General features: G+C 31.9%; 5 protein-coding genes across 7 annotated transcripts; 1 reads left to right on the forward strand and 4 right to left on the reverse strand.

The window, feature by feature from the left end:
- Nucleotides 1-5470: 5470 nt before the first annotated feature.
- LOC129896238 (transcription factor bHLH112-like) lies at nt 5471-9394 on the forward strand. The gene is made up of 7 exons (XM_055972094.1): nt 5471-5836; nt 6912-7206; nt 7303-7380; nt 7575-7640; nt 8349-8414; nt 8503-8556; nt 9246-9394. The coding sequence occupies exons 1-7, from the start codon at nt 5532-5534 to the stop codon at nt 9384-9386; spliced, it is 1005 nt and encodes a 334-aa protein (XP_055828069.1). The 5' UTR covers nt 5471-5531; the 3' UTR covers nt 9387-9394.
- Nucleotides 9395-10343: 949 nt separating this feature from the next.
- Nucleotides 10344-15234, reverse strand: LOC129895421 (probable NAD(P)H dehydrogenase (quinone) FQR1-like 1). Its single transcript, XM_055971137.1, has 4 exons — nt 15174-15234; nt 11673-12001; nt 11452-11579; nt 10344-10838 (listed from the first exon to the last, which is right to left on the reverse strand). The coding sequence occupies exons 2-4, from the start codon at nt 11751-11753 to the stop codon at nt 10625-10627; spliced, it is 423 nt and encodes a 140-aa protein (XP_055827112.1). The 5' UTR covers nt 11754-12001; nt 15174-15234; the 3' UTR covers nt 10344-10624.
- A 4759-nt stretch (nt 15235-19993) lies between these two features.
- On the reverse strand, nt 19994-25100 carry LOC129895056 (G-type lectin S-receptor-like serine/threonine-protein kinase At1g11410). 3 transcript variants are annotated; one of them, XM_055970688.1, is made up of 8 exons: nt 23755-25100; nt 23154-23279; nt 23014-23067; nt 22709-22908; nt 22418-22628; nt 22093-22330; nt 21545-21692; nt 19994-20567 (listed from the first exon to the last, which is right to left on the reverse strand). In XM_055970688.1, the coding sequence occupies exons 1-8, from the start codon at nt 25022-25024 to the stop codon at nt 20259-20261; spliced, it is 2556 nt and encodes an 851-aa protein (XP_055826663.1). In that variant the 5' UTR covers nt 25025-25100; the 3' UTR covers nt 19994-20258. The 3 variants fall into 3 exon arrangements, with proteins under 3 accessions (XP_055826663.1, XP_055826664.1, XP_055826665.1); XM_055970689.1 differs by lacking the exon at nt 23014-23067; XM_055970690.1 differs by lacking the exon at nt 19994-20567 and having other exon boundaries at nt 21621-21692; nt 22066-22330.
- Nucleotides 25101-28481: 3381 nt separating this feature from the next.
- LOC129895055 (receptor-like serine/threonine-protein kinase SD1-8) lies at nt 28482-38401 on the reverse strand. Its single transcript, XM_055970687.1, has 8 exons — nt 37580-38401; nt 36625-37159; nt 33502-33678; nt 31514-31704; nt 30344-30554; nt 30014-30251; nt 29776-29926; nt 28482-29155 (listed from the first exon to the last, which is right to left on the reverse strand). The coding sequence occupies exons 1-8, from the start codon at nt 38372-38374 to the stop codon at nt 28847-28849; spliced, it is 2607 nt and encodes an 868-aa protein (XP_055826662.1). The 5' UTR covers nt 38375-38401; the 3' UTR covers nt 28482-28846.
- A 9468-nt stretch (nt 38402-47869) lies between these two features.
- Nucleotides 47870-55342, reverse strand: LOC129894902 (putative disease resistance RPP13-like protein 1). Its single transcript, XM_055970503.1, has 4 exons — nt 55279-55342; nt 48642-48840; nt 48252-48534; nt 47870-48163 (listed from the first exon to the last, which is right to left on the reverse strand). The coding sequence occupies exons 1-4, from the start codon at nt 55340-55342 to the stop codon at nt 47870-47872; spliced, it is 840 nt and encodes a 279-aa protein (XP_055826478.1).
- Nucleotides 55343-62280: the final 6938 nt, after the last annotated feature.

Consider the following 62280-nt stretch of genomic DNA (forward strand, 5'->3'; position numbering starts at 1 on the left):
AAATGACTTTAAGCACTTTGGAAAAAAAAGTTAGGAATCCTAACTTTTCATTTTTGACTGACTTTAAGAACTTTATGGCTTAAAGTCAGCATTAGACAAACATGTCCAAAAGCTAAAAAGGGGCTTTAAGTTGATTTTGACCAACTTAAAGTCAATCCAAACGGCCTCTAACTCTTTTTCTTAGTAATTGCACAACTTTCGAATACCTTTTGACAACTTCACCTTTAAGTATTTTTTTCTAAAAATATCAACCAAATTTTATCGAAACGCCTACAAAACATATAACTGCAAAATTTCCACTTAATTGTCATATATATTCCTCCATCGTTAACCACTAATCACAGACATTGAAAATAAAAAATAAAATAAAATTGAGAGTGTTGATCCCGAAAATAAGCCCTTCAATGTGCGTATTTAAATTAAATCAAATCTCAGTACAAATATTTTACATGGAGTGGGAAAAAAAAACAAAAAAACTAGACCTTGCAATAAAGTCTTTGTGGGCAGGCCTTGGTCACAAAATGTGACATGGTATTGTAGAATATATTTTGTTTCAAATTATCCATATTCTTTTCTAATTTTTTTACTTCTATTGTAGTCATCTAGAAATGTTGAATAAAATTCATTATAAAGAGCAGTTCTAACTTCCATTTTGGAAGTTATTTACTTGGCATGTACTTCTTGGAAGTAATAACGTTGACCTTTTTCTTATAAGGGATTTGATCACCATAGTATTTGACTAATTATGGCATTAACATATATATATATATATATATATATATATATATATATATATTCAATAATTAAAGTTCTTTTCACCAGGATAAAGAAAAATCATCTTATTTTTTTTTTTTTACTAAAAGGCAATAATCCAAATGGCGGCGGAGCCAAAATTTTAATTAAGCAGATTCAAAATCTGAAGAAGTAGACACACAAACTAATCAAAAGGGAGTCGACATTTACTATATATAAAAAAATATTTTAATCATGTATAAAGAATATAATTTATGTCGAATGAGATCGGATGAACCCCTAACAACAAGGTGGCTCTGCCACTCAATCCAAATAGGTAACATCCAAATATATTTTAGGACTATGCTCAAAACAACAATCTTTAGACACCAAAGTGTTGTAATGAAACTAATTAGTAGCCGTTCGGACATAAAAAATATGATATTTTAAAAAAAAAATAGTATTTTGAGGTAAATTAGAAAGTATATTTAAAAAAAATTAAAATTGCATATGGACATGCATTCAATTAATTTTTTTAAATGAAAATTTATGAATGGAAAAGATTTTCACTTGAAAAAAATCGGTCAAATTCACTCTTTCAAACTTGAAACTTATGTTTTAAAAAAATAAAAATCAATCACTTGTTCGAAGAACAGACACAAACACTACTAGAAATAGACTTTTTTTCACCACAAATCAACAAATAAATTGTGTTATAAAATATGATTTTCTCATTCATTCCGCATTCATGAACCAACTCATTGAAAAATAAATGGTGGGAAACAGGTTCTCATTGAAATACCAGGAAGTTTTCTAATTTTTTTCATGTAAAAATATTTTTTTTCTTTTCTCACTTATTGAATTAAAATATTTATATGAATAGCCACTAAATATTTTTCAATAAAACTTTTTAATAGAAAAATAGAATTTTTTAATAGTGTCCGGTAGTATTCCCACTTATTTTGGATTTCTTATAGTCCCAACTTATACTATACATCACTTGATCACTAGTCCAACATAAACAAATTTAAGGAATAAAATTTTAAACTGCATATTATTTTTTTATAGCATACCTAAATATAAAAAGTTGGAGCATAATATCATATGCAATAAGCCAATTAATATATTGTACATTGGAAAACACCATGCTCTTATCTTATTTGTCACAATAATAATATATTTCTAATATGAGAAGAATTGATAAGTTGTTTTTTAGTAAATGTTTTATCTATAATTGTTCTTTTCTAGTAATATTTTTAAATTAAAGGGCTTTGGGGCCATTAATATTTAATGACATTCTTTATACAAACAAATTAGGTGCGTTGAAAAAAAAGGTCTTATACCATGACACAAGCACTATCACGAGTTTAAGTTGACTTTAAAGTCGGACTTTTTCACTGATCATCACATAGTATAAGAGATAAATAATATATAAATATATATATAAAAAAAGTTCGGGTATAGTACGATCTTTGAATTATTTAATTATGCATTCAATAATTTTATCATAGTTTAAATGTATTTATATGCCTTATTCCTTGAAAAAAATCCACTCATTATCATTTTCCAACTTCGATAATTGAAAAATAGTTACAGTTATGAAGTTTTAATTTCTACGCGGTGAAACTCTAAAATATTGACTAAAAGCTAGCATACGCTACTAATACTCTTTTAATCCATATATTCTTTTGATTTATCTTTTAATATATTGCAATCATAATATTTTTTTTCATATTATATCTATAAGATAAAGAATAAATAAAATTGTCCATAATAAGTGAAATTATCTTTAAAAAATGAAACAAATTATTTAAAGTGCCGATTTGGTTTCATAATTGGAAGAAAAGTCATTTTGTCTGAAATAGTTTGTCCAACGTTCGACTAAAAATTTATTATTAAGATAGTAACAAATTCCTTATTTTTCTTATATTTCTTATTTTAAACCTTTTTAACTGGACTTATTTTGACAATCTTATTTGGGAAGAATAATCCACAATGCACAAAATGGCAATAAGAATGACAATAAGGAAATCCAAGGAGTAATGGACAGGAGTCAACTGATTCCTTTTTATAGAAATATTTAAACGTAACTAATTTTGTAAGCTATATATAATTTAGATTAGTGAGTTATCACATAATTGTGAAATCATATTTAAGAGGGAATTATTTAATTAAAAATAATTTAATAAAACACATCTTACTTTCTAAGGATTAGTGAATTTTTTAAAGGTTATGTTCAAGCTAAAACCATCATAATATAGACACAAAGAGAGTATATTAATGTTTCAATTTATTTGTCTTACTTTTTTTTGATTTGCTTAAAAGAATGTGTCTTTTTATATTTGGTGTAACTCTTTATATATACACATCTTACGTGATATATTTAAGACAAAAAAAAATTAAAAGACATTTTGATATATTATATGTATTTTTGATTTAAGATTATAAAGGTTTAAAAGGTTTTTTTAAAAAGAAAAATATATTGTTAAATCAAACAAACAAATCGGAACTAACAAATTTGAAACGTGAAAATCTGGTTCATTGACGAATGGCAAAGTGGAGTTGAAATTGAATATCGTCATCAAGTCAACGCAACCAACTCTTTCGACTTTTCTCACTAACTTTGTTATCTTTTTCATAATAATATAATTATGTGATATTTAAAATTTATTGATCTGATTAATTTAAATTTATTGATATATGCTTCATTTAAAGAGGAAATGTTTTCTTTTTAGTAATTTATCCATTTTAAGAGTTTAAATTTAAAAGCTTTGATAGTATAATGATCTTATTCATCCCATCATACTTTTTTGATGGTCTTTAACTTATTGCGTGGCGTTCATCGAATGATTTACAAGAATTATATTGGAGATAGGCGGTGCGAAGAGTGAGTTATGACTTGTGGTCGCCTAACTGGTGAGGGCGGCTCTTGATTATTCTCTCGGTTCCATATTAGTTGTTCACTTTTCTTTTTACACGCTTCTTTAAGAAACTCTAAATAAGAAAACCAGTTTTATTAATTTACCCTTAAGAAACTTTTTTGAAAACTTTTTTACACTCTTAAAAATAATTCATTATAAGAATAAAATAGAAAAAAATATAACTAATTTTATCTTGATATAATAAATTAATAAATAATTTAGAATAATTATTTAAGACGCACAATTAATAATGAAATGGGTGAGTATTACTTAGTGGTCAATGTCCTTCCTTTTTTAGTAGAAAATGTAATCCATGGAACTGACCTAACCTACAATGGTATTATTAAGAATTATTAATTAAAACCAATGAGGACAATGGAATATTTTATCTAATTAATGGTTGACACAACTTGGACTTAATCCTACTATTTGAATTAATAACTGATTAGTAGGCGGCAAGAGAGTAAGAACTTAGGAAAATAATTAAATTAATTTAGGTCATTGTACATATTTTAACCATGAATTACCACAAATTTATTAGATTATTTAAGTGTTAAACCATTCAATATTATATTTGAATTGCAAGATTCACTTTTGATCTCAGCGTGCTCAATATTATTTTATTATTCTCAAAGATATGACGCTTCTGACATGATATTTTTTATTTTTAAAGACTCAAATCCAAGATATATGATAAACGATGAAAAAATCTCAATTACCATAACCTTAGTAAGAGATAAATTGTTGAACTCAATCAATTGACAAAAGTATTAGACACTCGAGGCGGATGCAAAGTGATGGTATCAGATTCATCTGAATTCAGTACCTTCGATATAGAGTCAAATTCATAAAATTTGTAATAAATAGAAAATATAAATTCATAACTTTTAAAATATAGTGAATTAATGCTAAAAATCTTTAAAATTAAACTCATAAAGATTAAATTTCGATTCTACTAAATCTTGGTCATACTAATTACAAAAAATTGTGGTGACTCAACTAAAACTTCAGCAGCGTTGACTTTTGTTTGCAGTTGGTCAACTGCTTCATTCAAATCCTTTACTACTCCATCAATTCAAGGAGATTAATTAATAAATAAAATTAAAAAAATACTTTAATTATCAGATTGTAAATCGTCAAAAATTTGACTTTAATTTACTTAAGTGGGATATCAACTGGTTAAATTTATAATATGACTTATTCAAATATTTTCACAACTCAATCATAAATAATAACCTTTCGAGTCTTGTAATTGAGGAATAAGAGTAGTAAGTACACAATACTCCCTCTATCACAAAAACTTTTGATCAGATACAAAATTTAAGGAAAAAAGAAAAAAAACTTCTGAAATCGATAATTAAGTTGAAAAAGATTATAAATATTTGTGTAACTACATTATCATGTCATTAAAAAGAAAAAGTTAGAAATCTAAAGTTAAATCATATACAAATATAAAAAGTATCATTATTTTCAATATAAATTTAAAAAGAGTGAGTCTTGATGAATTAAGAAAAAAGTACATACATATCTAAAATAGCAGTTCAAAGAATAATATAAAATAATAGTAAGAGAATTCAATTCAAAATACCTTTAATATTTGTTTTATCATGATTAATATGCTTATATCCTAACCCCTTTAATTGCTTTGTCTAATCATCTTTCTTTAAATCATGTCAACCAAATTCCAATACTTTCTCTTCTTAGTCCTCCTCCCCCTACCCCCCTCTCCCCCCCACCCCACCCACCCCAAACTCTTATGTGTGTATAAATACAACTCTAATTTCAGAATTTCATGTAAAACCAAAACAAAAAAAAAATTACTCAAAATACCAAGAGGAATAGAGAAGTTATTAATAGCAATTATAAAGTGGATTGACTATGGCTGATGAAATTTTTCAAGATGGAGTCTATGGAGAAAGCTGGTGGATTAATTCAACAAAAAATATTTTTAGTTTATCATCATCAACTAATTGTGGACAATATTTTACATGTCCAAGTGATCAATTTTTGGACATGAAAAATAGGTCAAATAATGATGATTATTATTCTAGTTCTGATGACTCTATGGTTTTTCAAGAATTGCCCAAAAATCATAACTTGTCATCAATGGATAATTATGATTCAAATCTACAAATTTTGGGTATTTATGGCAATTCTTCTTCACCAGATTGGAATCACTCACTGTAAGTAAATCCTGTTTTTCATCATTTTTTTTTGTTTCTCTTAGGAGATGGAAGGGTTATATAATAATATTCCCTTAGTCCCCGTTTACGTGACAGTGTTTGATTGAGTTCGGAGTGTAAAAAAAACAGAAAAGGGTTTGAAGTTTGTGGTCTATAATAAGTTAAGCCATAGAGATTTGTAGTTTGTTTTAACAAAGAATGATCTTTCTATGTTTAAAAATAATTTGACTTTGGAATTTCTGTTTTATCCTTAATGAAGAGATGATATAATCTCACAAATATTTATAACTTATTTTTGATCATTTATTTCGAAAGTGTTTGGTTCTTTCTTTAAATTCGTACCTACTCAAATAAGACCACATAAAATGGAACGGAGAGAATAGTCATGTACTTCCGCTATCTATTTTTACTTGTTTAGTATTGACTTGACACACCTTTTAAGGAGCAACAAATAGAATGACGATTTTATTATCATCTTTTGAAAATAATCAATTTTATGTTTTGAGAAGATAAATGGAAAACTTACATAAATATACAATATTAAGAAAATATTTACCATTTATAGCAATAAAAAAATAATTTCACTGAACACTTATAATACATTTATAATACAGTTTTAATATATATTGCAGAGAACTATTTATAAAACATATATAATACAAGTTTTATAAATGGATAATACATTTATCATATTTTTTAATAGACTTATAATACATTATGTTAGTTTCTTACTACACAAACATAATATATATTTTAAAACACTTATAATACATTTATATTGTATGCATAATTCACTTTTAATACAAGTATAGATTTATCATAATATTGCTATATATTGCTATAAATGGTAATAAATAAAAAATATCGCTAAAATCAGTAATTAATTTTTAAAAAGCACTCAATCAAGTAATTTTTCCAAGATAAATTAATACATAGGTGATAAAACATTTTTTGATTTTTCAATCTGAACAAGTAAAAATTGACATCTATTTTTAATATAGCAAACTCCACGAATAAGTATTGGTAAAGTTTTCTTATATGTTCCTCTTCTTTTTTTTCCTTTGGAATTTTGCAGCAATGATTCCATGCTACAAGAAAATCTCAATTCAAGCCAGAATTGTCTTCATCATCATGAATTGAAGAGGAACTTTTCCAGCATAATTAGTGAAGATAATTCCTTAATTAAACCAATTATGAATCAAGATTTCAGTAATTACTATTCAGATTTGCTTCAAACATTATTTGATAGTACTAATCCTCATCAAGATCAATTACAACCTCAACAATCTTTCAATTATGCATCATCCACAATTAAACATAGACAAAATTTCAATGGTGTTGCACCTTCTCTAGCAAAACAAATACATAACGTAAGTACATCTTATATATTTTTGTGGATTTAATTTATACAGGCCATTATATATTTTAATCCGTTATAGTAGATAATCTGACCATTACTTTTTCAGTCTAATATTAAAGAAATCAGAGAACCAACATACAAGAGATCCCGAATCGAGACACCATCACCATTGCCAACTTTTAAGGTAGCGCATCTCTTCTGTTTTAATTGATGTGAAATTGCGAATTTCTTTAATTCCCTTTTTATTTCCTTTAAAAAAAAATGATTTCTTTCTAAATTTTGATTTATGCTGAAATTGTGAACCTCTTTAATTCCCTTTTTTATTTCCTTTAAAAAGAATAATTTCTTTCTAAATTTTGAGGTTTATTTAATTAACAGGTGAGAAAAGAGAAATTGGGGGACCGGATAACTGCACTCCAGCAATTGGTTTCACCTTTTGGAAAGGTAAATACTTAAATCTTTTTCTACTTTTCGGATGTGTTAACGTGTTCATTATTTTAAAAATAAATTTTTATTTTTATTTATTATTTTTAGTATACTAAAAAAAGATAATGACTTTTTTCATATTCTTTTTCTTCGTATAAGAGTCGTTTGGTAGCTGGTTAGAGTTACGCAAGTATTAGTAATACATGAATTAATTATAAAAAAAATTATTTATTATTTTATACAGGAATATGTTATGCATGGTTTACTTATTCATGTATTATTTATTCCATGTTCTATCGTGCATAAAATAATACATAGATTTTCTCACAATTTATACATGTAATAGTTATGTGAATTTCTAAATTGCAAACCAAACACTGTATTACTTTTATATATGAATAACTTACCTGCTAAGAAGCTACCACCAGGGGCGGAGCCATCCTTGGGCAAGGGGTGTCAAGCGACACCCCTTCGTCGGAAAATTACATTGTATATATAGGTCAAAATTTAGTTTAATGAATATATATACAAGTGTTGACACTACTTAATAGAGGTTGAAACTTTAGTGTAGTGATTAAGGGGTTGCAATCATTGTTTGAGATTATGTATTCTATCCTTGATAACAGCATATCTTTTTTTAATTTATATTTTGACACGAGGGAGTAATTCTTCTTCAAGTTTTTGATCAGTTTTTATTAATTAAATTCACAATTATTATTGTTTCAGACTGATACAGCTTCAGTTCTCCAAGAAGCTATTGAGTACATCAATTTTCTTCATGATCAAGTCAACGTAAGTTTCATATTGTAATTTTATAAAATCATCAAATTTGAAAGTAGATTTAAAATTAAATATTTTTGTTTTAATTACATGATTTCAGGTCATTTTAAGAACCCCACATATGAAAAATGGATTAAGAATTCAACATCAACAGGTAGGGAAAATTTCAACTCCTAAATAATTCATTAAGGGTGTGTTTAATTACTAATTAGTAAGAAGGAATTATTTTTTCTTCAAAATATAATATTTTTCTAAAAATATAGTTACATATACAATTATATATATTATTCTAGTACAAAACTAATTGTTTAGACATTGAAATATTGACACTATATCATGATTAAGATGTTCTTTTTGTCTAATTGATTAATGAAGGGAAATTGTACTATTTTTTTTTGAATATTTTGACATATATAAGGTGTTCTCATGATATAATTAAAATGTATTTCTTGAAAATTTGAAGTCATTATTCTCTATTTAATGAGTATATGTATTTCGAAGTAGAGCAAATCATGATTATTGATTTACCGTATTATAAAATATTGAAATCAAACTTAAAAATACTAAATTAATTTTGTATGATAATGATATAATATTTTTACAAAGCAAAATTGAAACTACTAAACCAAAATTTTCAATACCGTACCATAACATGTCCATTCTTAGGTGATGACTGATAGGGTGGCAAAGACCCATTTAATCAACATGAAATAAATTATGAAACTTATTTTTTCTTACTTTCACTAGAAAATCATTTTCTTGATTTTACAAAAATTAAATATTCTTTATAATCAGTTCGTAGAACTTATACTCATATTTTTTTTAATTATTGATCACCAATAGGTTAAGGAACAAGAAGGATTATTAAAACAAGACTTGAGGAGCAAAGGACTTTGTTTAGTACCAATATCAAGTACTTTCCCGGTAGCAGCTGAGATTACTATGGATTTTTGGACACCAACATTGGGAAGAACATCTCAATAGACTTTGAGGCGAATTTAGAATTTAAATTTTATGAATTTTAAACTGTACATATTAAATGAATATCTTTAAATCAAATACAAAGTTTAGACTGATGTTATTGAATTTTGTTGAACCTGTACCTTTTACCGGTCATATAGAAACACTGATCAAAAAAAAAAAGGAAAAGCTTAAGAAATTATGTATAAGATATTGATCTAAAAAGTGATTTTAACTAATTAAGTGACCTTGTAGAGAAGATTAAGGAATACACCTAATTATTACCAACACGTGTTGTAGTTGTATGGTTGAGATTTCCACCACTCTTAATCAGAGGTCTTAGGTTTGAGTACATTCCTAAGAATGAAAAAAATAATTGTTGGGACCACTACCTCCATAAATGGACGGAATGCTCGAATTCAAATTTAATCAAATTCCAATACAAAATAAATTTAGTCGAGTTTCAATACGAATATCGAAAACCAAATACTCACATTATTGATGTCTTGATCAGGCCGAATGATTAGTTAGAGGATAATGTAGAGTTTTAATTATTATTATTAATAGTAATTGTGGCTTCTAAATTTGGTTAATATTTTGGATTAGTATATTATATTGTACTTTATTAGAAAATTAAAGCTGTGTTCTTGACGTTGGTTGATCGAGCTAAATTTAGCACATTTATAATGTCTAGTGCAGTTTTTTATATCGCAAAATATAATATTTCTTTAATTAAAAAATAATTTTACTTTATTTATATCTCGTCCTAGATCAATCTACTCAATGATAAGTTTTTTTTTCATGCCTCGACTCGTTCGAAGATTATTGGTAGTCTTTTCATAAAGATTAATGTGAACGAAAAATCTACCTCGAATTACGAACAACGACAAAACTGCCTTGAATAATATGAGGTACTATTAACATAAACATATGTGCAAAAACAACTTTTGGAAAGAAAAAAATACTTGTCAATGACCCATATGAATATGTTGATAACAAAAACAACAACAACATTGATTTGGAGAGGATAAGATGTACGCAGAACTGATTCTTACTTTTGTGGGGTGGAGAAACTGTGTTCGATGAATATGCTAATAGAAACACTTAATTAGTTTAACACCAATGCAACTTGAAACCCAATCAAGAATGCTGTTCATTTAAGAGAATTACATATTAAAAAAAAACAAAGAAATTGCAATATACCATATAGTGCAATGTATTTTCCCTCGTAAAACGTCTGATCCGCTCTCATCAGCCTGCCCTCAGTCAGGGGCGTCAAAAGTGAGATTTATTAGGCAGAGCCTTTGAGCCAATTCAAGTTGTGTTGGTTGTGTAGAGCCATCACCAGCATAAGTTCCAGAACCATAGGGACTTCCACCATTAATATTATCCATCTCAAACATTCCTGCTCCAAATGAATAGCCAATTGGTACAAAGATCATTCCATGATGTACAAGTTGTGTTATGGCTGTCAACCTGCAAAAAGATCCTCAAAATTTTGGTTAATCTTGTCATATGGAAAAAATATTTACCCGCAACGGATGTTTTGACACGTCATAGCCGGTATATATTTTTTTGTTAGACATCGTGTCAGGTCAAACACCTTCAAATTTAATAGGATAGAGGGAGTATTTTTTATTCATGTTTTTCAAAGGTATCTTACTATTCCAAGTTATAGGGTGTTAATAGACATACACTCGAACTTGGTCTCAACTGGTAAGTAAGCACTCCAACACATCTAGACATTTCAACTCGTATTCATTGTGTTAGTTGAACACTCTAACTTAGAAAATGATCTTTTAGACGCCTCTAAAATCTATATGTCACGTCAGTATCATATATCTTGAGATATGATTGGGGAAAAGTTGGAGTGTTTAGTTGTCAGTTAATTCCAAGCTGAGGGTCTAGATTTGTTGAAGTGCTTACTTGTAGTACTTATGATCATGTTTATGTAATATGCCTTAATTATTCACGACTAAGTCATAAAAGATAACGTACACGCAAATTTGATACATTTATCAAGTCTGATATAAATATCGAGTGCAAGTAAAAAATTTCGATAGTGATAGAGAGAAAACAGGGGACTAACGCGGTAGTCTCTTGGCCACCTCCTTGAGAGCCAGTGCTTAAGAAAATGCCTGCTGGTTTGCCTGCAAGCTGCTGAGTTCTCCACAAACCCCCAGTAGAATCAAGAAATGCCTTAAATTGTGCAGGCATCTGTTGATCAGTGAAGTTAGTTAGTTAGCAAGCTAAATGGTTGAGTGTTAGTTAAGTGTAAAGCAGTTAGTTAAGTGAGCTGAGTTGGCATACGTTTGTGACAATTCTGTTAGGATGAGTGTGAGTGTATATATACATGAGCAAAGCTCTGTAACCAATCAATTCAATGAGCATCCAATGTAACAGTAATTCAGCAAAGTATTCTCTCAGTTTTCTCTTCCTTTCTTCTTCTCTTCTTTCTTCTGTTCTTTTCCCTCTGATTTCAAGCTCCTTCTAATCTCCATTAATGGAGTTATCAGCATCATTCCAAATCTAGTTGGAAATCCAAATACAAATCCATCACCTTCAGCAAGTTCATCTGGTGTAATTATTGGTGCATTACTTTTAGGTGGTGCACTCATTTTTGCAAGAATTTCTGGTACCTGTTTCAAGATTTTGGCCATATAAGCAGAGCAAATGCCTATCATTTTTAGTTTCAATCGGTATTCAGATCAATGATGGAGTCAGGATTTTTATTAAGAAGATTCAAAATATAAATGTGCTTGTTGTTGGTAAATACAGGAAGAAGTGTTCCCTTTCCTTATAAGTTATTACCTTTTCCTAGCTGAACTATCACTATCTATCTATTATAACACACCTTAAGAAAGCTGATTAGGCCAACATTCATATGTTCGCCTTTTCCTACCTGAACCATCATCATATTATAACATACCTCGAAGAAGCTGATTAGGCCAACTATCATATGTTCTCTTTTCCTACTTGAATTATCACCATCTATGTATTATAATACACCTCGAAGAAGTTGATTAGGCCACATTCATATGTTCGATTTTCCTACCTAAACCATCACCATATTATAACATACCTTGAAGAAGCTGATTATGCCAACTATCATATGTTTTCTTTTCAACTTGAATTATCACCATCTATGTATTATAACACACCTCGAAGAATCTGATTTGGCGCAACATTCATATGTTTACTTTTTCTACCTAAACCATCACCATATTATAACATACCTCGAAGAAGCTAATTAGGTCAACTATCATATGTTATGTTTTCCTACTTGAATTATCACATCTATGTGTTATAACACACTCTGAAGAAGATGATTATGCCAACTATCTGGTGTTCCCTTTTTCTACTTGAATTATCACCATCTATGTATTATAAGACACCTCGAAAAGCTAATTAGGGCAACTATCATATGTTCTTTTTTCCTACCTGAACTATCACCATCTATGTATTGTAACACACCTCGAAGAATCTGATCAGGCCAACTATCATATGTTCTATTTTTTTATTTGAACTATAACCATCTATGTATTATAATTTATAACACACCTCGAAGAAGTTGATTTAGGGTAACTATTGTATGTTCTCTTTTTCCTACTTGAACTATCGTCATCTCCTCAACTAGATGTGTTTTAATACATTGATGGTGAAAGTTAAGGCAAGAAAATAGAACAACTCCTCTGATAATTTAGGTAGGAAAAGGAAAACTTATAGTTAGAGTGTGAAATTCGTGAAAAAATGATGATTGAGATTGTGTTTTGACCATTATCTCTCGTTAAAATTGGATCTTTTTTATCTAATGAAATTGATCGCTGAGACCATTTAGTACATATTGGATGCAGAATGTCAAGATAAATTGTTCTAGCAATACTTATAAATAATTAAGAAACTGAGGAAAAATCAGAATTGAGCTAAGTAGCCAGAACAAAACTGCCATAATTTAGCTTCTATTCCTTCAATGGATGCAGCTCATTTCTTTATCTCTTGTGCTAACTTTTCAACATGACCATACATAGAGTAGTAACTGCATATATATGATGTGAAAAGAACTGGTTAAAAATCAAATGAACTAATCAAACAAATTTTGAACTTTCAAGCAAAGGGTCTATTATTAGACTACATAGTACTCTCTTGGTTCCAATTTGTTTAATATATCTGAGTATTAGGTCAAAAACACACCTAAATTTTTACTTTTTCGCGAGTTTCATACATCAGATATACATTGTTCTATTTGGATGCATTTTTTACTATTAACTCATATGATTTTCTTTTTAATCCATTAAAAAAAGAATGATATAATTTTATATTCGTAAAATAATTGATTTTTAATCACATTTCACTTTAACGGGAGGAAGGACCAAGACAAATTTTCACTTGTTTGAATAACAAGTAAGGTGAAACAGGATCAAGAATGATGAGTCTCTTTATGATAAACATATACATTTTGCAAATTGTTATTGCGGGCTAATGAAGTATATAATACTTGAATTCTAGAGGTAAATGCTACATAGCTTTCTCATCCATTAGAAACTATGAGTCTAATAAGATCATTTGCCGACAAAAGGATCACCCTAAGATGATCATTTTGTGGCTATTGAAAATGAATTAAATCAGATGGTTCTATTTCTCAATCTTTCTAACTTGTTCTTAGAAATCAAGGTTGAAAAGATTAAAAAAAAAGGAATCAGTAGTGTTATAACCACACAAATATTATGATATATTTAAGATCATAAATTTTAAAAATCTTACAACCACAAAAATATTTTGTACTATAATATCTAAAACTCTTCATGTATATATTTTTATAAATTTTCTGTCGAATCAAATTATCATGGAAAGTATCAAATATGGATATGAAAAGTTGACTTTCAATTTGATTTGAATCACAAGTCATATATCTGAAAAAGATGTGGATAGTCCAGTTGGAAACCACCTTTAAAATAAATGAAATCAATCAATCATCGCAAATCACTCGATGAAATATAATATCCTAATCCTATTTATACCTTAAAGTCATTTTTTCACTAGGACCAATGTGAAAGTGACACGTAATTAACTCGACTCAGTTAATAGATGAACCTAAAATTTGAAATTTATATATTCTCAATTTTGCTACCAAATCTATAGCTAGTTATACTTATTGAGTTCACAATGAATTTAAATATATTAGAAGATTTAAGTAAAAACTATTTGGTTTGTTCTAACCCCTCAATACATATGCTTTTGATTATGCTACATAAAACTGATTTAGAAGCGGACTCAAAATTTAAAGTTTATGAATTTTTATAGCGATCTCAAGTTAATGTTATACATAATAACTGAGCTCATAGTTAGATATGTAAGATATTTAGTGGATTTTCTAATATAGTTCTATACAGAGTTTTAAGTAAAAGTTATGGATTCACGAAGAGGTGGAGTCATGGTTTGAAATTTATGGATTTGAAATTCTAGCCCTTCTAAATTATCAAGTTTTAAATTAATAATTTGTATATAATAAATGACTTTTTAAGACAAATACCGAATTTGTACTAAAACTACTTGATTTGGCTGAATCTGTACTTATCTCGAAAGCTACTTCTGCCACTAAATTTACGTGAACTCGTAACCAACATAACCCTAGTCCCAACACTAGGAGTACGTTAAGTAAAATAAAGACAAAAGAGATGGATCTTGTATGATAGGAATCTGGAACAGTCAGGACAGTAAACTCCGAATACCAAAAGATCAAATACATATATATAAAAAAGGCACATAATGTAATACTAATGTACACAGAGAGAGAGAGAGAGAAATACATACACAATGAGACTTTGGTTGCCATTGGAAAATGAAAATGTTGTACTGATTTTTGGGTGAATAAATGAACCAGAATATAGAGATGAAAAAGATTGGGAAAGGCACTTTGTTTATATATATGGTGGGGAGCCAGCCAATAGTCATGGTGTTGACAATTTTGTTTATTTATTTAATTTTCTTCTAATGTTTTTTTTTCTTTTCTTTTTTTGATTTCCCACCTTATGGGACACATTAGAGCTCGACTATTTTGAATTCACATTGAGTAGGGTCTCATTCGGGAGCGCTCCCTACAAAGAATTTTTATATATCTAAGACTCGAATCTAAAATCCTAATAAGGGAGATGCAGCTCCATCCACTGCACCACATTTTTTGGTGGTCTTCAATATTTTCTTTAAAGCATCAGATTTTCAAAATTACTGCTTTGACTAATTCAAACTCGTAACTCGTGATAGATAAACTCACTAGAAAAATAAAATGCATTATACAAAAAAAGTTTTCGATTTTAGAATTTGAACTCAAAACCTTGAATAAGATTAGAGTGTTTGCAATTCTCCCCCTCATCAAAATGGTTTCGTATGCTATTTTTCTCTATTGTATTTGAAAAATAACCATTGTAACCATAATAGTGATTACAAAAGCTAAAAACTGGTTATTTGTCAATTTTACTTCAAATGGTGCCTTTTTTCTTCTTCTTAGTTATTTGTTCTTAATAAATTAATTGTTCATGTCACGTTCATATCATGATTATTGTAATAGTAACTATACTTCCACTTTTTTTCCTTTGTTTTTTCGAAAGTCAATACTAAATTGTTTGCATCATAATCATTGATGATTGAACGGTTTCACATTTGTGATTAAAAAAATAAAACAAGTGTAAGTTGATACATTTTTTTCTCCTTTTAGTTGGAAAGTTGACTAATCATCTTAATTATGCATAATTAACATTAATCATAACAAAAAATTAATATCATTAAAATATTTATTTAAAGATTTTTACAAAGATAGGATGCAGTTCATTACTATTCCATCCCTTTTCATTCTTTAACGGTTGTCTCCCACCATTATCAATCATCACCACCATCACAATCAATCACCAAGGTCAATTTCACCACCCTTGATCACTATTTATAATTATCACCATCAACCATCATTATAATTATCAATTGCTAACGAAATTCACTGCAATCAAACATCATTATATATCGACAACCACCGTCATTATTCACCATTATTATTAACTATCACTGTATCTTGATGTCCCATCTAATCGGGATTCACACGTTGAACGACTCAATTCTCCACCATTAGCTATCACTACATATCACTATATAGTGACATCTCATCCTGTCTAATCCAGATTCACGCATTGCAAGACCCTTTACTGGGGGCGGCGTTCTCAACCAGATTTTTTTTATTATTAAGATATAAATTCAAAACTTCTGACTAAAGTGAAAGGATCCCAATTATTCTAAGCACAATTCATATTGGCAAAGCAAAACAATTCATATCAACATATAAGACGAGAAAAAATAATTAATCACCAAATAAACAAATAAATTTGTAAGAATCATTGATAGGCATGTCTAACAAGTGGACTCTTAAAGAAAATTGAAGAAGTTTTAAGAATGCTAATTTTGTTAGGAATGTAAGTGTTGACATTTAAACAAACTTTAAAAAAATTGTGAAATATGAATAAGCAACAACACCAAACAATTTGCATTGTATTATAATTACATGTTTAAGCCATATCCCCATTTTCTTCACTATATTATATGGGATAAATGAATAAACAAAAAAAACTTTTGATTAAATTATGTGATTAATCTTATGCAAAGTTAAATAAGTTATTTTGTTATAAAAACTAATATATTGACATTTATGATATTATAGGAACTACAAATATTATAGGAACTAAAGCTAAAATTTATCAATAATTGAGAAATTAATCAAAAGTACTATTAACCCTTATTCAAAAAAATAAAGGAATGGATAATCTACTTCCATTTTTTTCTCTCTTTTTATTTTCATTTGAATATAACCCAGAGAAGTGGGGATGAAAGGGTATATGGAGTAACAAATAACAAATAACAAATAAAGAAGACATAAAAGTTGAATCACTACTCAATTCAGTGAACTATTTTCTAGAATATAAATGGATGAATGTATCTAGACAGTATAGTTGGATAAAATCAATACGAGTTGTGATAGGATGGTTGAGATTCATTTACCTTTAATCAAATTCTCTGGTTCGAGCCATGATAATAGAAAATAATAACTGTTGAGAGTGCCGTCTCTAGAAATGGATCCTGTAGTGCGTGAATCCTGATTTTAGTCGAGTCCCAATGCAAGTATCGTATACCGAGTGAGAAACCAAATAAATAATGAAATAAACGACGTTAGGAATAATATTCTTTATGGTCCCTCAATTTTGGATAAATTTTGATTTTAATCTTTATATAATATATGATTCAACAGATTTAACCTTCAATTAATTAAAATGCATGTTTTTGGTCTCTTTATATAAGAAATATGTTATATTTAGACTACATTTAGAAGTGTTTTACATTAAATATGGAGTAACAACATAAGTTTAACATGATACATATGTAATTAAATAGTGAAATGGTTAATACTTCTCGAAATTTGTGACTATTCACAAGCAAAAAAATCAAAAATACAACTTCTAAGTAATTTTAAGTTAAAACATAAATTTACGCACTTATGCAACCGATTGTATAATTAGCAACTAATCATTCAATAATCATTTCACAAAAGTTTGGAGGCTTAAAAATAATTGGAGAAACATATTAGCTAATTGTTTTCCAATAAGTAGTAGTAATATATTTAGTCCCAAGATAGCAGATTATAATATGAGTAAAGTTGAATTAACTTCAAAGCATAATCATGGAAAATAATTAGTGCAATTATAGGTGAGAATATTTTCCTATTAATCTGGTGCAATTATGGAGGAACACATAGGTGCAATCATATACCCTAAGTGCAATCATGGAGGAAAACATTTTCTCGAAAATATTTTTCATCTTTGATTAGTTAAAAAATTCTGAAAAATATATTTCTGAGAAAATAAGTTTCTTAAAATAAAAAAAAATAAAAAATTAGATAAACTATATGCTATAGCACGTAAAAATATTCTGATAATGTAAAAATTCCCTAAACTAAATCAATAAATAGATCAAGTATAAATTATCTAAAGACTATATGGCTCAATGCTCTCCAAAATATGCTGACGCACCAATCTCAGATCCACAAAAAATGTACTTCTTATGTCTCAATCTACGTGATACTATATCATTTTTAGTTCGTCTAGAAAAGAATGTCATTTTTTTATAATTAGAAAAAAATTAACTTTTACCCTTAATGAAATGATTTATTGCCACACAATGCTCTCCAAAATATGTTGACGCATCAGTAGGGCTGTTCACGGTTTTGGTTAAAATCAAAACCAAACCGAAAATTTAACCAAACCGAATAAAAAAACCGACATTCAGTTTGGTTTGGTTTGGTTTGGTTTTAAATTTGAATAACCGATAATATTTGGTTTGGTTATGGTTATAGAAAAAAATAACCGAATAAATAACCGAACCAAACCGATAATTATATACTTAAAATTTATAATTATTTATATGTATAATATTAGTTTTTCATAAATAATTAAAGATATTTTATACGTTTTAATTATTAATTTAATATTAATATACTTATTTTTGAGGCACAACAATCCAAACCCAACTCTCAAGCCCAATTATAAATTTTAATAAACACTAAGTCCAAGTCCAACAATCCAAGCCCATTAGCCCAACTCTCAAGCCCAATTTTAAATCCTAAATTCTAAATCCTAAATTTCTAATAAGCACTAAGCACTTGAGCAACATGCAGCAACATAAAGTAAAAGTTAAAACTTTAAAACCCTAGTATCTGTTTTCCTTTTACATTTTTGTTCCTCTCACGTTGGTTTCTCACAAAGTCACAGACTCACAGTCATAGACTGACAGTGAAGGCTCAAGAGCAACCACAACTCCTCAACCCCAAGTATAAGATTGTCAAATTTTGAGAAGGTTTGTAAGGAGTTTTTCAAATTTTAAATTGATTTTAAGTTGTTTTCTTTTTTTTTCCCGAATGTTTAAGTTGTTTCATTTTCTGTTTTGAACCTCTGTGGGTCGTGAGGAAAAAAGAGCTTCATAAGAATTTGAAGAATGTAGAGAGAGAATATTTGAATTATCTCGGCTAGTCATAAACCGAATAACCGAATCAAACCGAACCAAACCGACAATAACCAAACCCGTGGTTATTATTTTACTTGGTTTGGTTATGGTTTTAGACATTTAATAACCGATTAAATTGGTTTGGTTATGATTTTAATCAATAACTGACCCAAACCGAACCATGAACACCCCTAGACGCATGCACCAATGTCAGATCCATAAAAAATGTGCTCCCCCTGTCTCAATCTATGTTATATCATTTCCTTTTTTGTTCGTCTAAAAAAATATCACTTTTCTATAATTAAAAACAATTTAACTTTAAATTTTCACTTTTACCTTTAACTAAATGATTTATTGCCATACAAATGGTCAAACAAAGTCTTTCTTTCTTTCTTACACTTTTGTGTGAAGTCAAAGGGTGACACATAAATTGGATGGAGAAATATACTATTTTTGGATGACCCGACACACACTTAGCGAACATAACAACAACAACAAACTCAGTATAATTTCATAATGTGGGGTCTGAGGAGGATAGAGTGTACGTAGACCTAACTCCCACCTTAATATCTACTGATCATATATAAGAATTTTTACATTATCAAGTCACTAATTATACATAATTATCCATAAAAAGTAGAATTAATAATTTAAAACATAAAAAAATAATTACCTGATATAACATGTTAAAATACACTAATAATTTAAATGTTCCTTAAACTAAAGCAATAAAAAGATCAACTATAAATTACCTAAAGACTATACGGCTCAGTGCTCTCCAAAAACATTGCCGCACCCATGTTAGATCCACAAAAAATATATATTGTACTACTTTTGAAGGATTCGACACACACCTAGCGAGCATTAGCGAGCATGTTGTGTAGTAATAGAAATCTCATTTACAGAAGTTCCAATACTAGCTGATGACGAATAAGGAAGTGAAGAAGAATTTCTTGATCTGAACACAAAACCAGGTTGTCCAGGATTAGGCAATTTTGTTTCATTGCAAAGCATGAAGACCACTTCAGACATCATTGGTCTTTCATTTGCATATGATTGTACACATAATAGTCCAATTTGGATGCATCTCAAAACTTCACTAGTTTCATACCAATCCCCTAATGAGGGATCAACAACATCTAAAGCTTTGTCATCATTCCAAGAATCCCAAACCTGAAAAAAAAGGAGAGAAATATTAACATTTCTATCAGTGGCGGACTCAGAATTTTTGATTAGGGGATTCAAGAAAATACAAAAATGTCATGATTGGGATTTGAAAAGATGCTCCTCTTATATTAAGAGGATTCAAAAATTGATATGTGAAAAAATAATGTGTTTCTATAGAGCTAAAACAATTCAAAGATACTTTCAACATGGTGTGATATTGACAGTTTTCGGACAAAACTCCCACGATTTCTCCAAAAGACCTCACAATATTAAGAGTATCCAACACCTTATAAGTTATCTTTTTCTTATTTTCCATCACCTGAGACTTTATTCACATACACTCAACAATTTTCTCCTTAAACTAAGTTCCACATAACCTATCACTTTATAGGCTTATCTGGAGATTTTACTGTGTGCCATCATGTCAACTGAGTATTTATGGACACGAAAGGCCACTGCTTCTTTTTGCGTAAGTGTTTCCAAAGGTACGGGTAAAGATAGTAAACCAGCCCATATGGCTAAAGGCACAAAATCAGGCCCCACTCCATCACTCTACCATCTCCATAATTATCCCGCCAAACTATTGACTCTGATATTAGTTGTTAGGCTAAAATGATTCAAGAATATTCTTAACATGACATAATACTGTCCCCTTAATTAGTTTATTTTTTTACTTATAATGTGAGGCTTTGTTCACATATGCCCAACAGTTTATCATAGCTTTCTAAAGAAAGGGATTCAATTGAATACCCTTCAATGCATGCCACTGTTTCCAGCCCTATGCTAGAATAGTCGAAGTACATGCAAGCTGGCCCTGACACCACCATAAAGAAAGAAGAAAAAAAGAGATGAACATTTCTAGATATCCTTTTCTAGAGCAATGGTAATTTGTAAAGGGCTAGAGCAAAACAAGATGCATCTTTTTAACTTGATGCAATAGGTAATGGAAACAAAAGTGAGTTCTTGATGAAGAGATGTCTTACATTTCCAACTAAATTTAAAGACAGATCCTGATAATGAGTAGTGTTTTTCCTGCCAGTGATGATCTCCAGCAACAGAACTCCAAAACTGAAAACATCAGATTTCACTGAAAAATGCCCTTCCATTGCATATTCTGGTGACATATAACCACTGAAATGAACCAATACCTATGTCAATATCCACCATTTTAAGAAGGCATAATACATAAATGTGCCGTTTAACTTGGCCTCAGCTGACATCTATGCTCTCCAACTTTGGGTGTGCACAAGTAGACCCCTTAAGTTGTATAAAGTTGACCAAGTAAACACACGTTTTACATGGCATAATATGTGTCCTACATGGCATAATACAAATTAGTTCGAGTGTATCCCACGTGAATTGCCGTGTAGGACAAGTGTGTCTGCTTGTTCAACTTTATACAAGTTTAAGTGCCTACTTGTGTAAAGTTGGAGGGCATAGATGCCAGCTGAAGTCAAGTTAAAGGGTACGTTTTTGTCTTATGCCTTTTAAGAAAAATACACACCTGTTCATACATAGAAGTGATGCTTACTATGTTCCAACGACTCGATTCGTGTTAGCTTCAATTTGGTCACCACCAAATATCCTAGCAGTTCCAAAATCTGATATTTTCGGGTGCATTGAGGCATCTAGTAAAACATTGCTGGCTTTTAAATCCCTGTGTATGATTCGTACTCGTGAGTCGTGGTGAAGGTATGACAATCCTCGTGCTATTCCAACGATGATTTCAAATCGTTTTCTCCAATCTAACTGTGACCCTTTAGTTTTATCTGCAACACGATACGAAATTCATACATTAGTAATCCATTAGTAACATGTCTATTTTCTTTACACAATGTGGAAACGTATATATGTACCAAAGATAAAACTGTCCAAGCCTTTGTTTGGCAAGTATTCATATATCAACATTTTCTCTCCTCTTTGTATGCAACATCCTAAAAGCCTCACAAGATTTCTGTGTTGTACTCTGGCGATTAACGTTACTTCATTCTTGAATTCCTCCACTCCTTGTCCTGAATTCTTCGAAAGTCTTTTGACCGCTATCTCTTGTCCATTGTTTAGCTGACCCTGAATTCAAAATGTAGCTTGTTCTCAAGTAAAATTGGCTCAACAAACGGGCAAGAAGTTAGTAACATATCGAGAGGTACCTTGTAAACGCTGCCAAAGCCTCCTTCTCCGAGTTTATTAGCATCAGAGAAATCATCAGTGGAAGAAATGATAGTGCTTAGATCGAAGATTAACACATCGACTTGTTCACTTCCATCCATCTCATTGCATCTTGAAGAGTTCTCATACGAAGCTAAATTCCTTTTCAAAGTATTCAAACTGGTGAATTGGTCCTCCTTATCTGTACATGAAGTAACTCATTATAGTAAGTGGCGGAGCCAAGATTTCACTAAGGGGATTCAAGAATGAAGTAAATGCACAAAGAAATTAAGGGATTCAGATGCACCTTGTTTATACAATGTAAATTTTCGACAAAGGGGATTCAGATGAACCCCTCCTCCTGAGTATGTACTTAGGTGTCACTCTTTAAGAATTGGACTAAGAATTGTAAAGAATGATAAAATTGTTAAGAAAGATACCCTTTACCTCTTCTCCTTTTCCTTATTACCAAACAACAAGCAAACGAGAGCGCGATGAGCATTGCAGAAATGCACACTGTAACAATTGCTATGGTTCTTTTCCTGTGATGACCATTGTTCTTCAAGAATTGAGCTGAAAGAAAAAAAACGTAAAACTTCTTGTAACAAAATACCGTAAAACATTAATAATTGTTTGAAGTGTGTGACCATCTCATCTAAAAACTTAAGCTGTTAGAGAAATGACACTATTATGTACTTAAACTCTTCAACGAGATGATCGAACAATTCAACTTAGTATCAGAGCAAACATTAGTCATTCTCACACACAAAAGGACATACAACAACAACAACAACATACCTATCCACAAGTGGGATCTGAGGAGGATAGAGTGTTCGCGGACCTTACCCTTACCTTGTGAGGGTAAAAAAAGTTGTTTCTGATAGACCTTCGGCTCAAAGAGACACAAGAACATAATTAAGTAAATAAAAATATATCCTTTATAACTGCTTAACTTCTTAGATAAGATGATCGCACATTTCAACAATTATTTGTTATTAACAAAATCAATTCAACTTGCAAATATTATTCTACAAAATATAAATTTTACCCAAAGTAGATGCAGATACTCTGATATACAAATCTTGGCCTCCATCTGTGAATTCTCTTGTGTCTATCAAGTCACCATACCAAGTGATGCATCCAATTCCTCCTATACTAACATTAGCACTTGCATAGGCAGTGCAAGAACAATTATTCAGACACAATTTCTCACATTCTTGCAACCCGATACTCCTATTCAATCGCGCTATGTACGTGTCTGGAACCTTCACATTACTCAATTTGGCGAACCCCTCGCCATTTTTACACAGGTTCTCGTCCTTCTTCCTCAAGCACCCGTGGGAACCGTCTCTCAAGTACCATGACCGGTTATCCCTTGGCTCGTATCCGATAAGACATTTGCATTCAAATTCACCCAAGTTGTACAAGTTGCAATTACTAAATTTGCCACAATGCACATAGTCATCACACGAGTCCTTAGGCGCGGACCAAAATTGTACCCATTTCTTCCCACCTTCTTGCCAGTTCAATATATTCATCATCCCCGATTCATTCAGTACTAATCTCGAGAGAACTGGTTCCTTCATACTGAATGTCACAGAGACTTCACTTTCATTGTTAACATAATTGATGGTAAATATAAATCCAGGCTTCATTTCGGGTACACCACTCCAACCTAGACCGGTCCAGGGTCCGGTTCGCCATATCCTGTTAAAATTCTTGTACAGGAAAACTTGAGGTACTATTCCATTTATCTCAACCTTGTATAAATACTCCCCTGAACCGGGATCATCCATCGATTTCCACGACGTCAGAGACCGGTTCAAACCGGTTTTCTTGTCATTCCCAAATTTCATGTTAGGAAGTATAGTATTTGTAGGATAATCAAAGCTTTGCCATACAATAACTGCCCTTTTCGGGTCTCGAAACAACACGAAATTCCCTGAATCCAAAAGCTGAGCAGAGGAAATATTGGTTATTTTCCAGGAGAAAATTTTGGTATTTCGATTTAGTATGACGAGATTACCCTTTGGGTCGATAGAGAGAACCCCATACGTACCATTTATAGGATTCTCTCTATTAGCGACCCAAACGACTGTTAGTTCAGGGACATTATTGTACCAAACTCCAACGTATCGATTGTTGGAATTATTTCCAGGACTGAAGAAACCAAGAGCAAATGATTTTCCAGAAGAGATTAACAAATCTCCATCTTTTAGAGATTTGTTAAAGGAAATTGTATCAGTGGAAGTACAAAATTGTACGTGAAATACGATAATTACTAGTAGAACTATCAAGGACAATTCTGTCTTAGGCATGATGTTTAAAATATGAAATGTGAACTAAACAGAATACATTTTATATCATCATAACATACTCATAAGTTAGCTGGACACGGGATTCTATATTATCACTCAAAATAGGGTAACTGCCAAGGCTTAAATATATATATAGGAAATTATGTGATGTTTTTTTTTCTTTTTAGTTTATTCCATGAAAAATGACACGTCTATATATTTTCAAATGATTTAGCTTTAACTTTTCATTTTAGCCTTAAATAGAGAAAAATTCAAAATTTAAACTTTATGGATTTGAGCTCGGAATTCTATGACAACTTATTTGATTTATAGGATTCGTATTATTATCTGTACTTTATTTTGTGAATTTTTCAAAACTCATAGATAAAATGAACTCTACATCCACCCCTGCCCTTAATGACATGCTTTTATCGTAAAAAAAATATCGAGGAAAAAGTCTTCATTTCTTTCATAAACTTCGTCGATAGTCAAACGTTGCCATATAAAAGAAATAGGAGAGCAACACTTTTTACGATATTAAACCATTAGGTCATTCATTGATAAAGGGCGAGTACCAGCTAGGTCAATTCAAACTCAGTAATTTTAGCTCGGACTCTATGTATTATGTTTTAAAAATTCACCTAACAAGTACAAATAATTAATTTCGAACCTAATACATCAAATGAGTTATGGTAGGATCCGAAACTCAAATATGTAAAGTTCAAATCCTGAAATTGTGTCTTCAACTAAATGAAGCACAACTACCCCGAACATATGGCTTCAGCTTTTCATGTTCTTAGCAATTTATTGTTGTTGTCTGTTTTCTGTGTGTGTAATTAATGGTTTAACGTAGGAGACTCGTGGGTCCTAGGGTTTTGAATGTGTGTTGGTTGAGAACATGTTTATGATAAGGGTGTGTTTGGTATGGATTCAGGAAAACGTTTTCCAATTTTTCCTATTCGGTTGGTCGAGATATTTTGGGGATATTTTCTCAAAAAAAAAAAAAGTTCTTTAAAAATAAGAAAATGACGAATATCTCAAAAAAAAAAAAAGTTCTTTAAAAATAAGAAAATGACGAATATCTCAAAAAAAAAAACAAGTTCTTTATGAATTAAGAGATGACTTTCCATAAGTGACATTTCACACCAATTACCTCCACCCGACCCCACTCCCGCCTCGCCCCCACTCCACCAACCCTCACCTCCACACACTATCAGAAAATCGCTAATTTTGAACAGGAATTTCCAACGAAATCCATCAAAATTTGGCTCCCTGTAACATTTTCTATGGAAATCCCTTACCGATTAGCCAAATTACGGTAGGACTTTTGGTAATGACACCCTTAATGTTTATTTAAGTAATATATTATTCTTATTACTTACCAAATATCAAAAAATAAGTAAGAAAATCACTTATTTCTAAAAATATCATTTTCTAGTAAAACATTTCTAGCCTCCTACCAACAAACACACCCTTAAGACTTTTATCAAGAAAATATAATAATGTTCGTGCAATTTTTATTTTTTTGAAATACCTACCATTGTTTCTACATCACCATTATTTTAATGTGATATTTGTTTCTACATCACCATTGTTTTCAAAATTATCACAACACGAGGAAGCCATGGATATAGAGACTATTTTGTTTGAAATTATCTAAAAACATGTGAATCGAGATGGAGCTAGGTAGGACTCAGGGGTTCATTCGAATTCTCTTTGGTGAAAAAATATATTGTTAATACATGGTTAAAATTATTTTTAAAGTACATATAATTAATAAATATTGAATCTTCTTTTACTTCTTGTGTTTAATTCTTTATATTTTAAACCCCTTAGTGAAAAATTCTGGCTGCATCAATGCACGTGAAGTGACCGTTCAACCTTGTTTGACCATTTTTAGCCCAAGCAAACTAATGTGGATGAAAAAGTTTGTGTTACCAAAGGGAGAGGTAAGTTTGAAGTATATCACTATCAAGATTAATGTGGCAATTAAAATTTTGCATTTATTTGGTTATGGTTAAGTTAAAGTCAAGTTTAAGTGTCTGTTTATGTATTATGACTTTTCTTTACTCACTGGTTCTCCGGACGTGCTTTGCACGTTTATCCCAAAATATTTCCTTACTTTTAATTTTGTATTGCAAATGACATATTTTATCCCCTTCAAATCTATTGGTATTTACTAAAAAATATCCATCATTTTACGATAAAAAGTACATATATCTTCTTAATTAAAAAAATATATCCTTAATTACAAAATTGACTAAAAATGCATAAAGTAAAAGTAACCAACTATTGTACAAATACAATTTTCAATGAGGTTACACAAACACAACATGCTAGGCTAATCTATACAAAGCAACGAACCATGCACGGTAAATTCTCAATAATAATAACAACAAAACAATAGAAAGTTTTACAATAACAACAAATAAGAAACATAAACACTAAACGAAACAAATTAAAAGAGACAAGAGAAGAGAGCATAGAGATTTTCTCATTTTTTTTCCAATTAATATTGTGTCAAATATCACTATTTATAGAATAGGGTTGAAGAACACAAAGAGTTATCATGAATATGTCATTAATCCATTTGAGATCATGGATGTGGATGAGATGTGTGATTAAAAATCATAATGAATATAATTAGTGGGAGTTACATATATTCACATAATGGAGAGTTGATGGTAGTAAAATTTATGTAATATACTTCATATTAATACATATATATATATATATATATAATAATAAAATAGGTTTGTATGATTTTTTCTTTTTGTGAAGGGCAAACATAACTATTCATATTTCCAATTGGAAGATGACCAGAACAAAAGAATTCATGAATATACTCAAACATGAAATTAATACAAAGAATACACATTCAAGAGACTTTATAGTGGTTGATTCATGTACTAATATGATGATTTGTTATTTAATATTTAATTATTAAATAATTTATAACATTTTAATTTAATTTAAGGGTAAAACCGTAATTTAACTTTTGCCTAAAATTCTTTCCACTTTTAATAATATATAATATAATATAATATATAATAATATAATATAAAAATATAAATAATATAATATAATTAGGATAAGCTGCTATTCACATAAACTATGAGGAGAGATAAAACTATAGAGTAATTTTCATTGCTGGTCATCAATAATTTGGAGTACCATATCATATTTTCGATATAAAATATAAAAATTCAAATGACATTTACTTGTTAGTTGATTTCGTTAAAGTTAGATGACTTATATGTGACAGGAAATAGAGAGGTGACATTTGTTGGTAACCTTTAAGTTGGATGACCTTAATGTGACAAAAAATAGAAAAGTAACTTTTGTTTGATAAACGTTGAAGTTCAGTAATAGCTCTGAAATCTATGATCAAGAAATATTAGAGAGACATTTCAATTCTTTTTAATATATATAACAAGGTTTATATACATTATAAGAAATGCAATAGCAAGAAGTTCAATTGAAAAAGGACTTGTCTATATTGGAACTTCACAGTTTCTTGAAATGAGAAAGAAGACTATTTCTATAATTAGCTAAAAAAACATTTCTTTTTGTAAAACAAAAGAAGGTAAGTGTACAAAGAGAAAATTGTTAACCACTTGTAGTACTAATGTACTATACGTGGGTTAAGTTGAAACACTATTGATCATTCTGATGGGGTAGGGTGGGGCAAAAAACTAATGTACTATACAATTTTGCCAGTAGGGATCCATGTATTGCATTCATTCATCGGGGAATCTCTATGTTCATTCCCATCAAAGGAATTTGCCTTGATTTCTATTCTGTTACGTACAACTGAGCAAACCTCTTCATCTGTACCTTGGACTACCGGGGATCAAGCATGGTAATCGTAACTTGATTCACCGTGAATGTTTCTTCGTAAATAGTTTCTGAGTATTCATCAACGGGTCTCCTTCCTAGGCAAAAGCCAGGGTGCTTAGGCTGAGGCATCGTTGCGGTTTCACTGCCTAACATTAATACAACTGTTGCCATGTTTGGTCTATCTTCTGCTTGCTCCTGAACACATAATAACCCGACTTGTATGCATCTCATTACTTCGCAAGGAGAAAATGATTCGCCAACTGATGAATCGAGTAGTTCTGAGGCTCTTCCTTCTGTCCATAGTCTCCACGCCTGCAGAGCGATTATACATTTTGTATTAGAAATCAAGGGCGGTACTAGAGAGAAAGTTACAGGTTCGACAGAATTCAGTAGCAACTTTAGTCAAAACCTTGTAGTTGTGAAATGAAATCCACTAAATATGCATAAAAAAGTTATCAAGAATCCAGTAAGCTATACTTCTTAGAATTCAAAAACAACGATAACATACCCAGTGTAATCCCACAAGTGCGGTCTGGAAGAGTGGGGGTGCACGTAGCCTTACCCCTACCTAGTGAAGGTAGAGAGATTGTTTCCAATAGACCTTCGGCTCGAGTAAGTATATCAAAAATCAAGTATGTAAAGCAAATACAGTAGCGAATAAGCCATGTTGAAAACAGTTAAGAAGAAAACAAGTAGCAACAACAATTAACACGATAACTGAAGCAAAAGAAACAACAGGTAACATCAAAATCGAAGAAAGATACAGTAAAAGAGTAATAATAACAATACTGATAAAGAAACTAGACAACGCTCGACTAATGTTTTTTAGAATTCAGAACCCATAAACTCAAAATTTTGATTACTCCTCTGTTAGAAATGACGACTTTTTTTTGTCACAAAAGAAACTAAGTTGTGAAAATTGGTGCACTTACATGTCCTAGCAGGTTTCTTTGGTTATTCTGAAAATAAAATCCTCTGTTCTTCTTCCCTGTTATTATTTCCAACACTAAAACTCCGAAGCTGAAAACATCTGATTTAACAGAGAATAGACCGTCCATCGCATATTCAGGAGACATGTAACCGCTGCATTAAGAGAAAAAAATCGATTTACCAACACTTTTCAAGGTGATTTATGAAATGTTTTTGAAGGAATAATGTGGTTCAACTTACTAGGTTCCAACTACTCTCTTTGTATTTCCTTCGGTCTCATCGCCTCCAAAAATCCGTGCCATACCAAAATCTGATATTTTCGGGATCATTTCCTTGTCAAGAAGAATGTTACTTGCTTTGAGGTCTCTGTGGATAATCCGAAATCTTGAATCTTGATGAAGATACAGAAGTCCACGAGCGATCCCACAGATAATGCTGAATCGTCTTTGCCAATCTAGCAACGAGCTATTTTGCTTGTCTGAAACGCGTATATTTGTTAATTTTGAAGTCCAATAGCACATAAAGATATTTACTGATCATAATTAAATATAGAACGAAAAACGGACTTACTGAATAAGATTGAATCCAAGCTTTTATTTTCCATGTATTCGTATATCAACATTTTCTCTTCCATCTCAACGCAACATCCAAGAAGGCGAACAAGGTTTCTGTGCTGAAGTCTTGCAATCAATCTTAGCTCATTCTTGAATTCCTCAATTCCTTGGCCTGAATTCTTTGACAGCCTTTTCACTGCTATTTCTTGATCTTCATCTACTATTCCCTGATTAATTTTTTAAAAAAGTTCTTTTATTGAGTGAGCGCCTTCACATTTTGCCATAAGACGGACTAGTTTTTTTCCCAATGTTGCTCAGATACTCCGATAAGTACCATTGCACTCTTGTCAGATCCTCCAAATTAAAATGAAGCATTTTTTAGAAGATCCAACAAGGGTGCAATGAAACAACATAGGTTGTTATCACATCTAGCTGAGCTTTACCTTGTTAAGGCAAAAAGGTCTAGTTTTTCATATGTTGCTCAGATCCTTGAAAAATGCCATTGCATCCGTGTCAGATCTGACAGGGGTGCAATGACATTTTTGTAGAATCTGAACAACATAGATTTTCATATCTAGTTGAGCTTTACATTGTAAATGCAAAAAAAAGATTAGTTTTCCAAGTATTGCTCAAATCCTCGAAAAATGTCTCTAGACCCGTGTCAGATCCTCCAAAGTGATGCATTTTTGGAGGATCTGATTCGGGTGCATGCAACGACATTTTTGTCCTGTCCGAGCAGCATTGGTTCTTTTTACAGATATATGATCAGCTTTAACTTGTAAATGTAGAATCTGAACAACCTAGATTTCCACATCTAGTTGAGCTTTACAATGTAAATACAAAAAAAAAAAAAAAAGACTAGCATTCCATGTATTGCTCAAATCCTCGAAAAATGTGTCTAGATCTTGTCAGATCCTCCAAAGTGATGCATTTTTTGAGGATCTGACATGGATCATGCAACAACATTTTTGTCCTGTCCGAGCAGCATAGGTTCTTTTTACAGATATATGATCAACTTTAACTTGTAAATGCAAAAGAGGACTAGTTTTTTGATGTATTTCTATGATCCTCAAAAAATGTCACTACAACTCTTGTTACATCCTCCAAACTAATGTATTTTTGGAGGATCTGACATGGATATGGTGAGACATCAATCAAGCTTTTTTAACGTTTAAATGAGCATTACCTTGTAAACGCAACCAAAACCGCCCTGGCCTAACTTGTTTGCATCAGAAAAATCTTCTGTAGCCACAGCTAAGGTGCTGAGATCAAATAATGGCAATTCAAACTCGTCTGCGACAGTTTCACCAGATATTTCTCTCTTACTTGGAATAATGGCTGTATTCACTAGAAGATCTTGACTTCTTTCAATAGAGCCTGGCTCAACAATAATATAAGAAATATGAATCAGATAAAAAATCCTTTCAAAAAAGACAATCTTGGTTAATTATGAGGTATATAGTTTCTGGGCAAATTTCACAGATATTCAATTTTGACGTTGTCATTTAACTTGTTCTCATCTTTAAAATATTTTTGCACTTATTCCCACTTCGAGACAACTTCAAACACAACTTCAAACATATTGTGTCTGAAGTTAGTCTTAACAAAACTTTAGACATTGAGTCTGACTGAAGTTTAAGTACATATGGCTAAAGTTAAGTCTTTGTCTAAGACTTAAACCAATTTTTGCTTGAACATATGCCATATCATATATATGCATGAACTTCAGATCGAAATGATTGAAGTCACGCAGAAATGATTAAACTCCAACCGGGCAAAAGTGGCTGAACTTCAGACGCTATGTTTGAAGTTTAGTTTCTTCATAACTCTAAATCTAGACACCATATGTCGATCTGAAGCGGGTATATGGGCAAAGCAGGGATAAGATATAAGTGCTTCTAAACTATGATAGAAATCTCAATGAAACTTCTAAACTCAACTAGCTAGGCTCCTATTGCCCCCTAAACTATTTTAAAATAGAATAAATATATCCTAACGTAGCATAGAGACTGTGCGCACTTACTTGAAGGCAAATAATGAGTGAAAAAATTGGATATATGCCTTTTTTAATTGGTCATTTTACAATTAGTTAGTACACATAATTATTGATATTAAAACTTATATATATTTAATTATTTTCATTTTTTTCTTCGTAAAATATTTATGTCCCTCCTCACTTTAAACTTTTTTTTTCTCTTTCATTAACTTCTTATCCTTTCACTTTTAACTATTTTTAAAAAATTACTTGTATTTTTTTTAAAAATAATTAAAAAGTGACATTTAATTTTAACGTTTTAATTATTTTATGTTTTATTTGATTTTCGTCACTTATTTTGATATCTGTCCGAAATTAACTTATTTTAAATACAAGAAGTTTGGAATTTAATTTGAATCAAATCAAAAGGAATGATAAAGAAAATAAAAAGAATAAATAAAATCAATAGAAAAAAGGAGAAAAAACAATGAAGGAAGGTTAAAAAAGTGGAATTTTTTTTAAATACAAGACATTTTTTTTACGTGTATTAACTTAATTTAAATATAAGATGAAGAAAATAAGAAGATTTTAAAAAAAAATTAAAAATTTCAAAAAAAAAGAAATTTTTAAAAAAAATTCAAATTATTTTTTTACACACGTGGCGGTGCATGTTGTACAAACGCAATGCACGAAAATATAGAAAAAATGAGTTCAGGGAGAGATAATAAGACTTAGGTAAGTTAAAGTGTGTTGTTGAGATTTAAGTTATAATTTAGGAGGGATACTTGTGTCTTATCCCAAAATCAATTAGTAAATGTTAAATGGTGGTGTCAAAACACCACCATAAATTATGCTTCCTATAATACATAGATAGACACCTTAATTTGGCATTAATTAACAACTAAACACTCTAACTTTGAGAATGCATATTTAAACACCTCAACTCGTCTCGACCGTGTCAGGTGAACACTCTAACTTACAAAATAATCATCTTGATACCTCCAAAAATTATGTGTCACATCAACATCGGATGTCCACAATATACAATGGAGACGAGTCGAGGTATTTAGATGTACAATCTCAAAGTTGGAGTGTTTAGTTACCAGTTGAGGCCAAGTTAAAATATCTATTTTATGTATTATGCCTTTAGTAAATATCAAATGACCATAGTGAAATCGAAATTATAGGCTATAACATACCTCTATGTTCAGTTTTCTTTCTTATTGGACCTTCCAATATTTTTTTTTTCTTTGATAAGAAGCAAATGCTTACAACTCCAATTAGAACAAGAACAACTCCAGCTGTGATTCCAGTAGCCATAGCAATTCTTTTTGTCTTGCCAGAACCATCTTCAGATCCCACATTTCTACTTTTTGCTGTAAATTAAGACATTGAAAATGAGTCTACCATCAAGATTGAATTATTTTTTTCTTAAACACTAAAGTCACAAGATTATTTTTTTTATATCGCGATTGAGTAACATAACTAGGTGTGAATTGCTCGAAAAATACAAATGAATGGAAGGTCAAGTTTCCTTTGTCATGAATTCAATGCATATTAGTAAAAGAGACTTAATATGCACTCCATAGTAATTACGCAACGTAATAATTATCATAATCCTTTGGTTTCTGAAATAAGGAATAACTATTTTAGGATGAAACGTGAGATTATTTTGATCCGTGTTTGATTGAATGTTTGATATCGAAACTAGTCGTTATATCGTAATTGTGATTTCTATAGAACCTTCAATTCGGATAATAATCCTGAGATAAAGTACCAAAATGACCAAGATACCCTTTCTCGAGACTCTTCTTCCAAGGTCCTTTAGAAAATCTAAGGTTAAAATTAAAAATAATAGTTAATCCTAATTTATCTAGTGTAAAGACAAATACATCTATTATATTATATTATATTTTTAATCCAATAAATCAAATATTTACCAACCAAAATACATCTATTAAATAATTTTATTCATTATTTAATTTTTATATTATAATTCTAACCTGTTCACCATTCAAATGACCCAAAGACTTTGTCCTTGGCCAAAAGTTTTTTTTTTTTGTATTTACAATATGAAATTAAACTTTATGAAAATTTTAAAAGTGGAACTCATACTAATGTAAATTTGAAATTAATCAAAGTCAAAATAATCGGCCAAAACGACTCTTTCTGGAATATAAAATGAGTCCAAAAAATTGATTTCTTCTCGTCCATTTCAAGAAGAATCTTTTCTGTGAAACTTACCTAACTTTTAGGACCAATTGTCCACTAATTTTAGGAATTTCAATTGTCCACTAATTTTAGTTTTTCCATCATTGTCAAAATTTAAAAAATAATTATTAATTTAAAAAAAGACATGATATCCTCAAGGAACTATAACAACAAAAAGAGCAAAAAATAATGTAATTTTCATTATGTCACGCAACCATTTGCGTTAGCAATACAAAATACAATATAAAAAAGCTTACACACCCTTTGTTCACTTTATGACCATGTTTTAATGTTAAATCCCTTTCTCACCTTTTTTTTAGGTAAACATTAACGTACAACAAGGCGAATTCAAAATTTGAATTTTTATAATAATAGGTGAAGCTCAAATTTTGAGTTAATGAATTATGATTTCTAAAAAAATAGTTTACTGAGTTCTTGATAAATTATTTAGACATGATTAATGAATTTTTAAACAAAAATATAGAATATTAATTAAAGCTACTAAGTTTTTCCGAACCCGTAGACAGACTTATAGCTTCACCCAAAGAAAAACGATAGTCTGAATATATAAAAGCTATTAAGTTCACGTGAATTCGTAATTGACCCTCTAGATAGTTAATAAATTTCTTAATTAATATAAATAAAATCTATATAAAAAATACTTATAAGTTCACGTGAACCTGTAAGTGGCACTCTAAATACGACCTTGAACATACACAATGTTCACATCAAACTAATTAATAAAGCAAGACATGTACCTTTTATGCTCACCTTTTTCTAGAAACGTACATTGGGTGCTAATACGTATTTATCCTTTTATTCATGTGTCTATTACTATTATCATTTTTTTCATATTATTTGTATATGTTAGTTAACTTAAATTCTAGTTGAAATATGATCTCATGCTTATTACTATTATCATTTCTTTTCATATTATTTGTATATATAAGTTAACTTAAATTCTAGTTGAAATATGATATCATGCTTATACATAGGAAAAATAAGATAACAAAAAAAAGGAAACTCATTTTTAGTTAACTTACCAAAGTGGGAAAAAACTTTGTATTAGTAGAATTTTCTTTTGAATGGAAAATAATTAATTCTAGAAGCTTGAGATATAGGCGTATTATTTTCTAACTAACCATCCCAATCTAATCAAAAAGGGAAAAAAAAATCAAACACCTAATAGTAGATAAACCATATAATTAACAAATTAAGGACTTTTGAGGGGTTTGTTTTCATATATTTTTGCTTACATTTGTTTCTTTTTCAATACATAATATAATAATTCAAAAAGAAAAAGGAAAATTAAGTGAAAATTAAAACGTGCCTACCACAAAGAATATGTTTGTCTTTCTTAATCAAATAAAATATCTTGCAAGATAATATATTTGATTAGCTGGCTGTTTTCAAGTCTTTGTCAAGAGTCAATTGACTTTATTAATTATAATTTGCTTTTTGTAATGATATTATGTACTAGCTTATTATTTTTTCAAAGTATAGCACCAACTACTTTTCTATTAATTACTCTCATTAAATATATAATAACAAGATATTTTAAACAAGCATTTTAAAAAAATAATCGTTACGATATATCGAACTCCACCATTTACACAATCATTTCAGAATCTACGATAACAAAATATCAAACTCCATCATCTACACAATCGTTTCAGAATCTCCTAAAATCTCAACAATGGTGTTTTCATCTCCGTAAAAAAATGAGACGGGATTATTATTATTATTATTATTATTATTATTATTATTATTATTATTATTATTATTATTATTATTATTATTATTAATCAACCCAACAAATAAATAAAAATTCCATATATATCTCTACCAACACCCAACCACTCCATCAAATTGAGTTCGACTGAACTCTCTCGTACTAAATTAAGAATTGCAGTGGGATAAATATGAAGTACTCTTTCATTATAATCAAATCTCTCGGGTTTAAATTTGAAAAAGAAATTAAATTATCTTTTCATGATTTTGATATGGTATTTTACCCCATAAAAAGGAAAATTTTCATAGCAATTTAAATTAATCGAATATCAAAAACAAATATCGAAAAATAAAATTATTGCACTAAATTGCAAACGTACCTGCGTCAGAAGAAGCAACTCTAACGTAGAGAAATTGTCCACCTTCCGCTACCGAATATTGCCGCATATCGATTAATTCCTTTGTCCAAATGACACATCCCGAACCCGAACCCGTAATGTTTGCGGTGGTGTACGCCATGCATGAACAGTTGTACCTACACATTTTTTCACATTCTTCCAAATTCATCTTAGTATCAACAAATGAACTTGAACTTTGTGGCAATTTCAGGTTCTTCAATTTGTTAAAAACATCAGTTTCACAATCCAAATCATGATATCTAACACATCCATCTGATCCATCTCTTAAATCCCATGCCACTTGATTTTTAGGCTTGTAGCCTACTAGACATTTGCAAACCGGCGATAGATTCGCGTTACAAATTCCGGAAACACCACACTCTTCGTAAAAATCACATTGATCTTTGGGGGCGTACCAGAATTTGTTCCAAATGTTACTAGTCGGAATCCAAGTATACCTCTCTAAGAAACCGTTATGCTTTACTAACAATCTTGAACATATTTTCTTGTCGAGCACCTGTTGAAAACATAATTAAGTAAGTAAAAACACGTTTTCACAAAATTTAACATAGTATCAGAGCAAATATATATTTATCTCCTATTTTTGTGCCTTAACATGATAAGAAATGGACTCTAGACCTACCTCAACCCCAAAACTAGCTCATAAGGTGAAAATTACTCAAAGATTGTATAACAAGACAACCAAGTCCCCTATGGCCTGCTAGTGCCAACTGAAGAATATAGAAATATAATAAGAAGAATCCAACTTAGGATAAACGAAGAAATGATCAGACGAGTCTGACTCTGACTCTGATACCATGAAGATGGACCAAAACAAACCAAATCCCCCATCCCACCACTAACACAAAACACAACATAATACCACCTATTATTATGAAAAAAAATCAGATTCACACGTGAAAGAGACATAACATACCTCAAATGTATAATAAACTTGATCTTTATTCATCTGAAACTCAAAAACCATAATATCTGTTGGCTTCATTTCTGGTACACCACTAAATCCAACTCCATTCCAAGGTCCACTTCTATAGAAAATTGTATCTCTATTTGTCAAAAAAGCCTCAGGCAAACCATTGACATCAAGTTTAAACGTATAATTTCCCGGAGAAGGATCGAATGGTGACTTCCACGACGTAATATTCCGATTTAGCCCCGTTTTTGAGTCCCATCCGAGTTTCATCCCGGGTAACAAAGTATCCGTTGGATAATCAAAACTCTGCCACAACATTTTTTCGTCCTTCTCTGATAGAAGGACGAAATTCCCTGAATCTAATAACTTAGCTATAAATGTAGTACTATAATTCGTGAGATTATAAGTGAAATTATCTAACGACCATACATAATTTTCAGTCCCGTCATCAATAACAAGACGTCCATTTTGTGTTATTTTTAACACAGGGGAAGACGATGAATTATTGATGACTGGTTTTTCTCTGTTCGCAACCCAAACTATCGTTGTTTCGTTGATCTCTTTGTACCATATTCCGACGTACCATTTGTCTGAATTCGGCCCACCGGGAGTGAAAAATCCTAATTCGAATTTTTTTTGTTGAGAGACTAATGTTTTGGATATTGTAAGGGGATTTGTAATCGTTATCGTATTATCTGTTGATGTTACGAGAATTGGTAAAAGAACTTGTGAAACTAGAAAAATGTACAAGAAAGAACATAGGTGAAAAATGTGTTTTTTGGTGTTAATGTTTGTCATTGTTGACTTCAAAGAATGGGTTGTTTCTTAGCTTTTGTAGTACTTGTTGTGTTGTGTATAAATTCTTTTTTTTTTTTTGATAGGAAAATGGAAAGGGAGATAAGTATTATTTTTAAGACACCTACTTCCCAATAGCTTCCACGTTTAGATTCTTTTTTGGATATTTGGTATGGATTATTAGCTGCAAATTTAATTTATTTTTTTTAATTAGACATACATAAATAACTATTGAGTATTTAAATTTTGAAAGTGTATATTTAGATATTTTAATTTAGTCTTAATTGGAAATTGAACACTTCAATTCGTTTTTATTGTGTCTCGTGGACATTGGACGGTGGTAAGGCACGTGAATTTTGGAGGTATTTCTATGATTATTTTGTAAGTTGAAGTGTTCAACTGATATAATAGAGACGAGTTGAGGTGTCTAAATTTACATATTCAAAATTGAAGCTTTTACTTATCAGCTGAGACCAAATTTAAAGTGTCTAGGATTTTAGATGTGCTTATTCAAAATTGTAATTCGTCCACTTTTTTATAAAGTAAAAAAAAATCATATTTTATCTCAAAAAAAAATGTTTAGAAATAATTAATGTCCGAATTTGCATTTGATATCAATTAACTAAAACCCGTATAAATTATAACTCGAACCACATCACTTGTTTTGCCGATTGATATTAGTATAAAAAGGGCAGCCCGGTGCACTAAAGCTTCCGCTATGTGCAGGGTATAATCTTTAAAATTAAAAAGTAATTATGAGTCATTGTGTGCAAAATCATTATAACAATTCATTAATTAAGATATCTTTTCTTTAAAAAAGACTTTGGGGAATATATATATGATCAACCTAATAAAACTCCGGTTGGAGGAGGGTTTAAAGTCACAATATATTAGACCCCACTTTTCAAAGTCAGATTGGTTCATTGCAATTTATAGTGGGGGTAGGTTAAGTTTGATCAAATCAGTTAAAGAAAGAGTTGATATTTATTTATTTATTTTACAAGAAAATTAGTATTTGCTATTCTTTAGGTCACAAAAAAAGTAAAATACATTAGACAAGGTTTAATTTGTGCGACGATCTTGATTGAGAAAACATACATGCATACAAACAATTTTGAACTTGAAACTCTCCATTTTGAGAAATCACTTGCTCAACCAACTCGTTTACCTTTACTGGTATTTTGAGAGAAGATTAGAGTTGATATTTAACAACACAGTAATATACTACTGTAAATTATGTGATTAATTTTCCGAAAAAGAAAAAAGAGGAGATGAAACTATTGGCGTGTAGGTCGGGATGTAACTATGTGCTAATTAAAGATTGTAGTGAAGTAGTAAATATTTATTTAACTTTAACCAAAGATTTAGGTTCAAGCCATAAATATAAAGTTTTTTTTATATGAAGTGTTTTTTACCTTCAAAATAGAATTTCTTCACACGAATTTGAATGATTGAATTAGTTAAACCCTAAAATAAGTATGAACTCGAATGAGAAATTAAAAAAAAAGTAATTAAGTGCATGCAAAAAATAAAATCATGTAGTCCAAAAGTTTGTGAACAAAATAATTGAAATTTAAAGGTGAACGAGGGTAAGTATATAAATATAATAAATATAATAAAAAAAATATCTCCACGTAGAATTGTTTGAATTTACACACAAAAAGTGGTTTGGTGTCCCCAGATAAATGGCTTAGAGAAGAGGCTCAATAAAATCGGCGGTATAAAATTAATTTTAACAAAAAAAATTATTTTTGCTGTTCAATATTTTTTTTAGAAAAATAACTTATAATCTATTCATTTTTTTTAACTAAAGATTTTTAAGTTTGATTCTTAGAATATAAAAAATCTTGCTAGAAAATATTTTAATTTCCTCTTTGATCAATTTTGTGTATCTCAAAATCAAATTAATCAAAAAAATTCAATACAGATACATGATAAAACAAAATATTTGGGGCCTAAAGTTCCCACTTTAGTGGCTTGACCACCCTTAGGCCGACCATGGTCATTTAACTACTGATATTTATTGCAAAAAATCATTCAACTTTATTTATATCAAAAAAGTCACTCAATCAATCCACACGACATTTTCTAAAGATATTGCTGTAATGAAAAAGTTTTAAGTCAACTTTTTAAAAATAGTAAAAGTTATATATATAATTTCAATTAATTATTAACTTGATTTGTTTTTTATTTTACCGAAATAAATTGCTTTTTATTTTCACATTAATTCTCCTTTGCTTTTTTCGTTTTTAATATTGGTGAAATTTGGTCCTAATCCATGACCATGCAGGCTTGAAAAAGAATTTTAAATTTTCTACTAAATAAATCATTTTAATAGACTAAACCATTTGAATTGTGATAATTTGCCGCGAATTTATCACTAAATAACTCATAAATAACATAGTTTTCTGATAATTTGCCGTGAATCTGTCACTAAATAGAATTAGCATGAGAAGAATTTGATGTTTGGCTATATAATGTGTCTGCAGTGGTAGGAGGATGAATACATTGAACATTTTTTTTAAAAAAAATAAAATAGATTTAACATTCAAAAGTTTGTGGTTATGAAAGATTGGTTTGGTTTCGTTTGATATGAAAAAGAAAATAATCTCTTTTCTTTTTAAATTCTTGGAATTATTTTAATTTAAGAAGAAAATTAATGGTTTTGATAACCAAACAATTTATTTTTAAATGTTTATAGAGATTTCTATTTTTTTTATTTCTTAAAAAAAGATCTTGTGGGCCAAACATGACTTAGTCTTCTTCATTGATCTGTTTATTGCTTTGATATTAGACCATTTCCAATTTGATTACCCTCTTCCCAAGGCGTGTCTTAGTGGCATTATATTGTGACGGAGGTGAGATTTGAAGTTTATGATTTTGAATTTTTATTCGAACTTATGAATGGTTTTAATTATTGAGTTTGTAACTAAAAATTTGTATATGTTTAATATGTTTTTAATACAAATATAAAATCTAGATAAAAATTATTGAATTTGTTTGAATTCATATCTAATATTGTAACTCCGTCCTTAATTATAACATTCTGTCCACTTATATTTTTACTGTTAACAAATCGTCTTATATATGTTCTTGCCATTGACAAAACTTTAGGGTGAAATAAGTAAATTTCACGTGTTTGTTGTACTATAAGTTGAATTCTACAAAGGCTAAAACAATTCTCTTTGGTATCAAATGGTGCCTAGATATGGGACTTACAAACATATAGGTGGAATTTGACTCCATGATAATTATTAATATGATTAATGGTGAAGCTAAAACACCATGGAAAATCAAACACATTATTAAAGACATTCCTGGCCTTAAGTTACAAGGTAACTTTTATTTTCAACATTGTTATAGAGAAGTGATAATAATAGCATATTATCTTACAAATATGGGAGTATATACTATGCAAAGATCCATCTTCACATAGTTTTTATCTCTTCTTACGAGAATTAAAAATCTTGTGAATGAATGAAATTGAAGAGATACCAACCTTCCGGATTAGAGCTCAAACGAAAAATTTCTCCTTTGATCATGGTTGAGTATAAAAGATTTGATATTCTAATAAAATTTGGTCCAATGGACCATAAATTTTGACTAAAAAAAAAAGACTATAACAAGATTTTAGTATACTTGGTAGTTGATTTTCTAATGTCTAACAAAATTTACTTTGTAAAGAAAGTGGCGTTGGCAAATTTCATATGTTGTTATTTCATTCCTAATAGTAGGGGACATTTTTTGTACGAAGAGGAAATTTACATCTTTCATATAACTTAAGGGGCTTGGACAAAAAAAAAATAATCTACAAAGGCTATAAAAGATATGTCGATAGCTAGCCAACTCCATTAAAGAGGTTAAAGCAATATCTAAAAAATGAAAATAGCAAAACCAGAAGTATCATCAAACAAAAGGGTTCAGCACAAATTATAAAAGTTGAGGACCATGGAACAGGAAAGGGAAGGTTCTACTTCGGAAACATAGTTATATGACACAAGAATGTCACGTACGTATGATTTCTTTGAGAATGGTGCAATATCTCTACGTATTAGGCCCGATATATTATCCAGTATCCACAGAATTACATTTCTACTTACATGCATAATCTATGCACATCGCTCTCTTTAGGAGATTGACCGTCTATCCTAGATCTTTCCCATTCCAGAGAAGATAATTAGTGGCATATATTCTGCATTTTCTTTTCTTGTTAATCCTATGATCTATTTCCCATTACTATTTCTAACATTAACTAATTTGAAGTTAATTAAATTGAATTCAATCAGCTTCATATTTTAAATAAAAATTTATATATTCAAAAATTATATAAAAAAATACTATAAATTATTATTTTCTCATGTGAATATAATTAAAAAATAAAATTATAAAATATCAATTAAAATTTTCATAATTTCAAAAAATAAAAATATCAAATAAATTGGAACAGGAGAAGAGTAGTTGTTTGACATATGTTTATCTTAAAGTGGAGAGGACAAAATATATTTTATCATTGACTATCTTATTTTAAATATAATATATATTGAGCATGGACCATATAGAATGAGTTGAAATTAAATTAGTTAATTTGCCAATAAGTGTGAGCAGATTGTTGCGACTTTGACAATAATATTTCATAATTAGATATTAAATCTGCAGTGGTTTTTTATCAACTGAATTTGTTTGACATATTTGATGGTTTTTAAAGGAAAAAAATAGTCATTTATTAATTATTTTAATTTTATTGAATTAACTCTCACGTTTGGCTAGTAAATTATCAAAGGATAGAGACTATAGTATAGGTTCATCCTTAACCAATAGCTTATCTAGAGCACAACGTACGAGATAATAATAATAATGATAATAATAATGATAATAATAATAATAATAATGATGATGATAATAATAATAATAGTAATAATAATAATAATAATAATAATAGTAATAATAATAATAATAATAGTAATAATAGTAGTAATAATAATAATAATAACAATAATAATAATAATAATAATAATAACAATAATAATAATAATAATAATATATTTATAATTTTTTTATTGCAAATCTAGTTATTATTTTATATTAACTTGAAATCATTATAGGAACTCATAAAGATCAACAAACATAGCAACCCCATTATTTTTTTCTTTAATTTTTTTCTTTTTCATTTTAAGGGGTGGTTTTTCTTTTTTATGAGTTTGATTTCAATTAGAACAAGTCCCATTTTAGACTATGTGGTATTTGGTGTGAATTATTTCACTTAATTTATCAAAAATGGTTTTCTTTTAGTGAGGTCAACTCATTATCCATTGGTTTGGTGAGGCTTGTGTGGCCTTGCTTTTCAAAACAAGCCCAGTTTCCAACTAGATATGCATTTTTAAAAGGGGATAACTACGGTAGATGATCATTCGATTATTTTAATTATCAAAAAAGGCTATTTAGTGTTTATTCAGGTGTATTCAGTGTATATTTTATGTATAGAGTATATCATAATGTATATTCAGTGTATAACTCATGTATAAGTAATCTATATTGTATAGTCAATGTATACTTTTTATGACTTTTGGCAAGCTATATTGTATAATCACAGTATATTTTTTATGATTTTGGCTATTTTTTATGTAAATAAAATATGACTATATTTATTGTAAACTAATTAGTTTATTGTATATATTTAAAATTGTCCGTTTTTAAAGTTAAGATGTTCTCACGAGATGCATTTTGTCAGGTTGAAGTGTTCAATCGCTAATTGAGAACAAATTAAAGTGTCTATATGCTCTTCTGCTTTTATATACAATGTGATTTTCTGATAAAAAAATTCTTTCCGAACCCCCTTAATTACAATCTTCTAGCTCCAACCCTGCCACTGACTTTCTTGAAAATTGAAGCAAAAATTCTTTTAAAAATTTCATGCTAAGTTAAAATAAGACAAACAAATTGAAATGGATCAAGTAAAAAGAGTATCTACTTCACTGACTTTCTTGAAAATTGAAGCAAAAATTCTTTACTTTTTTTAAATTTGTGCTAAGTTAAAATAAAACAAACAAATTGAAATGGATCAAGTAAAAGGGTACCTACCTCCCAGACTTTCTGGAAAATAGAAGAAAAAATTCTTTTACTTTTTAAAAATTTTGTGCTAAATTAAAATAAAACCAAAAAATTAACGTACCTACCTCACAGACTTTCTTGAAAATCGAAGTGAGATACACATGAACATCTAATTCAAGAAGATTAAATATAAAGTAACTAATGTCCTTGTTAATGTCTTTTGACTTCAACTAGATCTTTGGTGACTCAAAATCTATTAAGTAGCCGTTTGAATATGAAATTTCATTTCGTGATTTGAAATTATGAGAGTCATTTTTTCAATATTACAGGTATTAATTCTTTCACACTGAAGCACACTTAGTCATCTGCTTAGCAAAGTACTATATGATCTAAATTACATTAGGGCCATAGTTTTCACATTATATTAATAGATATAGCAAAGACTCAAAGTAAACAGATTGTTTCTCACTACATCAGTTGGACACTCCAACTTATAAAATGATTATTTAGATACCTTCAAAATTAATGTGTCATGTCAGAGTCGGATGTCCATCAGACACAGCTCAATTCGCGAATGAGGTGCGGTGTCTAGGATATGCATTTTCAAAGTTGGAGAGTTCAGTCGTTCAGTTGAGGCCAAGTTAAGGTGTTTATTGTGTATTATGAAACTTACTAGATGAATAGAATAGCTTACACGAGCTGCGTACATATTGAAGAACGATATAGTCAATCTTGAAACTCATTACATAATTACTACTCAATAGTATTTTGGACTTCAGATACTGCGCTTCTGCTTCAGTTATCTCCCTTCTGCTATCGAGACAGTAATATCGTTGATGGATAGAGCTTTGCTCCTTTATGAATGGACATCATAATACATAAATGTATCCTTTAACTTGGCATCAGCTGACATCTATGCCCTCTAATTTTGGATGTGTACAAGTAGACATTTAAACTTGTATAAAGTTGAACAAGTAGACACACATGTCCTACGTGACATAATACAAATTAGTTCGAGTGTATCTCACCCGAAGGTTCCAATGCCTCTGGTGGTCATAAAATCCTGTGTTTGCCCTGCCACTGATAATCTCTAGTAGCAAAATGCCAAAGTTATAGACATCAGACTTCTCGGAGAATTGAAGAAAACAATGAAGCCTTTTATCATAAGGTATACCATTGATTCTCTTTAATGTTAGATACTACTATGTCTGGAAGAAACTAAAATGTTCAAACAAGATTCTGTGAACACTAAGCAACTAGCCAGTTGCTTTTAGTTTTTTTGGATAACCGTGGTGTCCGGGCCATCTTACACGCACCTCGACTAATTCAACGAGGTACTTGCTACCTCCAACCACCAGTATAGATACCAGGTAACTTTGTCAGCTTAAACAGATGAGAGGAAATCACTTGTTTTTTTTTTTTTTTGCCTCCATCCGGATGTGAACCAGTTAGCCATGTACTCAAACTGTATATGGTATTAAATATGTCATGTGGAAAGTTGAAATTAAGCAGTTTTCAAAAAAGACAAGAGATATTCTTTTTGAAACGGACTAAAACAGAAGGTAAAACAAACAAATTAAAATGATATCTCAGGACAATTGTCGATTTTCTATTTGAAATCTTGCGATTCAAAAGACATAAAATCTGAAAAAATAACATGCAATAATCTGTGCTTTCTGAGTGGTAAACACTGACTTCTGTAGTAGGAGCTTGGAAGAATTGACCTCGAGTCTGTCCTACTCACTGTCCTTTTCTCGGACTTGTTTTGAGTGCTTTATGGCTGAGAAGGACCAGTCTGGGCACTGAATTGCCTGCTTCTAAATCTCATTCTTTCTTCACTTCAAGGTTCTCGTTTTCACTCCTTTTCGTTCGGATCATCCCCTACACATTTAAGCACCATTATTGAGCATTCCATTAAGGCAATAGAATGTAAAGCGAATGACACCAAAATATTCTTACTTTTCGAGCCCTATACAGAGGATAGGTTGGTTCGCTTACAAAAAATGTTTTCTATAATCAGGTCCGAATCATGTTGTACATGAGCAAGCTCCATAAGATCTAGTATAAGTGAACTAGATAAAACGGAACCAACTATCAGAATCCATCTTGTATCCTACATAACAATGCAAGGGATATGATCAATCTTGGACCAGTCACAGTTTTTTTCAAGCAAGGGACATTCACTTATCTCTAGATAGGAAAGCATTGGTGGCACGTCTTCCTTTGGCAACGAAAGCAGCTTTCGACAATCCTTGACCTTGAGATTTTCGAGTAAAGTGAGATTTTGCAGCTAGGGAAAAAGAGATTCAAGATTGAATAACGAACTATATTGAGTGTTTCTAGAATTGATGGAAGCAACCATTCAGGAAAACAAGAAAGATTTGAACTGATCCCATGAATTGTCAGCCTTCTAAGAGAGGCAAGCCTGTGCAATCTCCATTCAGACATTGGTATAAGATTTTTGCAATCTTTGATATCCAAAGACATAAGACTAGTAGGAAAACCGCCCTCCGGAAAATATGTGATTAATGGACAATTTGATAGCTGAAGTTCTTGAAGAGATGTGAGGTTCTGCATCCACTTTGAAAGGAACTTTAGATTCTCACAGTCGCGGATTAGTATTTTTATAAGGTTTTGTGGAAGGCTTTCTAGGGGAAAGCATTTGATACAATGGAAACAACTTCGAAATAACTAAGATTCAACAGCTTGTTCAAGCCATGAGACAAGTGCTTGAGGCTTGTACAATTCCCAACTTGTAAAGATTCAAGAAGCATTGTTTCGGTTCTGATATCAGGTAATACCTCGAGATTGAAGCAGTTCCAAACTCTGAGTGTTTTCAAAGTTTTTGGCAGGTGGCCTCCCGGGAATGATGATATGGAAGAGCGATCGAAAAATGTCCAATACTTGGAGAGATGTATTGCTGATGTGCATCATCCCTTCAGGAAGAAACTCCAGATTCGGGCATTTCTCAATTTTCAGCTGCTGAAATGTGGTTGGAAGCAACTTGCTATCTCTTGGAAAAGAAGCTAGCGTTAAACATCCATGGATGGACAAATATTCGAGAGATGAGATTCTGTTCATCATAGCTTCAGGTAAAGACTCCACACTGCATCCTTGAATGGCAAGGGCTTTAAGTTAGAAGGAAATATCTTCCCTGCAAATGATTCCAGCCTTGGACAATTTGTGATTATAACTACTTCAAGGGATGTTAAAGTATGAAGTAATGACGGTAACTTCTGCATATTATGACAATTCTCCAGTTCTACATATTCCAATCTGTGAGGCAGCTTCTGCCCTTCTTCGAAAAGGGACACCAGCAAGTCACAATTTCTAATTAGGAAACTTTCAGGTAGATATTCATTTGAAAGATTAGACAGTTGTAATGAAGTGAGTTTTGTCACCTCACGTGGGCTGCTAATCAACCTAACATTACTTCTCCTTAGTTCCAACTCATTTAGTTGTGGAAGTCGTGGAAGAGGAATCCGATTGTCGACACTTGCAAATCACAAGATTTACGAGGCAAGGAAGGACGTCAGGTAATTCTCCTCGCAGTTTAGGACACTCCTCCAAGTGGTTCTCCAAGAGGTTATAGAATGCTTCTCTATCTCCATCATAACCAAGTAACCAATCTTCCCATTCCTGCATATCCGTGAAGGATAGAGTCTCTAAAGATGCAAAAGGGGTCAATATGGTTGAAGTAAAACCGAAAAACTCATCACCAATGCTTTTTATCTCACTTAAGTCCTTTAACCATGAGATTTTTGAGTGAAGGAAGCTGAACAAGTGATGGTAGGAATCGGCAGCCTTTGCAATTGATTAAACTCAAAGAAACCAGCTTGTGGAATGAAGGATTCGCCATCCAAGTAGGGAGTTGTGTACCACTGTAGACCTTGATAGTAGCCTTGTCTATATTTTGATGGGGTCGTAACAGCTCAAGAACATTAGTTGCCATTCTAGCCTTCTCTAAGTGCTCAAAACCATCGCTCCATTGAAGCAATAACTCGCGAAGGTGTTTCTTAGTTATCAAACTAGCTCCGTGAGCATCCCAAACATTATCCACATTTTCCAAATTCAGTATTGAAAGTGAACCCTCAAGGTGCAACAAGTTAATGCATCTATACCAGAACCATTACTTTTTTGATCGGATGTACCAGCACTATTAGTATCCACTGTGAACTCTGGTAATGTCCTAATATTAGAAACATTACTACCCACAACAAACTCTGGTAATGTCCTGAGGTACACCAATTTATCCAGACCCAGCGAGATCTTTTGTAAACCACTTCCGCTAACATCAAGGTAGCGTAGATTGAGCAGTTTCCCCATGTCAGCAGGCAACTCAATGAGATAATAACAGTTGCGTAGTAGCAATGTTTGTAGATTGTAAAGATCACTGATCGACTGTGGAAGGTATTTAATTTCTGTGTACGAAAAAATGATGAAGCGAAGATGTTTCAAGAATCCAATGGATTCCGGAATCTCAGTGATACAATAACAGTTCAGAGATAACACTAGAAGGAAGCTTAGCTTAGGCAAAATATCAGACAGAATTGTTGGGTTTAATTGATAGTTTGAATGGGAAATTAAGGGGAAAAGAAGTAGAGAGAAAAATGATCTGTTCTCTCTTGTTTTATTAAATAAGTTTTGGTCCCACATAAGTGGTGGAAATGAAAAGTCTCCTACTTAAAAGTAGAAGCTCTCCTTCATGTTGCTAAAGGGTCAAGAAGAGGGTCTCCCCTCGCGCCGTCATCGCTTGCTCGGCTTCGACTTCGGCTTCGGATTTGGTCGATTGATTGATATGCTTTTTAGACCAAATTTCCTTTAAATTTTAATTAATTGATATTATTTATTTATTTAATTAATTAAGTGAAAAAAAATCCTGACCCGTGACCCGCAACTCGTTTCTTTCCCGAATTAATTTAAAAAATATTTCTCTCCGTTTTTCCAACGGATTTTTGAAAGGTTGCAACCTTGTCCGAAAAGTTGCAAACATTTTTCTCAACAGTCAAACATTTTCCCAACAGGTGCCTTTTCTTAAAAGGTGCAAATAGTCTATATATATCTGTTAATCCCCAGAATGTTCTATACGAATTTTCTGAAATAACATCTTCTTTTTCTTCTTTCTGCACTTCCTAAAACTCGTGTGATATACAACCATCAAGTAGTTCGCAGTCACCATAATTTGCTGTACCGCTATTCTGGTGAGTAAATCATTCTATTCTGGGAGGAAAGATTCCAAAACCTTTGGTACATTGAGGGGAATAATTTCCTTAAGGACACACTGTGCATTCAGTGGGCTTTGTTTCTTGTTCATATATAATTTTACCAAACACTGTTCTTATTTTCTGTTCTGGTTCTATCTTTTATTTCAGAATTTATTGTTGCTGTTTTATCATTTGTTTTCAATACAGTTTACTAACAATCTTAAGGAAATTATCGTTATTTTTGTTTTTCTGATTAAACTGTATTCTGTTTTTGGAGACTAAAATCTGTGTGATTTTCTACTCCGTATAAAATAAATATTCTGACTTGAAGAGTATAAAAACTTCGTTGGAATATTAAAGTTCATACTTGTACAACGATTTGAATAGTATAAAAACTTCATCGTTATTTTTTGTAAAAGGTCTGATATTCTGAAATATTAAGACAATTTATCTATTTTGACAGTGAAAAAAAATGACAAGTGATACTGCTACTACTTCTGTGACTGTTGCTGCAACAAGCCACACTTCTGTGCCACCGACAGAAAAACTACGAAAATTTTCTGGAGCCAACTTCAAAGGATGGCAGCAAAGGGTGTTCTTTTGGCTTACCACTCTTGGTATGCAAAAGTTCACCAACGAAGACCCTCCTGTGCCCGCTGCTGATATGCCGGCCAATGAAAAATTTATGATTACTGAGGCATGGACACAGACGGATTTTCTATGCAAGGGTTACATCCTATGTGCTTTGGATGATGATTTGTACAATGTCTATAGTGTTGTGAAAACTTCTAAAGAATTGTGGGATGCACTTGAGAAGAAGTACAAGACTGAAGACGCATGCTTGAAAAAATTTGTGGTTGCTAAGTTCCTAGACTATAAAATGATAGATAGCAAAACTGTTGGAATCCAAGTTCAAGAACTACAACTTATTTTTCATGACCTTATTGCTGAAGGTATGGTAGTTAATGAAGCATTTCAAGTGGCTGTTATGATAGAAAAGTTACCTCCTTCGTGGAGAGATTTCAAAAATTATCTAAAGCACAAGTGCAAGGAAATGAAGTTGGAAGATCTTGTGATTCGTCTCAAGATTGAAGAAGATAACAAAACAGCAGAAAAGAAGTCGTGTGGAAATTCAACGATTATGGGAGCAAACATCGTTGAAGATGCTGCTCCAAAGAATAAGAAAATGAAGCAACCTTTTGGAAAGAATCAGGAGCAGAACAAGAAAAAGTTCAAGGACAATTGTTATAATTGTGGGAAAGTTGGCCACAAAGCTTCAGATTGTCGTCTTCCGAAAAAGGACAAGAGAAAGGGACAAGCCAATATGGTGGAAAATAAAGAAGGTATCGATGATCTGTGTGCAATGCTATCAGAATACAACCTAGTAGGTAACCCCAAAGAATGGTGGCTTGATTCGGGAGCTACTTCGCATGTGTGTGCAGTCCGAGAAGTTTTCTCTACTTATTCCCCTGCAGCACCTGATGCGACGATCTATATGAAAAATTTTGCAACTGCTAAATTGAAGGATATGAGAAAGTATTTCTGAAAATGACATCCGGCAAGGTGGTGACGCTGAACAAAGTTTATCATGTTCCAAAAATGCGAAAGAATTTGGTGTCTGCCGGTCTTCTTATAAAGAATGGATTCAAGTGTGTTCTAGTTTCAGATAAAGTAGTTGTAAGTAAGAATGAAATGTATCTAGGAAAAGGCTACCTCACTAAGGGTCTTTTCAAACTAAATGTAATGGTTGTTGATGATAATAAAGTTCAAGCTTCTTCTTACTTACTTGAGTCAAATAATTTATGGCATTCACGTTTAGGACATGTCAATCATAAAACCTTGCGAAAACTGATTAACTTAAATATATTGCCTAACTTTGATTGCAATAAATCAAAATATCAAGTATGTGTTGAATCTAAGTATGCTAAGCTGTTATAACCCGTACTTTGCACATTAGGACATTTTGGAGATAACGGTAACAAGTCAAGGACAAGGATATGTTTGATCTTGTTGGATACAAAATTCTTATGACTAAATTAGAATTTCAACTTGGAAATATTATAAAAGGTGAGGGGCAAAAATTGGAATTTCTCATAGAGGATGTTATATCCCGTATTTTTTATGATTGGATATTTTAAGGTAGCCGTGGTAAAGTTAAGGGAATGACCATCTTCCAAAATTTATTTAATATACAAGTTGGTTATGAATATTAATTATGATCATTAATAGTGTGGAAATATTGGGAAAGGCAAAGGGCAAAAGAAAAAATTCGCAAAGTGGCCCATGGTAATATTGTGGAAGGCTAGGGGTAAAATGGGAATTTCATAAAGTCTTCAAGAAGATTCATGTGGGCCCCACATGCCACATGGCAGCCCGTGATTGGAGGAAAGGGGTGTGTTGGACCAATGAGATCTTGACACGTGTCACCACTTAGGTCTTGACATGTGTCGCCACTTAGGTCTTGACACGTGTCACCACTTGGGGGATGACATGTGTCACCCCTAAAGTAGTATATTTATCTATGAGTCTTATGACTCATTAATTTCCACACTCATCTAGAGAGTTCAAGAGCAAGAAAACGAAATGACAAGAGAAAGAAAGAAGAGAAACTTATGCTAGAAAGAAGAAAGAGCTACAGTTTTGGGAGGAGAAAAAGGTAAGTTTTTCGATTCCGTTACGAGAATTAATTATATGAGATATACCATGATATTATGAAGATGTTAGTAATGAAATTTTATGGTTTGAAGTAGCCCAAAATATTACCAAACAGTCCCTAAGTTTCAGCTGCGCTAAAGGAAATTTCGAGGCACGTTTTGGCGAGTTTTGGTGAATTTCGGGAAAGGTAAAGTTCTTTCTTTCGAACTGGACTTTATGATGATGTTATGAAGTATATTACATGCCTTAAAATATGATGTAAGTGGAAAAAATGTATAAGGATGTTTGACGTTAGAAACAAACTAAATGGAAGTCGTAGTAGTTAAATCGAAGTCGTGTAGTGTGCTGTTGTGGTGGTGGTGCAGTTTGGTGATGGTTTAATTGCGTGTTTCAGGGCTGTAAAGTACTCAAAAATGGATGTGGGTGCTGCTGGTTGCAGCCACACGACCCTCCATTTGGTATGATTAAATATTTTACGAAATAAAGGTTAAAAACTCTATTTTGGTATCGTACTTTTAAATGAGTTGTTTAGAGCTTGTATTATGTAAAGTTGAAGTGATTTACTTGTATACATGCTGCTGGCTGTTATTGTTGGTATAGTTGTTGATATGGTGGCCGAGTTGAAAACTCGGGGATGTTGAAGTTATAGGGGAGATGCTGCCCGATTTTCGATAACTTAGGAACTAGTAATGAACTAGTCGAGGGAAATGGCCTCTATGGGTACTTGGGTGTAGAGTTGGAATTGGAAAGTGAAGTTTATTAACCTTAGTATTAATTTCATGTTAAATAGGTTCAAGAGACGACGAAGCCAGCATATTTAAGAGTAATCTCGTAAGAGGTATGTAAAGACTATCCTTTCTTTTCTTTTGGCATGTATTTGGTATAAGTATGTAAAACCTTTCCTTCTTTTGGCGTGTTTTTGGCATAAGTATGTAACGCTTATTATTTCTCTTGGCATGTTTTGACATAAGTATGTAAAGCTATTCTTTCTTTTGGCATGGTATTTATGAAACAAAAATATCACTTGTATATGATTTCAAAGAAGTTCCTATTCCTAGAGCTACTAGGATGGCCAATTTCTTGGATTCCAGAAGGTATTTTATTATGTTTTGATATGAGTACATGATTCCAGAAGTTCAAGTGAATTTTTTTGTCTATATTAGCCCATGAATTTTTTGGTGATATGGATTTTGGTCAATTTTTTTGAAAAATATTTATGAACCCTCTGTAAGTACTTGGGGGAATATTACATATAGCCTCTGCATGATCCACGACATAGTTATAGCATTTATGGGTCATTCAAAAGGAGTTAAACAATTTTCTCTTTTTTTTGGTGTGTGTTAGCCCATTAATTGTTTGGTGATATAACTTTCGGTGACCCTCTGTAAGTACACGGAAGAGTATTATGTGTAGCATCAGCATGATCCACGGTATATTCATAGCATTTAGGTGTCACTCAAGCGAAATTAGGTGTTTTTTTTTTCATTTTTAGGTATATGTTTGCCTACGAATTTTTCGGTGATATGATTTTCGATCAATATTTTGGAAACAATTTGTGGGACCCTACGTAATTACCAACCGGAGTAGTACGTGTAGCCTTAGTACGATCCACAGTATATTTATATCATTTAGGGGACAGTCGAGCAGAATTAGGTGATTTGTTTCATTTTTTTTCCGTCTGTATTAGCCCATGATTTTTTTGGTTATATGGCTTTCAGTCAATTTTCTTGTGAAACCTTTAAGGGACCATCCGTAAGTATCTGGTGGAGCTGTAAATGTAGCACCGGCAAAATTCACGTTATATTTATAGCATTTAGTGGCCACTTAAACGGAAGTAGGCGAATTTCTCATTTTTTTGTGTCTTGAATTTTTTTGTGATTATGCTTTAGGTCAATTTTTTTTTTGCGAAACCTTTATAGGACCCTCCACAGGTACCCAGGAGAGCAGTACATGTAGCCTCGGAATGATCTACGGCATAATTATAGCATTTAGGGGCTACTCAAGCGGAATTAGGTGATTTTCTCATATATTTTTTCATGTGTTTTAGACCGTGAATTTTTTAGTGATATGACTTTCGATTAATTTTTTTTGTAAATTATTTATGGGACCATCTGTATGTACTCGGGGGAGAAGTACGTGTATCTTCGGCATGATCCACGCCATATATTTTTGCATTTAGGGGCAACCCAAGCCAAATTAGGCGATTTTCTTATTTTTTCGTGTGTGTTAGCCCATGCATTTTTTGATGATATAACTTTTAGCTAATTTTTTTGCGAAATATTTATGAGACCCTCCGTAAGTATCCGGAGAAGTACGTGTAGATTCGGCACAATTCACGATATATTTATAGCATTTAGGGGCTACTCAAGTGAAATTAGATGATTTTTTCTTCTTTTTTTCGTGTGTGTTAGCCATGAATTTTTTGTGATATGAATTTTGATCATTTTTTTTGTGAAACATTTATGAGATCCTCCGTATGTACCCAGGGGAGCAGTACGTGTAGCCTCGACACGATCCGGCATATTTATATTATTTAAGGGTCACTCAAGCGGAAGTAAGCGATTTTCTCATTTTTTTCGTGTGTGGTAGCCCTTGAATTTTTTTGGTAATATGGATTTCAGTCAAATTTTTTTGCGAAACTTTTATGGGACACCTTTCATAAGTACCCGAGGGAGCAATACGTGTAGACTCGGCATGTATATATATGTGTTATATACATTCATTATATATATATATACATTCACGCTGGCGATTCCGATTTCTGTCCTCTGAATTCCGACTGAGCCTTCGGCGATTCCGACCTCGAATCCGACCAACGTCAAGTGAAACACAACGGAGCACTCAGATTCCCAACTTCAATCAACTACAAATTTCGTTAAAGTTGTGGCTCGATTTTTCCAGCGAGGCGGAACCTTCCAGAACTTTCAGATCCGGATCCGGAACTACTTCTTCTTCTTTCTTTTTCTTTTTCTTTCCTTTTGCTTGTTTTCCAACGAATACCTCCAGATCTGTTCAGATTTGGCCTAGATCTATTGATTTCCGGCGTCGTCTCGCGATTTTCCATTTTTCGTCTTGAATAGTGTTTCCGACGTGAATCAGGTTCTTCTCAACTGGAGTTGGTACCTCCGGTTTATCTATATTTTTGTTCATACACTTATCGTTGCATTTTGGTAACTTTAGATTTTTGAATAATTTATTAATTCCTACATATTTTCGTGGCTTTAGATAGTGATGGTAGATTAAGGTCATGTTCTCATTCAGGGATGGGGCCGGGGACGAGAGTAAGGAGGGGTAAGTGGGTTAAAGGAGCGTCTAGACTGAGAGTTGGATCTTGGAACATTGGAACGTTAACGGGCAAATCCATAGAGCTAGTTAAAATTCTAAAGAAGTGAAAGATTAATATAGCTTGTGTCCAAGAGACCAAATGGGTAGGTTCTAAAGCTAGGGAGGTAGACGGGTATTAGCTTTGGTTTTCAGGTAGATCGAAATATAGGAATGGGGTAGGCATTTTAGTAGACAATGATCTAAGGGATCAGGTAGTGAAGGTTAGGAGAGTCAACGATAGGATGATGTCGATTAAGGTGGTCGTTGAAGGGAGCACATTCAACATTATTAGTGCTTATGCGCCACAAGCGGACTTAAGAGAGGAGGATAAGAGGCGCTTTTGGGAGGATTTGGACGAGTTAGTGGGAGGTATACCACCTACTGAGAAGCTTTTCGTGGGAGGGGATTTCAATGGGCACATCAGGTCTATTTCAGGAGGGTATGATGATGTGCATGGAGGCTGTGGCTACGGGGTCAGAAATGTAGGAGGCCTTTCACTTTTGGAATTCGCAAGAGCTTTTGGGTTAGTCATAGCCAATTCGAGTTTCCCAAAGAAGGAAGACCACTTGGTAACATTCCATAGTTCGGTGGCTAAGACTCAGATAGACTTTTTACTCCTGAGGAAGGTCGATAAAGGTCTGTGCAAAGACTGTAAGGTCATTCCGATAGACAACCTTACAACCCGACATAAGCTTTTGGTGATGGATTTAGGGATCAAGATGATGAGGAATAAGAGGGTCGGGGATGATCGATCTAGGATCAGATGGAGGAGTTTGACCACTGCAAATGCCCTGGAGATGGGAGAGAAGTTGAAGGCCATGGGGGCCTGGGATAGTAATGTGGATGCGACCAGTATGTGGGATAGGACGGCTAGTTGTATTAGGACTGTGGCAAGGAAAGTGTTGGGAGTCTCAACTGGTAGTCGTAGTCGGCATCGAGGAGACTGGTGGTGGAATAGAGAAGTGCAAGAAAAGGTAGAAGCAAAGAAGATGGCGTACGCAAAATTGATAGAAAGCACAGATGAGGTGGAGAAGTGGACGAATAGGGAACTTTATAAGATAGCGAGAAAGGGGGCGAAGTTGGCGGTTTCGACGGCAAAAACAACAGCTTTTGAACGCCTTTATGCTGAACTAGAAGAGAAAGGTGGGGATAGAAAATTATTCAGGCTAGCCAGGGCGCGGGAGAGAAGGGCACGCGATGTGGACCAAGTGAAGTGCATTAAGGACGAGCATGGAAAAGTATTGGTAGACGAGACCCTCATTAAACAGAGATTGCAGTCCTATTTCCATAAACTCTTGAATAAGGAAGGGGACAAAGACTTTGTGTTGGGAGATTTAGAACATACAGGGAGGCGTTGTGATTTTGGGTATTGCAGGAGTATTAAGGTCGAGGAGGTTAAGAGTGTCGTTCATAGGATGCGCTGGGGAAGAGCAACCGGACCTGACGAGATTCCTGGGGAATTTTGGAAGAGCACGAGCTCGGTAGGTTTGGAGTGGTTGACTAGATTATTTAATGTCATCTTTAAAATGGCAACGATGCCCGAAGAATGGAGGTCGAGCATAATGATCCCTCTATACAAAAACAAAAGGGATATCCAGAGTTGCAACAACTATAGAGGTATTAAGCTATTAAGCCATACTATGAAACTGTGGGAAAGAGTGGTAGAGATGAGGGTGAGGAGAGATGTGTCTATTTCAGAGAACCAGTTTAGATTTATGCCGGGATGCTCAACTACAGAAGCCATCCATCTTATGAGGAGACTGGTGAAGCAGCATAGGGATAGAAAGAGGGACTTGCATATGGTATTCATCGACCTAGAAAAGGCTTATGATAAAGTCCCAAGAGAAATACTATGGACATGTTTGGAGGCTAAAGGTGTACCTATGGCATATATTAGGGTGATCAAGGACATGTACGAGGGAGACAAAACAAGGGTAAGGACAGTAGGAAGGGACTCAGAGCACTTCCCAGTGGTGATGGGGTTGCATCAAGGATCAGCTCTTAGTCTTTTTTTATTTGCCTTGGTGATAGATGGATTGACGCAACAAATTCAAGGTGCGGTGCCATAGTGTATGCTTTTCGCGGATGACATAGTCCTGATCGATGAGACTCGCCGCGGAGTTAACGCTAAGCTGGAGGATTGGAGACATACCTTGGAGTCTAAAGGGTTTAAGTTGAGTAGGACAAAGATAGAGTACTTAGAGTGCAAGTTCAGTGAGACACCTCAGGAGGTTGGCGTTGAAGTTAGGCTTGGTGCTCAGGCCATCCAAAAGAGAAGTAGTTGCAAGTATCTTGGGTCTATCATGCAAGGCAGCGGGGAGATTGACGATGATGTCACACATCGTATTGGGGTAAGGTGGATAAAATGGAGGCTCGCTTTCGGAGTGCTATGTGACAAGAATGTGCCACCAAAACTTAAGGGCAAGTTCTACAAAGTGGTGGTTAGACCGGCTATGCTGTATGGGGCGGAGTGTTGGCCAGTTAAGACTTCTTACATTCAAAAGATGAAAGTTGCTGAGATGAGAATGTTGAGATGAATGTGTGGGCACACCAGGAGCGACAGAATTAGAAATGAGGCTATTCGGGACAAGGTAGGAGTGACCTCGGTGGAATACAAGATGCGGGAAATGCGACTGAGATGGTATGGACATGTGAAGAGGAGAGACACAGATGCCCCAGTGCGGAGGTGTGAGAGGCTGGCCATGGATGGTTACAGAAGAGGTAGGAGTAGGCTGAAGAAGTATTGGGGAGAGGTGATTAGACAGGACATGGCGCAGTTACAGCTTACGGAGGACATGACCTTAGATAGGAGGGTGTGGAGGACCCACATTAGGGTAGAAGGCTAGTTCATAGTCTCGTTATTCTTCTCTATTCATAGGCGTAGTAGTGCATTACGATCTCTTGCGCTTTGACTTCTGATTTCTGTTATTTCTGTTATTATTTATTACTCTCTATGCTTTGATTACTCAATTTTACCTGTGACGCTTTCATTATTTATTTAATCATTATTTGTTATTTGTATTTATTTGTTATCTATCCGTTATTTGTTTGTTGTTTTTCTCATAAAGCTTTTAATTTTCTATTCTTATCTAACATTTTTTTATGCATTTATATTTTTACTGAGCCGAGGGTCTCTAGGAAACAGTCGTCCTACCTTGGTAGGAGTAAGGTCTGCGTACATTCTACCCTCCCAGACCCCATGTTGTGGGATTTCACTGGGTTGTTGTTGTTGTTGTATTCATTATACCCTTCAACTGTTTAGGTTAATGTTTCAAAACTTACTACATTGTGTAGTGGTCCACTGAAATAATAGCAAGTAAATATATATTTTTTGTATATTATTATATGATATACATAATATCTATATAGCTAGAGAAGTCCTATTATGTTACACAGAAAAAGGAGATGTAATTAATTAAAATATAATGAGTACTAGCTACTATGATTGTGAGTCCTGGTTTGGCTAAGTTTGGGGGCCAACAGAGTCGATCGACTAATTTCTGGCAAATCGGTGGATTAACACTCACAAAAAATGCTTAAAATTTAAAATTTTAATTTTGTAACACTGAAATGCTGAAATAAAAGAGAGATGTCATCATGAAACTCATGACATTCTTTGAGCTTGTTTTTAATTATATATCAAAGTCGAATATATGGCTTACAAATACTTTTTCTTAGAATGTTAACCTTTTGACTTCATAATTGTAAGTTTACTAGTTGGCAATATAAGAAGCGGAAAAAATTTCTTACAAATATCCATTTAATATAATCAACCATGACAAAGATAATTCTTATAAAAACCTAGATACATAGCATTGTTTTGTTGGGAATAGCCACGATGGAGGACAAGATGTGAGAAGACGTGAAACTGAGATAATTTGAACATGTGAAGAAGAGACGCATGGACGTTTCGGTCAATCAGTGTGGAAAAGTGAAAAGTTGGCTATGAATGGTTTCAAGAGAGATAGAGGTTGGTTGAAGAATTATTGGGGAGAGGTGATTAGACAGGAGATGATATGTTATGTTGCTTCAGCTTACCAATGACATGACCTTAGATAGGAGGCTATAGATGACATGTATTATGGTCGAAGGCTAGTAGCAGTTGAACGTTAGTCTCACATCTTATCCTTCCATACTAAAAGTCGTAGTATTATAGTAATTCCATAGTTTTTTGTTCTTATATTTTGTTACTCTTTATCGTGGCTTCTTCACTTCCGTCGTTCTTCTCCCAAACTGCTTTGATGTACTTGTCCTTGAGTCGAGAATCTATCTGTAATAGCATTTGTGTACCTTCCAAGGCAAGAGTAAAGTCTAAGTACACACTATACTTAGACTTTATATATATATAATGATTTGAAATATCAGCAGACCACTTAACAACATTAAGATTCGAGGTTTTGTGAGATTAGTTGAAATGGAGTAAAAAAGAATACTATACTAATTCGATATAAGTGTCAAAAACGCATCTGAATTATCACTCTTTTTGAGTTTTTGTGAGTGTGAGTTTCATACCTAAATTATCACTTATTAATTTAAGAAACACATCTCTCTCTTGTATTCCATTCTCATCATAGTGTGTGTACTACACTCTCTCTTTCATTTAAAAAGAATTGTTATATTACACTCCACATGGACAAAATATTTCATCTTAACAAAAATTAAAGAAAATTAATAGAATTAGTTTAAATTTAGATTACATTATTACTATCTCCTACCCAAAAAAATTATAAAATAAAATATATTTTTTTCTTAACTTACTCCACCACTTTCTCTCACCATACCCTACCCCCACCCCAATTTTTTAGTATTATTTTTATTTATTAAATTTCTTTTATAAAAAGTTTTAAAAAAAATTGTACTTCATCTCTACCCCTCAAATAATAATTTAGATATTTTTATTTATTTATTTTTAAAACAAAAATTCTACCCCGCCTTATCTAACCCTCCGCTTTCAATTTTTTTTTCTTGTTTTGTGATATATATAAATATATAGTATTTTTTACTTGCCGCAAAACTTTTCTTAAAATAAAATTTTTATTTCTGTTATATTAGGTACGCAAGTAGGAAAAAATATTTCCCCAAAAATATATGTACATATTTAACACAAAACAAGAAAAATATTTTAAAAAATATATAAATGAAGAGTGGAGGGTTAGATGGAGTGGGTATAATTTTATTTTATTTTAAATTAAAAATAATAATAATTTTTAGGAAAGAGTGGGGGAGGGAGTGAAGTATGAATTTTTTAAAAATATTTTATAATTTTTTAAAAATATTTTATAATTTTTTTAAAATATTTTATAAAAGAAATTTAAAAAAAATTAAAAAATAAAATGACGGGGATTATGGGGGCGGGGGGAGGTGGTGGAGTGCGTGAGCAAAATATTTTAAATTTTATATTTTAAAAAAATAATTTCTTTTTTTAAAAAGTAAATTTCTTTTATAAAAAATAATATTTTTTTTTGGAATAGAAATCTTTTGTCACGACACAGACCCACAATGACTGGCACCCACAATAACCCTGCGTTGGGAGAACCATTTTTACAACCCAAATTATCAAACTTAAGAAATAACAATTTAAGACTTGTGGAAGTAGGAATAAAATCAGAAATAATACTGAGTTCCCATAAACTCATCCAACAATTCAATCAACTAAAACGAATTTCGAAAATACCCTAAGAACTGAAAGTCGTCAGTACCAACTCTAACAAAATATCCGAATAAAAAAAGGAAAGCACTCCCAAAATGTAATCATAAAACTAAAACAGTGTTTGAAAATATGAATCCTGAAAAAGGGACGAGAACAGAGAAGAGTCCACGGCATCTTGAAACAAACAGCTCACCCTTGAACTCGAACAAGTTCCACTCTTCTAACCGAGGTCTCTCCGCAGCTGGTTGAATATGTCATGTACACAACAAAAGGACAGAGCAAGAGTAGTATTAGTATACAAAAATAACGGTGTACTGGTAGGATCACGCGGTTAGCAAGTAAACAGATCAAAGACAAGTAAATTTCATACAATAGGCATATACATATACAAAATAAGTCAACTAATCTCAAGTTCAACTACATTCAGCAATATCACAACTCAATATCTTCCACATGCTATAACTTCACACAAGGGTCCTCTCAAGGGACCTACAAATAAGCAACTTTGTGTCGAAACGTGACACCCGATCCAAATATGTATCAGAACGTGACATCCGATCCAAATATATTATGTCAGAACGTGACACTCAATCCAAATACATGTTGGAACATGACACTTAATCCAAGCATACCACAATCACAAATACATTCAATATTTAGAATATTTATATCACCAAGAACAGGTTCATCACAAAAACAGGCCAGCAAGTGATCATTTCACACATAATCTAGCATGTTTGTCAATTCATACACACACATGCATATCATGAAGCAATTTAACAAGTATATGAAACACATATGGGAATCTAGACCATCACTTATCTTAAATTCAAGCTTCAACAACCTTACAATGCAATAGCTTTACCTTTCCGGGTTCGTTCTTCTCATTCTTGATCTGGAAACAGTAAATATATATAAAGGATCAACACAATGACCTGACTATCATGAAAAACAACACAATTCTCATTCTAGGCCAAACCCATGATCCTAACCCCACCCTAAGGCTATTTTCCACCATTAGTTTTCAA

Source organism: Solanum dulcamara, chromosome 7 (assembly GCF_947179165.1).
Source record: "Solanum dulcamara chromosome 7, daSolDulc1.2, whole genome shotgun sequence".
Taxonomy (NCBI): Eukaryota; Viridiplantae; Streptophyta; class Magnoliopsida; order Solanales; family Solanaceae; genus Solanum; species Solanum dulcamara.

Excerpts from the sequence above, each read along its gene's own strand:
- LOC129896238 (XM_055972094.1), top strand. The coding sequence starts at position 5,532 with ATGGCTGATGAAATTTTTCAAGATGGAGTCTATGGAGAAAGCTGGTGG. Across the intron at positions 7,207-7,302 it reads TAGCAAAACAAATACATAAC|TCTAATATTAAAGAAATCAG; the intron begins GTAAGTACATCT and ends TTACTTTTTCAG. Across the intron at positions 7,641-8,348 it reads TGGTTTCACCTTTTGGAAAG|ACTGATACAGCTTCAGTTCT; the intron begins GTAAATACTTAA and ends TTATTGTTTCAG.
- LOC129895421 (XM_055971137.1), bottom strand. The coding sequence starts at position 11,753 with ATGCTCATTGAATTGATTGGTTACAGAGCTTTGCTCATGTATATATAC. Across the intron at positions 11,580-11,672 it reads CTAACAGAATTGTCACAAAC|ATGCCTGCACAATTTAAGGC; the intron begins GTATGCCAACTC and ends ACTGATCAACAG. Across the intron at positions 10,839-11,451 it reads GGTGGCCAAGAGACTACCGC|GTTGACAGCCATAACACAAC; the intron begins GTTAGTCCCCTG and ends ATCTTTTTGCAG.
- LOC129895056 (XM_055970688.1), bottom strand. The coding sequence starts at position 25,024 with ATGCCTAAGACAGAATTGTCCTTGATAGTTCTACTAGTAATTATCGTA. Across the intron at positions 23,068-23,153 it reads AATAAGGAAAAGGAGAAGAG|GAGGAGGGGTTCATCTGAAT; the intron begins GTAAAGGGTATC and ends GTACATACTCAG. Across the intron at positions 22,629-22,708 it reads GCTTTGGCAGCGTTTACAAG|GGTCAGCTAAACAATGGACA; the intron begins GTACCTCTCGAT and ends TTTTGAATTCAG.
- LOC129895055 (XM_055970687.1), bottom strand. The coding sequence starts at position 38,374 with ATGACAAACATTAACACCAAAAAACACATTTTTCACCTATGTTCTTTC. Across the intron at positions 37,160-37,579 it reads AAGTTTATTATACATTTGAG|GTGCTCGACAAGAAAATATG; the intron begins GTATGTTATGTC and ends TGTTTTCAACAG. Across the intron at positions 30,555-31,513 it reads GTTTTGGTTGCGTTTACAAG|GGAATAGTAGATGAAGATCA; the intron begins GTAATGCTCATT and ends AAAATTAATCAG.
- LOC129894902 (XM_055970503.1), bottom strand. The coding sequence starts at position 55,342 with ATGGAAAATCGCGAGACGACGCCGGAAATCAATAGATCTAGGCCAAAT. Across the intron at positions 48,535-48,641 it reads TACCTCAGGACATTACCAGA|ATGCATTAACTTGTTGCACC; the intron begins GTTTGTTGTGGG and ends GTTCTGGTATAG. Across the intron at positions 48,164-48,251 it reads ATCCTTCATTCCACAAGCTG|GACTTAAGTGAGATAAAAAG; the intron begins GTTTCTTTGAGT and ends TCATGGTTAAAG.